This window comes from Hippopotamus amphibius, chromosome 3, assembly GCF_030028045.1.
Source record: "Hippopotamus amphibius kiboko isolate mHipAmp2 chromosome 3, mHipAmp2.hap2, whole genome shotgun sequence".
Taxonomy (NCBI): domain Eukaryota; kingdom Metazoa; phylum Chordata; class Mammalia; order Artiodactyla; family Hippopotamidae; genus Hippopotamus; species Hippopotamus amphibius.
Window position 1 is genome coordinate 148,007,660 of NC_080188.1, and position 72,089 is coordinate 148,079,748.

General features: G+C 39.4%; 2 protein-coding genes across 3 annotated transcripts; one reads left to right on the plus strand and one right to left on the minus strand.

The window, feature by feature from the left end:
- Positions 1-10,197: 10,197 nt before the first annotated feature.
- HNRNPU (heterogeneous nuclear ribonucleoprotein U) lies at positions 10,198-19,720 on the plus strand. Of its 2 annotated transcripts, none has more exons than XM_057729651.1 (14): positions 10,198-11,057; positions 11,945-12,056; positions 12,145-12,218; positions 14,136-14,275; positions 14,839-14,938; positions 15,248-15,360; positions 15,703-15,966; positions 16,158-16,277; positions 16,604-16,732; positions 16,829-16,997; positions 17,262-17,516; positions 17,822-18,006; positions 18,351-18,422; positions 18,880-19,720. In XM_057729651.1, the coding sequence occupies exons 1-14, from the start codon at positions 10,424-10,426 to the stop codon at positions 18,931-18,933; spliced, it is 2,421 nt and encodes an 806-aa protein (XP_057585634.1). In that variant the 5' UTR covers positions 10,198-10,423; the 3' UTR covers positions 18,934-19,720. The 2 variants fall into 2 exon arrangements, with proteins under 2 accessions (XP_057585634.1, XP_057585633.1); XM_057729650.1 differs by having other exon boundaries at positions 10,201-11,114.
- An 8,888-nt stretch (positions 19,721-28,608) lies between these two features.
- On the minus strand, positions 28,609-35,081 carry LOC130850237 (cytochrome c oxidase assembly protein COX20, mitochondrial). Its single transcript, XM_057729652.1, has 4 exons — positions 34,954-35,081; positions 29,813-29,927; positions 29,639-29,702; positions 28,609-29,177 (listed from the first exon to the last, which is right to left on the minus strand). Exons 1-4 carry the CDS (start codon positions 35,041-35,043, stop codon positions 29,036-29,038), a joined length of 411 nt encoding a protein of 136 aa, XP_057585635.1. The 5' UTR covers positions 35,044-35,081; the 3' UTR covers positions 28,609-29,035.
- Positions 35,082-72,089: the final 37,008 nt, after the last annotated feature.

Consider the following 72,089-nt stretch of genomic DNA (forward strand, 5'->3'; position numbering starts at 1 on the left):
CAAAGGCTCATTTATTCCACACATCATGTGTCCTGAATTCTTACCTCTCAGGCTAGTCTAAGAACATAAAATGAACTAGACATACAGCAGTGTCTCCTTGAGAAGGTCAGTCAGTGGGAGACAGACACAGAAGGAGATCATCATAAAACCATGGGGCAAGAATAGCACTGGAGATTTTGGAAGCTCAGGGGAGGCATACCTAATACAGTAAAAAGTGAGAGGGTTGGTACAGGCAATCAGGAAGATCTTCTTGGAGGAGGTGACATCTGTACTGAATCTTAAAACAGATTAGAATAAGTAAGTCCTAGCCTTATACAACCTCATTATCATTGTGAGGATGAGATGATGACATAATATTTATACATGTAACATATGATAGGTAATTAAGAAATGGTGATGCTGCAGCTTGGTAGTGCCTCAGGGAGACCAACCGTAGAAAACACGGCATCATTACTTCTTGCTAAGAAACAAAAAGTTGTAAGAGTCTCATACATACCTTTTGTCTCTGTCTCTCTGTCTCTCCCCACGTGGTCTTGTAACTGGGCCACCTCTTGACAGGTAAGCTCTACCTATCAAAGCTGCCTGCTTTCCTCCCACACATCACCTCCCCTTGGATTACAAATTTCCTGTTGTGCTCCTATACTCTTCAGAACTCTCCTAGATATTCAGTTTAACCCTGTTTCATATAAATAACTAGAGGGAATTGGAACAAGTTTCCAGGCCTGATGTGTTGCTAAGGTTTGCTTTGATTCTCTGATTTAATTCATGTATCTCATCATCTGCTTGTGGCCATTTTGGGGGTGAGTGAGATGAAAGGAACAGGTTAGAAGTTGAATGCCTTCGTGTATATTTGTCCCCAAAGCTCCCAAAGCTAAGCATTGCACAACTTCTCCCCCTTAGTAAACACTGTGCCCCCTCCCACAAAATATTCCATCTCCATTCTAATGGCAGCATTGCTCAGAAAATTAACCCAATAGTTATATTTACCAAGACTGGGTGGTCATGTCAGAGTCCAAGCAAACATCACTAGAATCTAAGAAAACCCTCAGAATCTTAAATAATATTTCTTCACAGCTCCTTTACCCTTCTCAAGGCTAAACAAACCCATTTGACCTTGTCAGAATGGCCTTCATCACTTCTCACCTGTTTTACTCCAAATAGCCTCCTACCCGATCTTCTCGCCCATGCTCGCTTCAAGACTCCCCAGCCAGGGCTTACAAACAGATGGACAAAGATGCAGATTGTTTGGCCTGCGTAGTGTTGGCCACCTCCAAAATTCAGGAGATATCATAGAAAAATGAAGATTTCCAATGTCCCTTAAAAAATGGGAAAACCTGGCAATCCTGGGTCCTATTCCCACATGGTCATAGGGTCCATGGTCACAGGGTCAGAGGGACCTTTTAAATAGGGTCCTTCACTCTAGTTCACCTCACTCCCAAGGTGTCCCTGACCTGAGACCAAGTGACACTTATATGTCTTATCATGACTGCAGTTTTTCTTACACCTGGACCTCTTCACTCATTTATATTTCCTGCCTAGAATCTGTAGGCATGTGAGTTCTCCATACTCTTCTGCTTACATGATCCTTCTAAAATTTGGACCTGATCATGCCACTTCTCAGATTAAAATTTTTAGTGCCCTCACCCCCCCACCTCTTTATTAGCAGCTGAAGCTCCAACTTCTAGCTCAGCTGAGTTCTTTTCAATCGGCCTCTTTGTTCTCTATAGCCATTCCCTACCTTTATCCCTACCCTTGCTCCTGCCCCTCTTCCCCAAACTTTACACTCCATCCATACTGAATTCCAGCTGTAGGAATGATTCTCATCTCTGTGCATCTGCAGAGGCTGTTCCTACTGCCTGCAGTGTCCTTCCTTCTCGCTCAACCTCCCCACTTTTGAAGAGTCAGCCTTTTCAAGTGCCTTTTCCTCCAAGAAGGAACTGAATATACACCACTATCATAGCACTCTCATAATATACTACTCTTGTAATATAATTGTTGGTTTGCCTGCCTCTTTCTCTTCTACTATACACTATGAAATCTTGCTGGAATTAGCACATGTTAGTTCTGACTGAAACCCTAATGATTCAAACTTATTGGTGTAGGAAAGAATTTGGGCATGGAAGTCAGGCAACCCTGATTTGATATCTCAGCTTTACCCCTTACTAAACTTGTCAAGTTCCTTAATCCCTCTGTTTCTCAGTTTCCATACCTATAAAAGTTGAGACTAATAATTTTATGAGATTACTATGAGGATTAGAGATATTTTGTATAAAATGCCTAGCACAGTGGCTGGTGCATAGCAGGCACTCATTAACTGGCAGTTGATATCACAAATAAATGAATCAGGACAAGATACAACAGACTTAAAAGATGGCCCATGTAAAGTGTGCTTGGGTGGACCAAAGTGAAAGCAGTGAAAAGAAGGAAAGGTTATATAGACACAGGGTATACACACATTATCTAGGCAATTAGGACAGTGCAGAAGGCGCTTTTAGTTTGATTTTTCCCCCTAAATGCCTGACAGCTTTTTAAAAAAATTGAGATATAACTGACATATAACAGTATCTTAGTTTCAGGTGTACAGCATAATGATTCGATATTAGTATATGTATTTGATATTTGTATGCAAAATGATCACCACAATAAGTCTAGCTAACATGCATCATCATACATAGTTAACAAAAATTTTTCTTCTTGTCATGAGAAATTTTAAGGTCACCTCTCAGCAATTTTCAAATATATAATACAGTATTATTGACTATAGTCACCATGCTATATATTACATCCCCAGGACTTATTTTCCTGACAGCTTTTAATGAAAGACTTAATTATCATCTGGCAGAAGTCTGCAAATGATAGGCAGCTCTGTCTATAGAATAATGAACATGATATAAGATAATCTTAGCTAATTACTGCTTACTTGCGAATGTTGAACAACTGACTTCTTGAAGGTGTATGTGAGGTTTTGTTTTGTTTTTGCATGTGTGGAAGTCTGTGAGTGGGCAAGAATGTGTACAGACCTATACCATGGCAACCGTATAGACAGTGGCTCAGCAAATGGTCAACATGCCTGGATCCCCACATAGCTGTACTAGTGTCCCTTAGCATCCTGGTTATAGCTTGTATTTATCTCCAAACTGCAACTCCTGGAGGTCCAGGACTGTGTCATTCATATTTGTTTTCCCCAAACATAGTATAATACTTGCATAGTAAGTGTTCAATAAATATTTGTTATATAGATAAAAGGATGAATTGGGAGTTGACTATGTGTGTATACATCTATAAATGTGTGATACACACACACACACACACACACACACACAATTTTACTCTCATTCCTACGGTCAGCTTTCCATTTAGTCTGGCTACTGAGCCACATATAGACTAGGGTTGGTGCTTTGGTGCAAGTTGTACTTTCAAAGCAGTCTATAACAGCAGTGTCCCAAAGGACTTTCTGTGATGATGGAAACATTCTATTCTGCATTGTCCAGTATGAGACCAATGGCTATGGAATATTTGAAATGTGGTTATGTGACTGAGGGATTGAATTTTTAATTTTAATTAATTTTAACTAATTTTAATTTAAATAGTTACCTGTGGCAACTAGTAGCAAGTGTATTGGTTACGCTGGTAAATAATCTATGTGCTATCTCTATGTGCTTTTTCAGATCATAGTCAACTGATAGATTCTGGATGATACTTTTGGATGGTACTTATATCTGGAGTTTGCAGACTTTCTTAATAGTCTAATACCACCATCTAAATAAAGTAAAAAAATATTCGTTGAGCATTTGGTGCTTGGCAATACTGCTGGAGTTATGGAGAATATGAGGTCCCTAGCTTTGCATTGCTACTTTCTAACAAGGAAATGGATAAGGAAAGATGGAGCATTAAAATAGAGAAATAGACTACACAGCCTTGGGCATGGCTCCTCTAACCATGAGTATGAAATCAGTTTTTAACCCAATCCTGGTTCACTAGATGGAAGCACTTGCACAGTATGCTGTCAATGTAGAGGGGAGCAGACCTGGACATGTAATTAAATCTATGGGCCATAAAAAAAATTCTGTTTCGTAGTTCTAAGAGTTTAGTGTAGGGTCACTGATGAACCTTGATGGTGTTCACTAATGGTGTCCACAATAATAATAGCCAAGTGGAAAGCTGAGCTTGCAAAGAAATTTACTTGTTATTTAGCTGGTGTTATGCCAAGAAAACTCTGCTGAATAAAATTTATTATTACAGCCTTTACTTGATTTTTTGATAACTCTAGCTTAAATTCAAGAATCCTTTAGTTCAAGTCAGGGTTGCAGTACATTTCACACATTTTTAGAGAATTTTTTAAATTTCCAAGCCCCCATCTTGTTCCCTAGTGCAGTGCCATGAATGTTTTGGTTTTTTGGCCACACTAGGCAGCTTGCAGGCTTGTGGGATCTTAGTTCCCTGACCAGGGATTGAACCCGGGCCTTCAGCAGTGAGACCGTGGAGTCGTAACTACTGGACTGCCATGGAATTCCCTCTCAGTGAATGTTGATGAAAGACACTGCGCAGGTGCTAGAAAATCAAGTTCCTCTCCCTACCCTCAAGGAACTTAGACTAACTTCAGTACAGATGATTATGTCACAGGTAGAAGGTGAGAGCTTCTGAGGTAATAATGACTTTAGTCTTTCATTTCATTCTTGGTTATGTGGTTCCGGATGGTCTAAATATTTTCTTCACCTTATTTATTTATTTTTGTTTTCCTCATTTTATTTAAGCTCTTTATTGGAATATAATTGCTTAACACTCTTGTACCAGTTTTTGAGGTATGCCAAAGTGAATCAACTGTATTTATACATATATCCCCATATCCCCTCCCTCCCGAGACTCCCTCCCACCCTCCCTGTCCTGGCCCTCTAAGGCATCACCCATCATCGAGTTGATCTCCCTTTGTTATACAGCAACTTCCCACTAAGTAACTATTTTACAGTTGGTAGTATAAATATGTCTATGCTACTCTCTCACCTTGTCCCAGCTTCCCCTTTGCTCCCCTCCAACCCCATGCCCTCCAGTCTATTCTCTGCATCTGCATCTTTATTCTTGCCCTGTCACTGGGTTCATCAGTACCATTTTTTTAGATTCCGCATATATGAGTTAGCATATGGTATCTGTTTTTCTCTTTCTGGCTTATTGGGCTCTGTATGACAGTCTCTAGGTCTATCCATCTCATTACATATAGCTCAATTTCATTCCTTTTTATGGCTGAGTAATATTTCACCTTTTTAAATTAGGTACTGTGATACTGGACAGTCACCGGTAACGTGTGATAGTGTGCACTTTCTATAAACTCCTTATTGCTCAACTTGCCCCGGTATAAGTTTTGGTAAACGTTAATTAGTCTTCACCTAGTAAATATTTTAGTTATTAGAAAAGCCCTGATATCTTACTATTAACTACATTATTCCAGTTCTCCTGCAGTTTTCTAACAGGCACATCTTATTCTACAGAAGTTAGATAATTTATGTGAAGGCAGAGATTCATAACATCAAAGATAATTCAAACAGAAAACATTTACTGTATTTATTTATTGCCACAGAAATAAAGTTTATTGGAAAACCCATCAAGAAATTACTTTTCCTCTATGAGAATACTCAACATTAAGAAATGGCATCTAGGAAGCAACATGACCAAGAAAATGCAGTCTGGGGAATCCCCTGGCAGTCCAGTGGTTAGGAGCTATGCTCTCACTGCCAAGGGCCTGGGTTGGATGCCTGGTTGGGAAACTAAAATCCCGTAAGCTGCATGGTGCAGCCAAACAAAACAGTCTGAGGTCTTATAGATTTCCATACTTTTGATAATAGATGACCTTTACCTGCCCAAATGAACCAAATGGTTACTCAGCCAAATAACAAGTAACATTTCTTGAATTTCTTTCCACTGAGAGCTGGGTTGTCTATATCTAGGCCATCTAGTCTGCCTCAATATCTGATAATCTACTGAGTGAATGCTGAATAGATAGCTTCTGTGTTATTGCCAGGCACTGAGCAAGACAGTCATCGGTCAGCAGCAGCTTGGGATGCAGGGCTCATAGCAAGGCTGAGTGAAAGTTGTGAGGTTGAGGGTCTCCAGGCCTAGGGGGGGCTGGGAGGAGTTGAGCAGGAAGCAGGTGGGCACGCAGGGCCGAGGAATGTGGCATGGTAGGGGGCAGCTGTCACAGCAGGTTGGCTCCAGTAACTAAACCATGTGTGGGCAGGTGCTGGGCAGGCAGACACCACGTCGGCAGCATTTATCAGAGGAGCAGATGGTAGTGGCGGGGCCGGTGGGGACACTGCAGCAGTGACAGCAAGTATAGACGGCCACGGTGTTAGGAATCTGGTTTGCTTTCAGAGAAACCGTTTACTTTAAACCTTTTATCCTGTTGTGGTATCCAAGTCTAAACTAAATGGGAGTATTCTGTACCATTTAAAATTCAAAAACTGTAATACACTAGTTCAAGTTTCATATCTACTAATTAATCGTAAAATGCTTTGAGACTCTAATGCCAAGTTTTGAAGGGAACAAGTAAAACCTGAATATGAGTAACCAATATTTCAAAGCTTAGCAGTGCTCCTCCATTGACAGTCTGGATTCAGCAAAGAGGAAGCTCATAGAAGGTTATCCCTGGAGGGACTCTACAAATCTTCTAATCTTTGTTTACAGATGAGAAAATGAACATCCAGAGAGATGGTGCAATTTGCCAAAGGTCCCACAGCTGGTTATAGTGACAGTGCCAGGCCTAGAAGTGAAGCCTGCACTCTCCTATCCAGACTTCATTTCACTTTTTCCCACACTGACATCTCACCATAAACAATTCATTGGCAATTCACAAAATATATGTGGTTATAATTTCCTAAATAAGATTTAACAATCCAACTCTAGATTTTCTTAAGTTCATTAAATTGCTTGACATAGCTAATGAAGACTAATGCATACTGAGCTCTTACTGTGTTTCCAGCCCTCTACTCAGAGTTTATACCATCTCGCTGAATTTTCCCAACAACCTCATGAGGCAGGTGTCATTTCAGACATGAGTACTCTCAGGCACAGAGAGATAGCTTGTGCAACATCACACAGCCACTATGTGGTCTAGTTGCAACTGCAACCCAGGTCTGATTTTTAACCTTGTACTTTTAACCAGAATTTGAAACATCCTCCCTTCCGATTGTGCTTTCTTGTTAGTCTATATGAAAATGTACTTTTCATACATAATAATTTGGAGGTACTTGTAACTTCTCACATTTTTGTGAGAAGATGGGAAAATGTATCTCAGCGTGTTTCTTGCTTCTTTTATTAAATTGGGATTGACTGTATATACCAAAAAATAATTACATGGAAGAGCATCTTGAGTCCATTGAATTTAGCATTGTCAGTTCATGTCCTTTCATTGCTAACAGCCCTCCAATTTCTTCCTTCTCACTGGAGGCAAAAGCCAAAATCCTTACAAAACCACTGGCAAGGCTGCTGGCAATTTGTACCTCCCCTCCTCTCCCTAAGCTGTCTGATCTCCCTGCCTATTTTTCCCCTACTTACTGTTCCCTCTGCCTCAAATGTTACCTTACTTCTTAGGCTTCCCTGACCACCCTATTTATAACTGAAAAGCTCCCCGGACCCCAGCACACCCTGCCCCTCTCCTGCTTCACATTTCCCTGCAGTACTTGTTACTGTCTCTATTTTATTATTGGCTAACTCTCCCTAAGAGAATGAAGGCATAATTGCATAGTTCACTGGAAGCTGCTAAAAAATATTTGCTAAGTGAATTATGTGACGAACTATAGCATTCAGGTATGTCTTTGCGTCAACCTCAAAATGTAAGCTATATATTCTGAACACCCTAACTCTGTAATGCCCTGTCATAGATCTGTTACCCATGGGTAATTCACTAATTATTTTTTGCTATTGAAAATTAATTTCCCCCCTCCTCCACTTTGTATTCTTGGTAGTCTCCAGGATTTCAAAAATGGGAAATTTCAAGTTTCTTACAGGTCCCTCAGCAATTTAGGGAAATTGTTCTGTACTTTCACTGGTCTCCGTAGAACAGGACTATCATGACAGCATTAAAATATAAGAGGAGGAAACCGTAAAATGAAGTCACTATTTGTACTTTCAAGTGGTAAAATAAAATATTGAATGGTAATTTTCACCTGTTTGTAAAAAGGACAAACACTAAAATGACGGCTCTTTGAGCATTTACAAAAACTGTTTTTTCAGTTAAATGTTGTCTAAGGCCCAGTGTAATTAAAGAACCCAGGGGTGGGGGGAGGACCTCAGCTTCCTGGGCCATAAAATGAGCAGACTAAAGATGATCTCCAGGCTACAAAGCTCTTGGAGGCAAAGCCATGGAATTTTCTCATGCCCTCTAAAGTTATATTTCATGTTTATTATTACAACTGATTTAAGAACAATTGTTATAAATGAGTATTTAGATATACATTTTTCATAGGTTAGTTTTTTTTCCAGTTAAATAGAAATTGATGTCATCTCCCTAATATTTAAAAATGTACAACTTATTTAAGGACTATTATAATAACTATTTAACTCTGATTCATAAGGGGACTAATTACCCAGTTTATGAACATTTAAGCCCCCTGTAGTTCTCTTCCCATTTTGAGCAGGGGTAAAGAATTTGAAAAGTTCAAATTCCAGTTTGTTACTTGTGTATAAGCTCCAAGGACATTATAACCAAAGGCTAAAATGAGTTTTTGGCACCATTCGAAGTTCCTATTTTGGGTGCTATCCCTTCCACCTTCATTAACTTGAACTGAGAATTACCAGTACTATACATAATCCATTAATTTCAACTCAAATCATTTCACAAACGTTAAACTTTCATCTTTATATAAGACTATGGTAAAATACATGATTCTTAAAAGCTGTTGAAAAGAACTTTAAAAATAAAATTTATTAATCAGTTAAAGCATACTAGCCTATGGGAGGAAGTTCACATGTGTATTTTTTCCAAATTTCGAATTAAGATGGGGGCATTATTGTGATAGCTAACGCACCAAACAGTGGGTATTGCTGACCTCCTTAGTGAAAGATAGACTAGACTGGAACACTGGCAAGCCACTGTGCAGATTCTCTGGGGTTTAAGACGTTCACCTCTACCACATATCTAAATTCTGGCACTCCTACCTAAAGCTTGAAGAACATAACACACCTCTTACTTAGTAAAGAGAAAAATTAAACTTCTAAGACACACCAAAGTAACATTTCTTTCGAGAGTGATAGTTATTTTTCTTTTCACAAAATCACAGTCCTTTATTTTTCATGAGGGTCTATTAGGGTTTCAGCATAATTTGGCCAAAGTATTTCTAGAGTAAAAGGAATAGAACCAAAGTGTGTGTCCCAGCTGGGTCTCATCCTCATCGTTAGCCACAGGGACTTCATAACTGGACGACCAGGTCCTAAATTGGACAGAATAAATCTTACAGGTGATCCGTCTTTTTGGTAGGTAAAGAAAACACAGAAATGCAATTCTGAGGCTTACTTAACTTCTTTGGCTAGTAGTGCCACGAAAAGGCCTGTAAAGTGCGCTGTGCAGTATGGAGTGGGGTACACGCTCAAAAGCAAGCATTTTTATCCCTGAAACCCTGCATCAGGGGTCATGGGAGAAACAAAAGAAAGGCCCTTCCCGAGTTTCAAATTCAATTCGCAAGGCAGGACTTAGGAAAATTAAGCCAAATATTAAACGGAAGAAAATCCCCTGCGCATAGTCATTGCCAAATCGTGTCGTACAAATCAAAACTGAAATAAAATTTTAAGGCGTTCTAAACAAATAGCTGGAGAAATAGGTAAGAGATCTAAAATGGAAGAAAAGGTGGCGGTTTCGAGCTGAAAATGCCAAGTTGAGGACCGAAAGCATTTGGGTAGAAGCAGCCTCCAGGCTGGAAAGCAAACAGCAAGATGAGTACTGCCACCAAAGATTTGGAAAGGCCAATAGATGTTGCACTGGGTCGGTTTAACTGAAGGCGGTTTCCTCCTCCTCCATTAGCTCGGCCCCAATTGGAAGCGCAGTGCGCGCCGCCGCGCTCTCGACCCGCGGCTCGGGCCTTGGTGGGGGGGGGGGGGGCGGGGCGGGGAGGGGGTGAACAGGCGTGGGCGGGGCGGGGCGAACGCGGGCGCTCCGCCGGCGCAGGGGCGGGGCGGCTATATTACGTGCGCGGCACCGCCCCTGCGAGAGGACGTTGCGTGCTCGCTCGCGCCAGGCGAGTCTCCGCGTCTCCCTCGCGAACTCGGTGAAAGGAATTGGCGCCGTTCGACACCAGGCGGACCCGCTCTGCAGCACGAACCCACCTCCAGCCGCAGCCGCAGCCGCCGCCCGGGCCGAGGAGCAGCCGCGCCGCCGCCAGTGGCCGAGTGAGCGGAGCCCAGTTTGAGCCAGCGCCTAGCGGTGAATCGGGGCCTCACCATGAGTTCCTCGCCTGTTAATGTGAAAAAGCTGAAGGTGTCGGAGCTTAAGGAGGAGCTCAAGAAGCGGCGTCTGTCCGACAAGGGCCTCAAGGCCGAGCTCATGGAGCGGCTCCAGGCCGCGCTGGACGACGAGGAGGCCGGTGGCCGCCCCGCCATGGAGCCCGGGAACGGCAGCCTAGATCTGGGCGGGGATTCCGCCGGGCGCTCGGGAGCAGGCCTCGAGCAGGAGGCCGCGGCCGGCGGCGATGACGACGAGGAGGAAGAGGAGGAGGAGGAGGAAGGGATCGCCGCCCTGGATGGCGACCAGATGGAGCTCGGGGAGGAGAACGGCGCCGCGGGGGCGGCCGACTCGGGCCCGATGGAGGAGGAGGAGGCCGCCTCGGAGGATGAGAACGGCGACGACCAGGGTTTCCAGGAAGGGGAGGACGAGCTCGGAGACGAGGAGGAAGCCGCGGGCGACGAGAACGGGCACGGGGAGCAGCAGCCTCAACCGCCGGCGGCGCCGCAGCAACAGCCCCAGCAGCAGCGCGGGGCCGCCAAGGAGGCCGCGGGAAAGAGCAGCGGCCCCACGTCGCTGTTCGCGGTGACGGTGGCGCCGCCCGGGGCGAGGCAGGGCCAGCAGCAGGCGGGAGGTAAGAAGAAGGCGGAAGGCGGCGGAGGCGGCGGTCGCCCCGGGGCTCCGGCGGCGGGTGAGTGCTGCGTGGTTGGTTGCGCGCGGCGGGAGGCCCGCGCGGGGTGGGGACTGTGCCTAGGCCTGCCGGAGCCCCGCTGGGGGAGGGAGGAGCCCCGCCGCGGGAGGGAGCCCTCGGGGGGGACGGGGGCCGCTGCGAGGGCGTGGGGGGAGCGTTGGGAATCCCGGATTAGGCGTGAGGCCTGCGCTCGGTGTGTGACGGTGGCGGCAGCGCCTCCATTATGTGGCTGGAGAGCCGGGGGTGGGGGGGGGGTGCTGCAGCTGCCGCTGGAGGGGGAGGAGCCGCGGTGGCGCCGCCGCGCTGCGTGCGCGCGGTGCGGGCACATGTCTCGGGGGGAGGGGAGGCCCGGGGCCCCGGCGGCGCGCTGTGGCGGCTCCGGGCCGCGGTATTGTGCAAGGCGCGCCGGGCTCGGCGTGACGTCACTTCCGGCGGGCGGGGCCGGGCGGGGCCAGAGGCGCGCAGTACAATGCCGCCGCGGGGAGCGCGGGCCTGGGTGGGGGAGGGGAGGGCAGGGCGGGCGGGGCGCTTCGGCCCCTCCCCCCTTCCTGAACTCTCTCTGGGATACACGTGGGCTCCGGGCCTGGGCCGCGCTAAATTTTCATTAGCTTTCTTGAACATTCGAGTAGACTGCCAGTATTAGCAATGTCCTTAGGCTGCGTCACTAATTCCAATACAATTCCAAGCGGATTGTTCTTGCGTTCACGTTTGAATCGTCGATTTAAAACAAAAGGGGAAAGTCGAGCTTTTTGGGTCCTCAAAACTGAAGAGGTTTTTCTGTTTGTTGTGTTGTGGCGTGGTCTGTTATAAAGGTGTGTCGTGTATTGTAGGAGACGGCAAAACAGAACAGAAAGGCGGAGATAAAAAGAGAGGTGTTAAGAGACCTCGAGAAGATCATGGCCGTGGCTATTTTGAGTACATTGAAGAGAACAAGTATAGCAGGTAGAGGAAGCTAACCTAGTTTTACTTGTCACCTGTTCTTTATGCTTTGGTGAGGAAAGCTGTATCAGGAGACAATTCTGTCTTTCAGAGCCAAATCTCCTCAGCCACCTGTTGAAGAAGAAGATGAGCACTTCGACGACACAGTGGTTTGTCTTGATACTTGTAAGTGAAGCTGTTTTCTCCCCCGTTCCTCCCCCGGTTACCTAATGTGGTTTTTGGTTCCAAAATGTTAGAAAACTTAACGTGTGTAAACAGTTCTTTTAAAAGTAGGATGATGGCTTATATTCATATTCTTGTCACTTAAATGTTTGTTGGATTGGTAATTTTACAGGCTTTAACAATTTGATAATTTTTTTGGTATGACTTTAAAGTTCTCATTTGTAGGAATGTGTAATTAATGCCAATATTCGACTGTCTAGCTAATGGAAACTTCTAAGACTACTTATAACTTGTCTTTATAGGCTTCTAAAATGTCATTTTTTTGTGGAATTATGTTAAGTGAGCTATTTGGGCTAGTTAAATATTTATTAATGATTTTCCCATTAGCACACCATTATATTCCCTAGTCTAAAAGATTGTAATATTACTTTCTCAATAACTGCTCTTTTGTTCTCAATTCCAGTTCAGTAGCTGCTGCTTTAACCTAAGTTGATTTCTTCCAAAGACCTGGGGCAGCAGCAGTGGGCCATCACTGGGCCACTAGCTTTCTTCAGCAGCGAATGGTATCAATGGCAGCGCTGTAAATACTGCTACTTACCCAGTTGGGTTGCAATTGAGTATGAGGAAGTATTGCAAACCTCTAAATGGGCCTTGGCTGTCAGATTCCTAATTTTTCTAATACAAAAAAAAAATTGGTTTGGTGTTTTGATCAGAAAGTGTAATTCTTTCTGTGATAGAACAAAGGCTAGAAATAATTGCTTAGAAGTAAGATGTCAACATGTCCTGTATTCTTGTAGATTCAAGGAGTTGTAGCTTAGATTGTCATCTTTTGAAATAAGTATTGCTTTTATTTAGATGTGTGAGATAGTGTAAATGTAAGTCTTGATTTCTTATTGTGTACCCTTTATATGCAGTTGAGATAGTGGAGTGTTTTTTTAAAGAACTGCACATGGAGTAATAGTTTTGAATGTTTTATGTTAAATTCAGTTGACTAAATATTGGCGAGATACTGAAGCAGTGATTCGAGAAGGTAACTCTTTTATAAGAGGCTTTCAGCTCCTCACCTGGAGATATCAATTTAAGTGCATTATTGGGTTCGAACAGAATTTGTTGAATTGGAAATTCTATCAGTGATCAGGAATTTAAAGAGCAAAGCTAATTTAAGGAGAGTTCCAAACTGTAGGTTTAATTTCATTTCACCAGTAGTTTTCTAACTTCACTTTTCCCTTGACTGAGAACTCAGAAGGTGCATGCTATAATGAGCCAGTGACCCAAAGATAGCTAGGTTTTGGATTATTCCAAAGTGTGTAAATCCCCCGTTGTTATTGATTAACAGGCAAGACTGGGGAAAGGGGACCTAAAATGCTGTAGTAGTAACAGCATTAGATGACCAGGTTTGTATTTTGTAGATTGAAACTGTCTTAACAAGTTTCAGCAAACAATTTAAGATTTAGAGTCCCTGTAAAGTGAAGGATCAGCAGCTCATACTCTTATTTTAAAATACTTGGTCATGGCCTTCCTTCAGTTTTATTGTGGCACTGGTAAATTCTACCTGGTCTGGCATGCTTCACTTTGATTTCCTGCTATCCTCTACTGCTTGCCTCTAAATCAAGGTAAAGAGCAGAGCAGGTATGTATTAATGTCACATTCTTGATTATTTTATATACTTAAAATACAGATAGTAAACCTTGATATTTGTTAGTTGCATAGGTAGTGTATGCTTCAGTTTATAATTTGGCAGAATGAGTTGGTGGGAGTGGGGCTTAAACTGAAAATTAGAAAAGTAGCATGATCTGTAAAAATGTAGTATGCAACATTAAAAGAAATATTCAAAAATTTAATAACAAAGTTTTATCTACATAGCCGATATATTTATCATGGCTATAAAAAGAAATAATATGGTATTTGATATGATTGCAGATAATTGTGATCTACATTTTAAAATATCAAGAGATCGCCTCAGTGCTTCTTCCCTTACTATGGAGAGTTTTGCTTTTCTTTGGGCTGGAGGAAGGGCATCTTATGGTGTGTCTAAAGGCAAAGTCTGCTTTGAGATGAAGGTAAATGCAATTTTGTGATGTCTTTTTTTCCTTAAGAACCTTTGTCCTGACACTTAGCTGTCATTGGAACTTGTAATTTTTCGAGTTTTTGTGGGGTAGAAGAGGGACTTGGAACCTGTGATTTGTAACAGTTGAAGATGTTTGTTAAGTTAGAAGCTGCCATATAGAGCCAGCCTAATTTTTATTTAAGATGTTCAATTTTCATCAGGCATGTGAATGGCCTACCATGGGTTTGAAAATAAATTTGGTTAGACTCCTTTTTGTTCCAGAGGAAAACGTGTTCAAGGAATACTTTAGTTGTTTTTGAGTATTGAGGATATCTAATTTCAAGTTTTTAATTTAAACGTGAATCAACTTAGTACTTAAACATTTTCGGTTTCAAGTTAAAAGCACTTACATCAATTCTTAAAGTTTTCATAAAAGTGGTGAGGATAGAGTTGGTGTTTTTGTGTACTTAGTAGCTGGAGAAAAATTATTCCATTCCCCAAATGAAATAAACCAGGGTTGGTTCAGTGGTTTATTTCCTTGGTTTACAGTTTAATCCTTTATGATTTGACTTCCAGGTTACAGAGAAGATCCCAGTAAGGCATTTATATACAAAAGATATCGACATACATGAAGTTCGGATTGGCTGGTCACTAACCACAAGTGGAATGTTGCTTGGTAAAGTTTCCATTTGAGTGTTCAGGGTTTGATTTCAGTTGTTAGACTAGAAGGTATTCTAAACTTTTTGCCTTTTTTTAGAGATTAATAACAATATGGACATGGCTAAGTTTTAGCTTTTCTTTCTTTGTGTTTACTTGGTTTTATGACTGGCATGCAATTTGTCAACCAGTTGTACAACCACTTTGTGCTCAGTAACTTTATATCTAATATAAAGTTAGTATACTTCTGAACCCTACATCTTGAATATTAACGTATGTGGGTCATTGGACTTTTGAAAAATTGATTTCATGAAAGTTATTTTCTTAGGTGAGGAAGAATTTTCTTATGGGTATTCTCTAAAGGGAATAAAAACATGCAACTGTGAGACTGAAGATTATGGAGAGAAGTTTGATGAAAATGATGTGATTACATGCTTTGCTGTAAGTCATAGTTAAATTTCTACATATAAATAGCAAGTTATTAAGAATATTTTTACATTATGTCATTGTCAACTTCCAGTAATAGTTCATTTTGACTGAAAACTATTTAATGTGAAGTTGGTCTGAGAATCTAGTCTAGCTTTTAGGGCAATATTAATTTCTGCTTGTGGATATAGATGTTTTAGTTGTATATAACCAAATGTTAAGGTTCTTTAACATTTTAACATATAACCTAAATATGTATTCCACAGGATAACTTGAATTTTGAAGTTTTTTTTTTTTAAGAAGTGTTGTAAGAAGCAGATTAGAACCCATTAATTTTTTTCTCCAATTAACTAACAGAATTTTGAAAGTGATGAAGTGGAACTCTCCTATGCAAAGAATGGACAAGATCTTGGCATTGCCTTCAGAATCAGTAAGGAAGTTCTTGCTGGACGACCACTCTTCCCGCATGTTCTGTGCCACAACTGTGCAGTTGAGTTTAATTTTGGTCAGAAGGAAAAGCCATATTTTCCAATACCTGAAGACTATACTTTTATCCAGAATGTCCCCTTGGAGGATCGAGTTAGAGGACCAAAGGGGCCTGAAGAGAAGAAAGATTGTGAAGTAAGTCACTTTAAAGAAAGAATTTTAAAGATGACCTTTGCTTGGCAAAAATGACTTTTAGAAGAGTTGGATGGTTGCTGTTTAATTTACTGCCACACATGTTGTTCTCATTAAAAGGCTGTGAAGGTTTAGATATGTAAACTGGGCTTTTGTGCATTTAAAAAAAAATTAAAGAATTCTTTCCATTGTAGGTGGTTATGATGATTGGCTTGCCAGGAGCTGGAAAAACTACTTGGGTTACTAAACATGCAGCAGAAAATCCTGGTAAATACAACATTCTTGGAACAAACACCATAATGGATAAAATGATGGTAAGTAAATTGGGCATGATGTCAGCATTTTTAAGACTAGAGGATATTCTAAGTAACCCTTTTTGTCCATTTTGTTAGTATCTTAGAGATAGGAGTTTGGGCAGTTAAATTGATTGTTTAAATAGGCTCTTTAGCGGTAAGGTTAAACTGCTTTCCAGTGGCTAGGCTTCCTTTTGTATAGAAGGTTTTTGGACTTGGGTTATCCAGTAGCTAAAAATGAATTGAATGGCATTGGGTGTTTTTACAGGATATAATATCCTTTTATGTAGCAATGAGAAAAGGCAATATTTAAACTTTAAAATGTCTGCTTTAACTTTTAAAAATAGGTGGCAGGATTTAAGAAGCAAATGGCAGATACTGGAAAATTGAACACGCTGTTGCAGAGAGCTCCACAGTGTCTTGGAAAGTTTATTGAGATTGCTGCCCGTAAGAAGCGAAATTTCATTTTGGATCAGGTAAGCTGTAGCTTTGAAGTTGAAAAAAAAAAACCTGATAATTGTAGAATTAATGCTTGGGGTTATAAACTTAACTTTTTTTTTTTTTTTTTAAAGACAAATGTGTCTGCTGCTGCCCAGAGAAGAAAAATGTGCCTGTTTGCAGGCTTCCAACGAAAAGCTGTTGTAGTTTGCCCAAAAGATGAAGACTATAAGCAAAGAACGCAGAAGAAAGCAGAAGTGGAGGGAAAGGACCTACCGGAACATGCAGTCCTCAAAATGAAAGGCATGAAATTTAGTTCTGCTGTTATGTTAATTATTCTTCTGTGATTATATCTGTAAACTTAAATTTTATGTCAGTAATACTGTTTCAGGAGTTAACTTTGTAAATGAGTGTATTTGACTTGTTTATTTTTAAGAAAATGTAATTAAAACATGAATAGGTATTAGGATGCTTTGCAAGAATTAAGCTGCTTCAGAGTTTATAGGCTTTAGGATTGTGGATGTGTATGTAGTGGGGTTTGTAAGTTAATGATTTTCTGTTTTGTAGGAAACTTTACTCTGCCAGAAGTAGCTGAGTGCTTTGATGAAATAACCTATGTTGAACTTCAGAAGGAGGAAGCCCAAAAACTTTTGGAGCAGTATAAGGAAGAAAGCAAAAAGGCTCTTCCACCAGAAAAGAAACAGAACACAGGCTCAAAGAAGAGCAATAAAAATAAGAGTGGCAAAAACCAGTTTAACAGAGGTGGTGGCCATAGAGGACGTGGTGGATTCAATATGCGTGGTGGAAATTTCAGAGGAGGAGGCAAGTTAATTTTGAGTATTATTTATGTGGTTCAAGGTTGAAACAAGTGGTAATCTATAATCTTCTAGTTTGGGTTTATATGCTATTTAGCTGAATTTAACATAGGAAGTTTTTGATCCTCATATCCTAGCTATTTTAGTAACCATCGTAAAATATTATATGTGATTTGATAGTAAATGTACTTAGGTTATGTTGAATGGGTAAAACATTTCTTTCCTAAAACAAAGGAATGGTCCAGAAGAACCCTAAGTCGTGTGTAAAGAAGGTAACAACACACTGTTAAATGAAATGTCTCTTGTTTTTAGCTCCTGGGAATCGTGGTGGATATAATAGGAGGGGCAATATGCCACAGAGAGGTGGTGGCGGTGGCGGAAGTGGTGGAATTGGCTACCCATATCCTCGTGGCCCTGTTTTTCCCAGCCGAGGCGGTTATTCAAACAGAGGGAATTACAACAGAGGTGGAATGCCTAACAGAGGGAACTACAACCAGGTAATGATTTTTGCAGACACTGATTTCTCTATATAACTTAGTCTGGAAAGTTGAAGGCATATGTTGCCCAGCCTCAGTAAGAGTTAGGAGCACAGGGTGTATGCATAGTGGTGGTAAAGTGAGTCAGTTTCATTAATGTTGACTTTTCAGGTGCGTTAACTAGCTACAAGTCAGGTGATGTTTCATAGTGAATAAGTTAAAAACCTGAGAGCAAACCCAGCAGTGTGCGCTCAGAGGTTAATGGCTGACTGGCAGTCCATATCTATAGCTCTTTTCCCCCTGCCCCTTACACAAACCTAACAACGTGTGCTCAGAGTTCTTAAAGGTTTTTTTCTTTTTTGTAGAACTTCAGAGGACGAGGAAACAATCGTGGCTACAAAAATCAATCTCAGGGCTACAACCAGTGGCAGCAGGGTGTAAGTAATTCCTTATGTGCTTTTATGTACATTTAATTGAATTTTGAGTTCATAAGAATCAATCTTGAAAAAAGATCTTGTCCAGGGATTGTGTTTGTTAAGTGTTACAGGGCAAGGTGTGAATTCTGTTGCAGTTATAGCCATAATATCTTCTGAAGGCAAAAAAATAGGTTGGAGTTTGGTAACAATATTTTTAAATAAAGTAGTATTTAATACATACGGTTCTTTTTACTGCTAGCTTTAATTGTATAAACTAACCAAGTCATGATGTGTTTCTTTTTGTAATGTGTATTGATAATGGGATATTAATACTAACTAAATTTGGCTTGATAAATCAGTGGTATGACAGGTATAAATTTGTTTCCAGCAATTACTCTGAATTAGATTGTCATTTCCTAAAAGCAGTTTGAGTGGCTTATTGATGTTTTTTCTTTAAAAAAAAAATTTTCTCTTACAGCAATTCTGGGGTCAGAAGCCATGGAGTCAGCATTATCACCAAGGATATTATTGAATACCCAAATAAAACGAACTGATACATATTTCTCCAAAACCTTCACAAGAAGTCGACTGTTTTCTTTAGTAGGCTAACTTTTTAAACATTCCACAAGAGGAAGTGCCTGCGGGTTCCTTTTTTAGAAGCTTTGTGGGTTGATTTTTTTTTTCTTTTCTTTTTTGTACATTTTTAATTGCAGTTTTAAAGTGAATCGTAAGAGAACCTCAGCATTGTGCACGATAAGAGAATGTGTCAGTATTTCAGGGTTCTACATTTTATCTGTAAAATGTGACTTTTTTTTTTTATCACAACAAAAGTAAAATGTTGCTTTGTACCTGGTGTCTTTTATTAAGAATTTACTCCCCCCATTTCTCACAGAGATAACAGTCGGGAGTCATTGTCACAATATAATAGAAATGTTAGCAACCAGATTCATGTAAGGACTAAGTGGTCCTCATGAATTGCATAAGACTCTGTACTGCTCATATTACACTCCATCCTCTCTGTAGTTTGCTGAGTAGTGGAGGGGTAAGCTAAATAGTTTATGACAGTAACTGGGAAGGCTCTTTCTTTTTCAATAACAATGGAATTGGCATATTTGGGAATGAAGATAAAATTTGAAACTAAGATAGAGAAGATGGAGTGTATGTAGAAGGGCTGTTAAAAATGTAAAACTTGGTTGCATTATTTGTGGAGGCTCAAACTTGTGAAGGTTAAATACCATAATTTTTCCATTTGTTCTGCATTTTGATTCTGAAAAGAAAGCTGGCTTTGCCCATTTCTTATTAAAAAAACTTGTTGTAAATCCAGTTGTCTAATGGGATCTATATGAAGTTAGCTATGTCTGTATGCCCTTCTCCCACAAAATACTGTATAACTAGTGTGCTTGTAGTAGTTAACTCCACCATCTTTGTAAGCTAATGAAATTGTGAGTCACCCATTTATATCTTAATTTTTAATCATGTCAGTTCTTGAATGGGTATCTCCTTAGCCTGCTGATTTCTTTTTCTTTCTAAAGAAAGTGGGTGGAGAAATTAATTTAGACGTTTGTTTGCAATAAAAAGAATTCATTTTACTCTTGTTTTGGGATTCTCGCCATCAAGGTTCAAAATCCCTTTATGAAACTCCCAAGAGGAGAAAATTTAAGTGTGTGCTTTCTGGACAGCTTATTCTTTACTCTGTACCTGGAACATTTAGGTTTTAAAAACTTAAATGTGTACTGACAATTGACTCTAAATTATGAAGTAAAGTTGAACGCTTCCCTTCCCCTCCCCCCCCCAGATGACTTTAACATTTATTGAGGGGAAAAGGTACTGGCTGGGAGAAGTTAACACTCAGTTTATCATCTTTACAAAATGCTAATGGCTGTCCTCATTATATATACATCTATAATACATGAAACTTTGGGAACAGATGCTTTTAGAAGCCATCATGCAAGCCAGTCACTACTACACAACACTGCTAACTTAACTGTAGTTATGTGATAACATTAGATCCCCTAATTGTAATTTTATTGGGTTTGCACAGAACACTTAATCTAAAGGACCCTCACTCATGTGAGGTGAGGAATCAGGAGTCAAACTGTAGAACTAAAACTTGACATCAGTTTAGTGTTTCATTGGTGTTTTAGGTTGCTTCTGGTAAGTATAGGTTTGTTTATATTTCTGACTGCTTAGATTTTTGTTTTAGCCATTTAAAATCAGATTTTTAACTTTATACTCCTAGGAATTTTCTTGTTAAAAGATGAGCTGGAGTTGAGTTTCAGGTGATAGTGTAGGCTCAGTTGAGAATTTTGTGGCCTATAACCTTACAGTTACCAAAGGAATACTCAACATAGTACAAGATGATATCTCAAGGGCTTTTGTCTTTTTAGCAATTAACTTATTGCTAGCAACCATTTGCATGAGCCTACTTTTCAGTATACATCAGTATTACCAGGGTTGCATAGACTTACCCCGGGGGGAAAGTAAGCGTTGTTGCTGATCAGTGTTTATGTGTCCTAAATGGTTAGGTGCTGTTAAAAAATCTTGGGTATACCTTCCAGCTTAAAATTGCTTATTAAGGAATTCATATTCTTATCATTGCAGTGGGAGAGTGTTGGCCAAATGACATTATTTGGTAGGTTGTCAATGCCTGTGTAGCACAGAAGATTTTGGGAAGAGGAGATGGGATAGATAAAAATGTTGCCCAGGAAAATGTTTAGTTTTAAGAAGCAGTTTCAAGGTCAGGATTAATAGTAACATCTGCATTCGTATGAAATGACATGTAATCCTAGAGAGTCTTTAAGAAATTAAGAAGAGGGAGAGCGCCACATAGCAAGCAAGAGAGAAAAGTTGCCATGTTTGGCAGAACAAGATCTGTAAATGAGAAACTTGGTTTCTTCACCCTTTCCCTTGCCTACCTCCCCTCTGTGGTAAGCAAAACACTGAATAAACAAAAATTATCTGAACAGATATCCCAACTGTACTGAGAAAACTCGCCTGTGAGATTGCTGTTGGTTTAAGGGGTGCTTTCACTAGAAACTTTTGCATATAATTATACCTATCATCCTGAGGCAAGAATTGGATTAGATTGGTTACTTAGTATGAAAACAGCATAAAGAGGTTAATCAGGAAAAAAAAACAAAATGCTTTAAGGTAGAAGTGAGAAAGTAACTGGAACTGTGAGAAGTTTTCTTTGTTGCTGGTAGGTTACATCTTGTTACTCATTTCTAGGCTTTGGTGGAGGGCTCTGGCTCTGACCTAGGAGGCTGAGACTAGCTTCTGGCCCTAATATCCAGACAGCAAGATCTTAAAAGTCTTGAAGGATGAATCAAATCAATTTGACGTTGAAATGACAAAAAAATTCATGTTAAATCTAGAAAACAAGCTGTCATTTGTGTAGGGTTCTGTCTGAAAATAAATATGAAACTAGATGTCTTGAACACTAGCAACAAGGTATTGAAGCTTAAAGAGTTTTCCTTGAAAAAAATAACTTTTTCAGGAAAAGTGACTCGGTAGTATTTTTCATCTCCTAGGGAGTTGACGTTAATGGACGGATTGTGTTCTGCATTTGTCTCAGTTGTGGGAATTGAATTGCTGTGTTTTTCTGTGAACTTTTATTTACTATAAATGGGCTTTTTATTCTAGGATTCTTTTTATAACAGGTCCCATTGCACAAATGAAATATTTTGATAGCTTTTCAGGCAGTGGTATAGACATCTTTCACATATAAAGATCTGTAAGAGTATTTCTGATGTGCTTTAAAAGCCAAAACCAGAATAAACTTACTAAGGAAAGCATAAACTTCTATCTTTAGTCCAAGTTGTAGTTTTTGATAGTAGACATGTAAAACATCTTAAAATCATTAGTCTCCATAATTTCCTTTATACATAACTAAAATGTCTTTTTTAAAAAAGTGGAGCCTGTAGTGCAAAATAATTATGTACTTTTCAACACCCCCGCCCCCCCCCCCCCCCCCAAGATTACTCATTGAAGTATTCGGCAAGGATGAACACGATATTCTTTCTAAAGCCATTTTTTCCTAAAATTTTTGAAATGGTTTGAATCTAAACTTTGTCATTACTCGTATTTCTGGGGCTCTGGAGTTTATAAAAATGGGTTTAGGTTTTAACATTTTAGTGATAGTTAATGGGAATAAGAATGTATGTTAATGGTAGTGGCTTGGCCATAAGTTGCAATGCTTAGTTTATGTATTGGAACTCTTGATTATGCATGAATTTTAAGGGACTATTAAATTAGTACTTTGAGTTAGAAGCTTACCAACTGTTTCATCTCTGAACAGCAATTTGGATTTATTAGGTAAACTACAGTCTTTTCAAATCATTAAATGCTTTAAACTTAACTAAAAAATAGTTAAAACTGCAATATCCTTGTGATTTGCAGCTATCCCTTGGATAGTTTTTAGATGGGGCTTTTTTTGGAACCCTGTCATTCCACAGTTGTGCTAAAACATGCAGGTGATCTACCCATTTTAGTGCTTGAGTTTTATTTAGGCTGCTTTAATGCCCAGTTTTTAACTTAGTACTGGTACTATAGGTACATGTTTATAAGACAGTAAAAATAAATACATTGTCCACCTAACTCCTGTTGAAATGACATTTGTCTTATTAATCCTTACTAATCTTGATATTTAAGAAGTAAATCTTTAAGAATTTGGAAATGACCTATTAGTATTGATGTAGTATGTGTCCCTCTGTGTGTTGAGGTAGGAAAAAAATAAAAAACCAGGATCCCCAAGTATCTTAACATTAATCTTGAATTATAAACTTGTGAGTTTAAACAGGAGATAACCTACTTTAACATATAATTTTTATTATATTTTGCTAACTAGGTATGCCATTTTATTTGGTGGTCACATTTAGTAAATTTCAACTGTGCAGATAGCTGGAGCTCAAGAAAACAAGCTTTAGGTAGAAGGGAAATGGCTAACAAAGATGATACACTTAAGTAAGCAAATATACTCACATCCTAGTTGATTGAGTAAAGATAAAAGTGATAGGGTGTGTGTTTAGTTTGCCCAAGGAATTTAGTCCTGGAAATAGGTGGAAATATTACTCATGTTAACCAGAATTACTTAAAAAAAAAAAAAAAAAAAAAAACCCTGTAAATTGTGCAGTTAGGTTGGAAGTGTGCTGTCTACTTGGGAAACTGAATAAGTACAACTTTTTGGCATTGTGTAGACAATTGGTAATTTCACTTGTGATTGTAGATCTAGTATTAGAGAGTAAATGTTGCATATAACTGATAGGCTAGGACATCTGTCATCCCTGTTTGGTTAGGTGAGTTATTGGGACAAGAACTTAATCATGTGTTTAATGTGTAATCATTTCTAACTATTATCTAGGAATATTATAATTTTTTTCTCCTTTTCATGCCAGGAATCAACATACACTTGCATCTTGACAAGGAACAGGGGTTTTGCTTTTAAACAAAACTGGATCTGTGGGTATGAGAAACTTATAGTTGAAAGTGATACGATAATAACAGTTCAGGCAAATGGAGAAACGTCTTGTGGAAAGGTTCACTTCCTTATTTGTTCAAATACTTCAGTTACAATCAGAGTGCTTCAGCAGTGGCACAGCAGTAATTCCAGCTTAGTATCTGCACAACTGGATATTATGCAGGGGCTATAGGCCTGGAAAGCTAGCATAGTGTTCAAGACCTGTGAACACTGAACTTATTGGTGGCATGTTCTTTCCTGCCAGTTCTCTAACACTCCATTGTGTGATCTTACAGGAAGTAAAATTAGTTTTGTCTAGTAAAATATTTTATACTTGCCAAGCACTTGAGAAGCATTGCCACAAATTAGTATCAGCCAAAATATGTTTTTAAAAAAACAATAGCAGTCAAGAACTTTTGCGATTGCCACTGTAGACATCTAACTTGTGTGAAAGCTTCAGAAGTATTCGGGCATACATAGAGAAAATGAGATAAAATTAACACTTCAGAAGAAAAATTGAAGCTAACTTGAATGGCAGGATAACTTTTTATGGTAGCTGTTAATAAGGTATCCTTTCAGTTGTCTGTAGTTTAAGGGAGATGGGAGAGTCATGGTCCAGTACAACGAAAGGTTCCAACTTACTTTTTTTTTTTTTAATTTTTTTGAAAAAATAAAGGAAAAAATAATGTGCTGATTTAAATTTCATCTCCTTTTCCTTAGTCTGTCCATGCGAATGTGCTGTGTGGAAGAGTAAAAGGGCCCAAGTAAATGTGTTCCAGTGATTCCAATAGGTATTCCAAATTAATTGCTGCTTGTACATTTAACACTTGTTATACTGGGCTTCCAGGATCACCTTAATTACAACTCCTCTTATTTTAAAAAGACAGGGCAAAGGGAGAAATTAGTAACCAGGTGGATAGGTTTATCTGTAACAGGAAAGATTCTTTACTATCTCCTTTGCATAGCTGAAATGTGAAGAATTTGGTGGTATGCTAGCAATTGGTGGTCCTCTTGCAGAGGTTAAAGGCAGTACATGCAAATAAAGCCAAGTCCTTTTAAGGTTAGATCCTAATTCTGATGGTTCAGATTCCTTCTGTTTAATGTTTTGTGAGACCCTCCCTACTTGTAGAGTTGAAATACTTCCTTAAAATATTTTAATGCAAAGAAATCTAGGATACCAATGTCCTTGGGTTCCCAAAATCTTTCTGCATGTATGTTAAATGCACAGATATTTTTGTTAGCTTATAATAATTTGGAAAATGACCTTTTTGGATAATGAAGTGATGTGAATTTACATCAAGGCACAAGAAAATCTGGAAGTGAAATTTAAGACAAGGACTTTGTGCTAGTCCAGAGCATGTACTTTTCTCATTGCCCTCAAGTTATTTTAAGACTTGGTGAAAAGCTTAGAAGAAATTAGTTTCCCCCACTACATACTTCAGAATAATGTATTTTGGTGAAGTGAGAGGACTGGGGTGCTGTACTGACTGAAAAAACAACTATCAGGGTTTCTTCAGTGAAATACAGTTCTACTCTCAAAAGCAATCTAATGACTTTTGAAGAGCAGACAACTTAGAGTAAAAGGTAAAAACCCATAACAATTTCTGTTCATTTGAGAAAAAAAACTAGAAAGATGTTTTTAAAGCCAACTTAGAATTTAGATAGTAAACTGCATTTCGTTTCAGGTGACTTATTCTTGTAGTCTAAGTGGGAAGACATTTTTATGAAAATTTACCTTTTAAGAAACGAGTACATGCAGATTTGAACCCCCTAAGGGTAGGCCATATTATAGGTATTTTACATAACTTACAGAACTTAGTGGAAGTTATTCCTAGAAAAAGATGGAAAAGATAACTGCCTAAGTTCATGTGAACATTTAGTGAACAACAGAAACCTTTAATTTAGTACTCTGTAATCACTGGTAGCTTTCTCAGGATAAAAATACTTGGAAAAAAAAAAGTTATCTTCAATCTCTAGAAAATAGAGGCGAATGCAATGGTTGAAAAGACTCATATTTGCAACACTGATAAGTAGTGCTCACATTACAAACTTTAAAATGTAATACTTTGAAAAATACTTTGTAAAAAACTAAGTTTTGTCCCAAAAGCTTCTCTTAGGAGAAAATTTAAAATAATGGAACTTAATGCACCTAATAACCTGTGTAAGATAACAGTATTTGGGTGGTAGAGGATATTGGTATATATTATTACTGACCTGATTTGATGACCAATGGACCGTATTTTAAGATGCTTCCAAAAGATATTTTATTTTAGAGGACTATTAAAAACCGCAATTAAAGCAATCGTAATTTTTCTACTTTGCTCATTAAGGTATTCTGCTTTCCAAAAGTAGTTTACGTTAACATGCCTTTTAAAGGGGTGCCTTAATCCCCATCCACCACAGATTTTACCTAGGAATAGAAGGATTCAAACCCTATTTGATCCCTAGCTTTTTGCCGAAAAGTGCATAAACAGGAATCCTGAATTTATTATATAGACCTCCTCGCATTATAAAATCGAAGCAAAGGGAAACCAGCGATGGAGTAGAGGTACGTAGACTGAAGAGATGCTTGCAAGTAAAATAATGGTACTAGGGATAGTCAAATTTCTTGTTTGCAAACTTGGTCAATATAAATCACAAGTCCAGAGAAAATCTAGTTAATTTTAAATTCCCTGAGGTTCTTTTACTGAGATGTGTAGTCAAGGAAAAAAAAGGGTGGGGTGAGGGAAGGGGGGGAAACTGCAAAAAGCACCTAGAGATAGTTAAAGTAGGTATGATAGATAAAAGCTGCAAAAAGTTTTAAACCTACTAATTACCACAATTCTATTTTAATCAGCTATTTAGCTGGTACCTACCGCTATATCACCTAGTGTGAAATTTCGGATTTACTGGAATAATGAAGGAAGCAGTGCAGCTGGAGGCTTCAAGTGGGCATGGAAGGTAGGTTACTCTTTCAGCTTAAATTTGGATGAGAGGGACTAGTGAACAACTAACGTGTTTACTGCTTTATACTGCTTGACTGCGAATGTAAAGATAAAAATCGACAGGCATCTTGTAGCACAAGTCTGTGACCAATGGAAGTGCAAGCTACTGTTAGTATAACGGGTGAAACAAAGCAGTGTGAGAGCCTGAGTGAGAAAGTGATGTTCCTAATTCTAGAAGTTAGCAAGAGAGTGGAATGCTATAGCAGAGAGGAGGTAGGAGAAGGGCATTATAAGTGAAATGAAAAAGTTTGAGCAGAGGTATGAATTGAGTTTGTGGTAGCCAGAGGTACACTGGGGATAGGACTGGCAAAACTTCACAGTTTGAAGTTGGATGGCAGAATGGAAGAAGATTGGACTGGAGGGACCAGAAGTGGAAGTGTCAAGATCAACTTGGAGATTTTACTGAAAGTGTCTAGTAGCAGTGTGATAAAGGGCCTAGAGCATGTTAAATGGTCCAATAATTCATTAGTGCATCTTGTATCATCTTAATAATTCAAGGAGAAAAAGTGCTAATGATAGAAATCTGTGAAATGATATTTGAAAAGTAGTCCAAATAAGTATTTTTATTTAAACTTCTGTTTTTATCCAGGTGTCCAGTTTATGCAGTCAGTCTGCTGTGAAAATGAACCAACCATGTTATTGGTGGAGGCCTTGGAAATTTTTACCAGCTGAGAGATTTTTCTCTTACTCAGGGTAAGATGTAATCATAGTGTGCTAGAGCTGGAAGGGACTTGACTTTCTGAATCCACTTGCTTGATTTTATGTTAACGTGTTATTAAACTGAAGCTAAGAACATAAGTGGCCTATACAAACAGCTTGTTAAATATCAAATTTGATTAGTACTCATCAATTCTTCCACCCCACCTCAACTTATGCCTTTTAAAACATGAGTGACTGTCAAATCATGGAATTTTTAACATAATTAAGATCAATTTGAATAATGTAGACTGCACTCAGCTTTGATTTGTCTCAGTAATAGTAGGCAGATGATCCTGCAAAAACTTCATTTTCTTTTTTAATAACCTTCCCTAGTCAGTGTCCAAGTCTTTCCTTTGGTGGCTGCCAGATGATTAGGATCAATAAAAATCTCTTGGAACATATAATGCTTGACAGTGTCACTAATAGGGCATTTGGTAAACCATGTAGCTTGTGTACCCTAACCCTCATAATGACAGCCATAAGAAGGTGAGCATGGGAGGGAAAATGCTAGCTCTCTCTGTGAAGTGAACTGGAGCAAGCCCCTATCTATCCTGGAAAAGGGATACAGAACAAAAAACGTTTTCAAAATACCTCTTCCTTGCTCTATTTATATTTAGCTCACCGTGATAATCAGTAGGACCGATAGTAATGCCATAATCCTATCCACTGGTGTCTTCTTTCATATTTATCATTCCTTAACCAGAAAGGCCTCTAAGCTTGTGTTTTAAGTTTTTTAATGTTGATATTTATTAAAACCAAAAATGATGAATGAATGAATGCTGTGGACTTAGTTTGGTGCTTTTTTAAATGGCAGCCAATTGAATTATAAATGTCTTCACATTAATGGAACAATATGTGTGTAATTCTGCAGTATTTTCCTTTGCACCAGACACATTTCTGAAAATACCTGTATGCGTGCCATGTGCATATTTAAGTTCTACTTAAAAACCCTGCATACTTCCAAAAAATACTTGGAGCAGCTAAAAACCACCTTTCCTTTCTGAGATGACTCACCTGTTGAAATGGAAGAACAGGGTCAAGCAATGGGTACATTTTTAAAATAAAAATTGGAAAGTGACGATCAGTGGATCTTAAGTCTGATATAACATCACTGGCTTTAGAAACCAGAGAGCATCCCCTCATTTTTAACAGGGGTACAGTAATAAGAGTTGTAATTTTTGTTTTTAAGGCAAGTTTTAACATCCAACTGAGACTTTATTTCTTGAAATGTCAGGTGTACTTGCTGCTTACTACAAGGAAACACTTTTCTAAGCATGTTTAAGTACGAGTCCACTGTGTGCTATACTAACAGTAGATAAAGGGTCAGAGTAAGTCTGTAAATATTCAAACACCTGTAAAAAAGACTACAGCTTACACATGCTTTATTTACTTAATTGAAAGCTGCCTTATGGTACATAAAATGCCTTCTGTAGTTGATCTCAGCTTTGTTCACACTGAAGGTGAGTTGTGTCTGGGTTTCCTATGCTCAGGACTGCTCAATTGCTGCTGCTGTCACCATTCGTTTGTTTTCTTTCAGGATCAAGGTGGGTACTTTCATATAAAATCTTGTTTTTAATTCCTTCTCTGGTAAGTCTTTCCTGGATTCTTAGCTTTGCATAATTATACCTACAATGGAACCTAGTAAGGAGAACATGAATAAATTAATATAACATACCTATAGAAACTAATTTGAAATTTGTAATCAAAATTTTTAAATGCTTACAGATGACTGCTAGTGGTTGTGAACACATTCTTAAAGTAGCATTTTCAGATGCTATGCCATAGGTAGGGATGAAATGAGCATTAGGCTATGATACAAGGTTGAGGACTTCGTAAATGAAGTAGAAACCCTGACGTGGCATTAATGCAGTGTCTGATGTCATGCATTCATCTGTTCATTTGACAAGTGACACAAAATGTGTGTGTATATATACATATTTAAAAGGTTAAAGGCAGTCCAGCAACATCATTTGGTAAGATAAATTTCAGTGAGGGTGAGAATCTCTCAGTGGGAGATTGCTCTGGGTAGAGCATGTGCTTTGGAATTAGATAAACCTATTACAATCATGGATCTTCTCCCGAATACTTAGCACACATACCAGCATCCTAAAGTCACCAAGATAAATCCTCCTACTCCAATATCACATGATCTTCTAATTCTACCTGTCAAAAGGAAGCATAAACACTGTAATACATTGCAAGTTATAATAACTTCATCTAGAAAAAAACTGTTCAGAGAAGTATGTTTTTTATATGTAGAAACAGATACTCACTAGTTAACAAAAAATGTCCAAGGCCAGCCACAACAGATCCTAACGAACCATACAATATCGAATCTCGTGCACAGGGAATATTTTCAACATCTAAAATTCCTAGGAGCTTAAAGGGCTAGGAAAAATAAAAAAGAACTTAGATTGAACAAGAGAATATTTAGGGTGGTTTGGCAAAGAATAAAACCAACTTTAATCATCCTGCTTTGGTATATAATATGAATCTAAAATGGAAACCTTGAGAATTTGACCAGAAAGTCCTAAGCAGTAGGGTAAATTAAACCTAAATAGATTATGGTACCATGATTAACAAATTACGGCATAATCAAACATCTGTATGAAATCATTTGGGGATTTGGATATCACTGAAATTTAAAAGCAGCATAATATTCTTCTAGTAATTTGAAAAGCATAGATGGGAAACGTGAAATTGTTCTAACCTTGTTACTTATTAGTATACTACTGTTTTAAATTCCTGAGGACTGCAGATTTTCTGTTAGCTAGTAACATATCAGTTGTGTCTGTAAGAATAAATACTTTGAGACAATTTTTTTTTCAACCTGTGATAATGCCTGTTTCCTGCCTGTGATGTGACGTTACAGTTGGTTGTATTTAATTCTTTGTTGATAGTACATGGTAACCACACCCTAGCTGTGATGAGAAAAGCTGGAAATCTAGAGGGTTGGGGATTTTAGTGTCGGCTCTGCCACTAACTTCTGTAATCTGTAGGACATATTTTTCATCTGGCCTGCAATCTGTAATGAAGGGATTCGGCTGGGTGATAATTTACTTCAGGTGCTAAAATGAATGGTTTTAAAATTCTTTATATAGTCTTCATTGGATTTGTGGATTTGTTCTCCCTCAAAAATACTGCCACTTTAAGCATAATGTTTTCAACTTGAATGTCTTGTCACTCTCACTCTGTACTTACAGGTTTTGGGAGGGCAGGACAGACTTTTTTTTTTAAAGTCACGCTTATGTTTTGCTACAGCATTGTCCTGTTCATTAAAAAAAAAAAAAAAAAAGAAAAAACTTAAGATACTGTTTTCAGTTAATGTAGCTTTTAAAAAGGAAGCCACTTTTCCATTGTTTGGGATGAGATGATACCTAGATGGTAATGTGAGGGAAAAGAAGATTGGAAGAAATGGGAAAAGGACAGTAAAGGGCAAGTCAGGTTAAAGGTTTGGAACATGAAGATACTGTGCTTTGGCTCAAGCTTCTGCAGAAAAGACAATGTGACTTGGTTCCTAATAAAGCAAAAACTGTACTCTCAGATCATTCTATTCCATTTTTTTCGTTTGTCTGCTTGTTCTCCATACCACCCCCCCAACACGTTTACTTCGTGAACACAGCAGGTACTCATTAAAGTTGCAGGCTTGAATGTTAAAAGGCTCTTCAGTACAAATCTTCATACACAAAGAAGTTGGGATTTAATTCTGCTTCTAGGCTTTTCATTTAATTTAGCAAAAAAAATGGTGGTTTCCACCCTCAGGTCAAGAGCCAGGTGGAATTTATGGCCCTGGAGGGGAGGGAGAGTGTGAGCTGCTCTGGGGCTAGGCCATTGCCCTGGGGGAAAGATACTGGATTGAGATGGAAGTGTGGTGGTGTTTAACGTCAGGTTTTAGAAGCAAGTGAGACCAGCAAGTTCTACCACAGGGTAGAATGTTAAGATGGCTTTCACATTTAAGCAGAGATCATAGCAGAGAGAATGAAAGGAACCATCAAGTATTGGCTGCAGCATGCCAATCACTGCATATCCTGCCTAAGACAGCACAAAATTCAAGGCTTCTGAGCTTTTTCACTTGGATTCCCTTACATAATGGAGCCCTAGTACGACCCCAGGATACACCAGAATCTGCAAACTGGGGGGTTGGGGGGTGCATGTGGATAAAACTATCAGCCCCAGTTCTTTGCCAAATGTGTAAAATGAACATCTGAAATGTGCTGTTTAAATGTGCTGTTTAAATCAGCTAGGTAACTTTCTGAGCTTTTTAGAGATTTTCAAATCCCACTTTCAGATTCTGACTCAGTAGGCCAAGGGCATTTATGTTTGAGAAACCCCCCACACCCCGAATTGGGAGAAACACTGCTTTAGAAAAGTAAAATTTTGAAATTTCAAATAATGGAATAATCTATCTTATTTTGAAAGATAAACATCCTTTTTAAGTGATACCTTCTAAAAGCAATATGTGGGTTAGAGGCCAAGGATGCTACTGCTAAACATCTTACAGTGCATGTATTACCACCTACAAAACCGCCTTGGTCAATGTCAGTGCCAGGGTTGAGAAGCCAGTGCTGGTCTAATTAAACAATCTCATAATTTAAAGGGGCCAGGGGCTATTAGGGCCAGGCCCTTTATTTGCCTTGTTTTTAATTCTCACCACCTCTGTGACACTCTGAAACAGGCTTCAGGGTTTAAGAAGAAGGCTAATAAAATGTTGGCAGAGTGGAAGCGGAAGTCAGTCTGACCCTGAAAGCCTGTCATTCCCACTGCAGTATTTAACCCTTTGGTTTTTTAGTAGGTAAACACCAAGGTTAAGAACTAAGTACCTAACTGTAGATATGCAATTTGTATCAAAACTGGGTAAGGATGTGCAAAGACTTTTCTCCCTTTACTAGTGGAAAATTTTCAGCCTCCTGGTAAAGTTGGAGTTTTAGACTACTGATGGCTTAAAAGCAGGTATGGAATACTGTAATGAAGTCTTGAACTTGTATAATATTTTTGAGAGTACATGAACTTTGATTCTCAGAAATGGAAATATAAGAGTCTAAGCCAGAAGTCACTTTGAAGTAGTTCTATTTGTAATGTTCAAGGCATTTAACCTTCTTTTATTCCCTAAGTAGTCTGCAAACTTAAGGTTCACCTGCTATTAATGAATTAAACCTTTAAACAAACTAAAATTGTAGACTTTTTTTAGTAAACTAATATTTTTAAGCTTAGATTTAGAAAGGCACAGTTACCAGCACACCTTGATGGAATTAAGGGAAGCTCAAAAAGAATTTCTAAGCCGGAATGCCAATTTAATAATTTATAGGAAATCAGATAAATTAGAGCTATTTCATTTCCCATTGCTAAGTTTATCTGCATCAGTGCTCATATTCTGCTTTTCCTTTTGTTTCAAAGGAGGAACGGGCCCTACTCCTATTTAAAACCAGTCCTCAGTGTGCAGATGATTACTCTCTCCACTTTCAGACTTTGCTTCTGTGATTATCCTGTCTTTCATTTGCATCATTTGTTTTTCCCCTATTTAATATCAGTCTAGAAACATATAAAATAAATCCCCCTCGACACCCTTTCTCCCCAAGCCACCATCCCATTTTTCTGCTGTGTCATTGCAAAACTAGTACCTCTGTGTGTTTCTTCACTTACAAACCTATGCTCCCTTTAACTTGCTTAAATGAGACATTTAATCCCCTGCACTCCACTGAAACAGTACCACAGAGATCTTAAAGACAATCATTTTGCAAAATCTATCATAGTTTACATCTCTGTATATGTGGCACAGATAATTGTTTTTGAAACATTCTCTTTGCTTGGCTTCAAATACAGTATTACAGTATTAATCAAATTGTTTTTCATTTCTTGATTCTCAGTGGATTAAAGTACTCATGACCCTAAAATGACAGTAGGTATCTCCTATCAAAGGTGAACAATCAGATACAAAAAGGATAAAAGCCCCATTCAAGATCCCAGTGTTCTCACAAAACAATCTAGAATTTTGTATTTGAAGTTATGGTGCCCCTTGAAATACGGAAGTTTCAAACAAGGGTACATTCTGTAAACGAAGCATATTCCAAGTAGGATGTGGGACATTAAAAACAGAAAAGGCACCAACAGTATATAAATCGACAATTTGTTTTGATAGTAAATATGGAAACAATTTATCCAGCATTTGTTCATAACCAGTTGATCTAGGCCAAATTTAGATGGAAAATTACCCCGGAGAAGCAAGAACATTGAATAAGTGATCAAAATTTTTAAGCTGAGCCAGAGAATATCCTAAAACTATAGATTAGGTGCAGTGTGGCACACTGGGTTTTCAGTAAATACTTGTGAATCGAACTGACTAAACGTTAATCTCTCTATGGTTTACTATTTAAAATTCCTCTTGCATTATCTTTTTATGAACGCTTATTTACTCTGTATTGAGGATATAAAAATTGGGTTCCCTGCTCTTAAGGAAGACAAGACATAAATTAACCTCCAGTATAATGCTGTAATGACACAGCAGTGTACAGGGTGCTGGGGAGATAGGGACAGAAGCATCTCAGTCTCCTTTGGGGAGTCACGAAGCCCTTAAGGGGATACCAGAGCTAGCCCTGTTTAGTAACACCCAGAGAGGAAAGCATGAGACGTCACACATGGACTGAAGAGTCAGGGGTAGGTGATGAGCTTTACATCACAGGCCGAGAAATTCGGATTTATTCTGAAAGCAATGGGCTGGTTTTATTTAAGCAGAGAGATGAATTATCCACTTTACAGGGTAGCCCACAAGGACAACTGTGGAAGGCGGAGTGAGGAAGGCAGAGCAGAAAGACACGAATGCCAGCCAGCGAAGCTAATGGTTACATATAATACTGCATACTCCACGTGGTCGAGTGAAAACAAGGTTAATGGAAAAATTCTCAGTCTTTTCATCTGATCCTCCTGCTCTGGATATAAATTCACTCGAATATAACCAAGTTTTCACTCAGCATTTACCGATTCCTTTATTAAGTGTTGTGAAATAGCCTCAAAGACAAGGCATCGGTCCTCAGCTTTTAAAACCCTCTCTTCACTAGCCAATTACGAGGCCTCTGACAGTAAAACTTTCCGAAGGGATCAGCCTTGTGACCAGTAGTAAGCTACCGGTATCGGTCCCCTCATCCTCCTAGTCTGGGTCACTTTTCATGGCAATTAAGGCAAAACTGTCGGGGTGGGGGCTGTACGATTGCAGAGAAGCTCATGGCACAGAGAAGTTCCCTGCCTGGGTCTCCCAGCTCCAGAGGTCGCGTCCCATAGGCGCCGCCCGCCGGTGCCTCGCTCGCCCGTGCCCCACTCGCCCCCGCCCACGGCACGCGCGCGCCCCGCCGCCCCCCTGGGTTACCTTCCCCTTCCCTGGCTCCCCGGGTTCCGGCGCAGCCGCCATGGGGACAGTAGGCACCTCTGTCCCGCCCTGCCGCCGCGGGCTGCCGTGAGCGGACGCCCCGCCCCGGCCCGCCTGGCCCGCGCCTGCGTCCGCGCCGTCCGCCATTTTAGGGAACGCTCCCCAGTCTCCGCGCCGGCAGGACCTGTTGCCTGTGCCGCGGCCGCCATTTCCTTTGTCCACTTGAAGGGATCACGTCTTCTTCACAGGGGCTCTCCCCAGCCCGACGGCCTGGACCAGGGGAGGAGGAGGGGGGCTCGTGAAGCAACCGCGCACCCGGTCTCTTGGCACCTCGAGGCTGCGCCTTTTCCCTCCCCCGCCCCTCCTCTCGTCCCAACCGCCATTTCTAACAGTCGTCCGGGCGCGTGCGCTCGCTCGCGTGCATCGGCGCCGAGCGCGCGCGGCAGGGCGGGCGGGGCCGCGCGAAGGGGGTGTGCGCGCCGCCGCCGCTGCTTTGTCCTGGGAACGGGACCCCTCCCTACCCCCGCCAAGCCCAGGGCCCGGAAGTCGGCCCGTTCTGGCTCGTGGGCCCGCGTCCCCTTCGTGTCCTTTGTCCTCCAGCCCCGGGACAAGTCCTGGGCGCTCCCGGCAGCTCCACCCAACGCCAGCCGCCATTTCGCCCCAAGCGGCGGCCTGTGGCAAAGTGTGGTCCCGCGCCCGCACCGCCTCCTCCCTGCTTTGGTTTCATCAGGGAGGGGCTTTAAAATAGCGCCGCTCGGTTTGCGTGAAGGAGACTGGGGACAAAATGGAGGGAGCACCTCGTGAGTGAGGACGCGTCAGGACGTTTGTGCCCGCCGCGCAGGCGGGGAAGGCAGGCGGGGTGAAGCAGGAAAAGGCCTGCGACACGCATTTTTGAATGTTAGATAGTGTTCCATGTATGTCTCTCCCTACGGGTGCGATTTAACGTGAAATCTGCTTACTGGCGACAGCAGTCATCTGGTGTGAGATAGGGCTTGACCGCGTTCTCGCACTCATTTAAATAAATACAGCGCAATTCCTTTTTCCGTGTGTTTTTTCTTTGCACCCTAAGGAAGATGTCCCCATCAAAATCTTATGCCGCCTTTGTTTCGGTACCTTTATATTTCAAAGTATGTTCCTGGGGAAACGTTCAAGCTTTGGAGTGTGTCATTGTGCAGAGTCATGCTGCTGTGCACACAGGTTCTCGATGATTGTTTGCTATTAACTGTCATAAGTTGAGCGTATTCTTCCTTATGCTTTCATGATCATTTAATATCTTTCTACAAACCCAGTAAAACACACAATTTATGACTTATGTGTTGTTGGTGGGTTGGTTTGTTGTTTTTTTTTTTGGAGTAACTTTTGGGGAGATTAAACTCTGACATACTCCTCTCATATTAAGAAATAGAATAAGTATCACTCTACCCATGATATCCTGCCAGTTTGGGATTTTTAGCTGAAAATCTTGAGCTAACTATGCTTTGAACTCTTGGTCTGGAAAATACTATTTAAGGCAGTAATATTCCGTAAAGGACTGAGGAATTCTTTTGAATTCCTAATAATGTAAAGGAAGAACTGGAAAAAGTACCAGGGCCATCCTATTTTGTTTTTTTATTGTGACTGAGAAATTGCTAGGGTAAACTTAGGGTCCATTTCATTTGTCTTTGAAAATTATTTTCATATGTTATTTCTTTGTTAAAATTTTTAATTTCACGAGAATGGCATAAAACTTGCATGTTTGATTTTTTTTCATAGTTTATAGAGTGAAAGGTAAAAATCTTTTTCACTTTGACCCCTTTTTTCTCCCCTATTTAAGGTAAATACAATTAACAGTTTAATATGTCTCTTTCCAAACTCTTTTCTTCTTTCCTCTTCTTTTTAATTAAAACAACCCTGGAATATAGGGTAAAAAGTGAAAGTCTCTCTCTATACCATACCTGCCCCCGTACATGTGTGTCTGTATATGACACACACGTATCTAAACAGCTACCCTATGTAATTTGCATTCAGTGATTTACTTTTTACCATTATGTATTGGGAATTCTTTCATGTATCTATAGATTCACTCATCATTTTAAATCCTGGTTAGCAATCATTTAATCACTTTCCTTCAGATTGACCTAGAGTTTCATTTTTTTCACTAATCCAAAAAATGCTTCAATGAGCATTTTTATGCATATATCTTTATGCAGAGGTTCAAGTATTTGTGTAGGATAGATTTCTGGAAGTGGCCTGATTCAAAGGGGTATGTGCATTAAAAATTTTAATACATACTGCTAAATTGCCTTCCAAAACTGTTGCCAATTTACATTCCCCATTAACAATGTGTGAGAGTGCTTGTTTCCTCACAACATTTTTAACACTACATGTTATATTTAAAAATTTCTGTTGATCTGATTGGTGAAAAATGGTGTCTTAATTGCTTTAAACTTTTCTGATTGCTAGTATGGTTGAACATTCTTTCAAATGTTTATTGGTCATTCTTTTCCTAAAAATTTACTTATTTATCAACTTTACTTATGGAGTCTTTCATGTTTCAAACATCTTAACTATTTTATTTTATTTTATTTTTTTATGGAGTCCAATATGTCACTGTTTTCTTTTATGGCTTTTGATCTTGTGTCTTCCTGAGGCCTTGCTTAAGTCCTTCTTGACTCCCATATTAAAAAAAATACTTTCATAATTTTGAAAATAATCATCATATACTCTTTCTCATTAATAATTTTGATTATGTCTTTTCTATTTCTTAAAAGACCAACTTTTTGGTGTTATTGACCAAGACTATTTTTTTCTATTTCATTTTATATTTTACCTTTTTTCTATTAATCTGGTATCAATTTTGTTGTCTTTTTTCTATCTTTTTGAATTGACTACTTAAGTTCACGTATTCTCCATCTTTCTTGGTGTGTAACAAATGTTTTTAAGGCTATAAAATTTCTCCTGAGAATCATTTTATCATATGTTGTCACAGGTTTTTGACAATGTTCCTATCACCATTCTTTTCTAAATTTTCTATAATTTCAGCTTTTCTTTCTTTGAAAGTGAATAAATTTGATATGCTTTTGGTATTAATTTTTAGGTGTTTTGTTTTACTCTATGGCCCATGTATTTCTACTTTTGGGGAATTTTAAAAGTTTTTTTGTGTGTGTATTACCTAAGAGATCATTTTGTACATGTTCCATAGGCTTTTGAAAAAAAATGTGCGTTCTCTATATTAGCATTGTTAAACTTATTCATTATAGTAGTATAATGTGTACATTATAAATATATAAAATATGTAACTATGATAATAGCATTACATTGTTTATTAATCGCCATTCAGCCATCTTTTTGTATGGTAAGAGTTGTTTCATTGTATGCAACAGACTGACTGTAGTTAGCTTAAACAAGAAATTTATTGGGAAGATGTGGAGAAGCTCACTGAATTGATAAAAAATTTGAGTCAGGTCCTGAAAAGGACAACATCCAGGACAATTGCTGAGGTCTTGATAGCAAGAACTAAGGGAATTCTTGCTATCACGACCAGGATGACAGTGACAGCCTGTTCAGTCTTATTTCTACCATTATGCATTGCTTTTCTTTTTAAAAAAATTTACTTATTTTTTTGGCTGCATTGGGTCTTAGTTGTGGCGCACAGGCTTAGTAGTTGCAGCATGCAGGCTTAGTTGCCCCAGAGCATGTGGCATCTGGGTTCCCTGACCAGTGATTCAACCTGTGTGCCCTGCATTGGAAGGTGGATTCTTAACCACTGGACCACCAGGGAAGTTTTTTCAGCCATGCTGTCTGTTGTAAGACTCCCTGTTTGTCTCACAGTGGATGCAGATGCCCTGAAAGAGGTGGTGGTTTAGCACAGTGGGTTGAGTGGGGCCAGAAAAACTCTTCTTTAAGGGTTTCTTCTCTCACAATGGCTGTAAATCCCCTGGCACACTATCCAGAGTGCCCGCTTTCATTCTCTCATTTGGGAGAGAGTGTCTGGTGTCAGTAATCCCCTGCTAGAGAGCTAAAAGTCATCTGTAGGTATTGGGATGGTGAGGGGTGAAATGGTTTAGGGATTTGGTGGGGCTGTGTTGGCAAACCCCCTTTCGGAGTTTCTCTCTTAAGCTTGTGTGGGTTTTTTTTTTTTTAATATTTGTTTATTTATTTATATCTTGGCTGTGTTGGGTCTTCGTCGCTGCTTGTGGACTTTTCTCTAGTTGTGATGAGCAGGGCTACTCTTTGTTGCAGTGCATGGGCTTCTCATTGCAGTGGCTTCTTCTGTTGCGGAGCACGGGCTCTAGGCGCTCAGGCTTCAGTAGTTGCGGCACGTGGGCTCAGTAGTTGTGGCTCGTGGGCTCTAGAGTGCAGGCTCAGTATTTGTGGTGCATGGGCTTAATTGCTCCTCACATGTGGGATCTTCTCAGACCAGGGATCGAACCTGTGTTCCTTTAGTTGGCAGGCGGATTCTTAACCACTGCGCCACCAGGGAAGTCCTGGGATTGTTTTTTAATCAGGAATATTGTGTTTGATAATCAGTCTGATTCCAACTTCTCTGTATCATTCAGAAGTTCCTAACTGTCCTGGTCTGCTGCTAGTACATTCTGTGTCTTTCCAGCAGAAGTATCAATTTGTTTTTATATTCCTTTTTTTCATTTCAATAGGTTTTAGAGGAAGGGGTGATAAAAAATTGGGTTCAGTCAGCCCTCTGTAATCAGAAGTCTGAATTTTCCTGCTCTTCTTTCCTATTTGTGTGTGTCCGTGTGTGTGTGTGCACAGGAGCATGTATTTAAGTCTAATGGTACTATAGGACTTGTAAAGAAAACCAGTTGTTTTCCACCACACTTCTCTCTGTTCTGAAGTTCTGCACCCCACAGTAAATGACTTTTATCTCTTTTGGCCCTTTTTCTGGTAGTTCTTTCTTCATATTTCTAAGTAAAATACTCATTGTCCTATTTCTTAATTTTTCAATTTTAGACATTACCTGTTGATAATGAAAATTTATCTCTCTTTTCTACTCCTTTCCTTTCCCCTCATCCTCTCAATATGGTTGTGTCACATTTTAAAAAGCTAAAGCACCATTGAGTGTGTACATTATTATGGCAATGTAAATGGTCATAGCTGAGCCATGTGGGGTACTATGATTTCTTTTCTTGTAAAACTTTTAATTTTTCCTAGAGTTAATAATTGCTTTGTTTTTTTGCTAAATTTTGTTGAGGCTAGCTCTTATTGACTCTCCCTTTCTTCCTGCCTTCCTTCCTTCTTTTTCTTCTTCTCTTTTCTTCTTTCCTTTCTTTTCTTTTGTAAGAGATTATCTAAACTTTAGCATATAATACTCATTTGGCTCATGGGACATTTGGCTCTTGGGACAAATGAGTATTATATACTCCCGCCCTGCTCCCCCCAATAGCTCTAAAGAGCCAATTGTAGACATCTTTTGCCAACTCTGTTCTGTGACTTCATCCTGGTAACTTACTGGCTATAGCGGAAGATTTATGCCGTAGAAGTCAACAAATGCTACAAATCAGAGCTTCTTTCTTTTCTTTCTTTCCTTCTCAAACGGGGTTTACCAATGTACACTGAATGCACCTACCATAAATTTTTCTCTCAAAATTCCCCTACAGAGTCATAACTCTCCACAATATAGTAAGAAACATTGTATAATCTGCCTGTCTTTTTTTTTTTTTTTTTTTTTAAGACATCTCTCCTGCAGCTTGTCTCCTCTTGGTCCAGTCTGAAATGGTTGCTTTCTAAGAGTGATTCCCAAACATCATCCGGGAGATTCTCATTACCTCATGCCTATGCCAAATCACTTGCTTTATCAATTCCTCATCTTCTTCCTTCCTGGCTTACTCCCTCATTTTGGAGGAGTATATCCTCCAGTGGCTTCCTGAAAAGAGTTTGCAGAGAAGGTAAATATTTTGAGATCATCATGCCCAAACATATTTTTCCTCTTGACAGCTTTGATATTTGGTTAAAATTGTGTTTCTAGAATTATTCTCCCACTAGAATTATTATTCCTCCTAGAAATAAAGCAATCTCTTATATAATCATAATGCCATTACCACAGCTAAGAAAATTAGCAACAATTTCATAATTGATCTAGAGTGTACTACATATTCAAAGTTCCCCAGTTCAGAAAACTTCCCCAGTTGTACATTGTTTTTATTTTTGTTTTCAAAGAAGGAGCCAACACTACATTTGGTTATTACGTCTCTTTAATCTCTCTTAGTCTAGGACAGTCTCCCTATCGTCTCTCTTTTATGACATAGACAGTTATTTTGTAGACTTGTCCCACATTCTGGATTGTCTCTTGGTGTCATTTAACTTGTTTATCCCCTTTGTTTTCTATAAAATAGAAGATTAGTCTAGGGCTGCACTGTTGCATGTGGTAGCCACTAGCCACATGTGGCTATTGAGCACCCAAAATGTGGCTAATGCAACTGAGGAACTGAATTTAAAAATTTAATTTGAATTAATTTGAATTTAAAATTTAAAAGCTCAGGGGACTTCCCTGGCAGTCCAGTGGTTGAGATTCTGCGTTTCCAATGAAGGGGGCATGGGTTTGATCCCTGATCAGGGAACTGGGATCCCACATGCTGCGTGCCCCCCCCAAAAAAAATTAATTAAAAAATAAATTTAAAAGCTCATATTCAGTTTCATTATTGGAAAAATTTTAAGTAGGTTTAGAACAACTTGGGTATGCAGATCTACTTCAACTGTAAATTTTATGAAATCTAAATACAGATCAAGTATTTCAAATGAAAATTTAGTATCTGAATTGAAATGTGCTTTAAGTGTAAAAATACACACTGAACTTTGGAGATTCTGTATCCCCCAAAATGTAAAATATTGATTACATTTTGAAATACTAATATTTTGGATGTACTGTATTGGGTTAAAGTATTATATTAATTTCACCTGTGGGTTTTGGTGGTGTTTTTTGTTTTTAACTTTTATTTCTTTTTGGCTGTGTTGGTCTTCATTGTTGCATGCAGGGTTTTTCTAGTTGTGGTGAGCAGGGGCTACTCTTCGTTGTGGTGCATGGGCTTCTCATTGCAGTGGCTTCTCTTGTTGTGGAGCATGGTCTCTAGGTGCACGGGTTTCAGTAGTTGGTGCATGGGTTTCAGTAGTTGCAGCACTCAGGCTCAGTAGTTGTGGCTTACGGGCTCTAGAGTGCAAGCTCTGTAGTTGTGGTGCTCGGACTTAGTTGCTCTGCAGCCTGTGGGATCTTTCCGGACCAGGGCTTGAACCCATGTCCCCTGCATTGGCAGGTGGATTCTTAACCACTGAGCCACCAGGGAAGACCCGTTTTTACTTTTTAAGTGTGGCTACTAAAAATTTTAATATTACCTATATGGTTCACATTATATTTTTAATGACATGTGCTAGTCTAGAAGCCTGGTTAAATTAAGGTTAAATGTTCTTTGTAAGAATACTTCTAGATGTTTTGTGTATTGTGTATTTCTTTTTTCTTTTTCTCTTCCTTTTTTTTTTTTTTTTTTTTTTTGGACACATGGCTTGCCGGATCTCGGTTCCCTGACCAGGGATTGAACCTTGGCCATGACAGTGAAAACCTGGAATACTAACCACTAGGCCATCAGGGAACTTCTTGTTGTGTATTTCAAGTTGCATCGTATCAGGAGGCATATATTGTCCGACTATAAGTGATGCTAACTTTGGTCTGTCAGTTAAGATGGCGACTGCCAGAACTTGCCATTGTAAAGATACACTTCCCTTTTTGCAGTTATAAATCCATGCAGATATTCTGTTACCAAAAATATATTCACCTAATGGTTTTAACATTTTTTGTTGAGCCTGGCCTTGAATCCATGATTACATTGGAGGTTGCCAAAGGTGGATTTTCTTATTTTTGTCAGTTCATCTCCTGTAATTAGCCGATGTTGGTCTGTAAAAAAGAGCTCCTCACTTCTCTGGATTTACAAACTTTATTTATTTAATGTGTTATAGCCAATTAAGGTCATTCTGTTCGAGGCTTGGTTCACTTCCTTGTACATTCCCTGCCCCAGACCTGTAATCAGCCATTTCTTCAAAGAACTCATGCTCCTTTTAGTGGGAATTAAATTGCTTCTTTTTTTTTTTTTTAGCTCTTTATTGGAATATAATTGCTTTACACTCTTGTACCAGTTTTTGAAGTACACCAAAATGTATTTATACATATATCCCCATATCCCCTCCCTCCCGCGACTCCCTCCCACCCTCCCTGTCCCAGCCCTCTAAGGCATCACCCATCATCGAGTTAATCTCCCTTTAAATTGCTTCTTAAAGCCACTTGAGATGAATCTTTTTTTTAAGTATAAGAAAAACATTGATATAATTTTATTCATGATGGTTATGCTTTGTATACACATAGAACTAAAGCATTATACCTCCAAAAATTATTTTCTTCAATCCATGTTAAAGCTAAATCTTGGGTAGTCGTAGGTCTCATATTTGTAAAAGTAAGTGAAAATACCTCTCTGAAAATGAGTATGCAGAGTTCGCAGTCCATTCCTGTTACTGTGTGCTAGGAATTCTGCCTGTGCCTGGGGGCTCTGGGTTGTGTGAGAACTTTTGCTCCCTCCACCACCATCATCGTCTCTCCCTCTCTTGCCATCTCCTTTTTATAAAAATAATCTCAGTCATATTTTTATAACTCCCCAGTTTATTTTTTAACAATCTTTTCTGATATCTATCCATATGAATTTGTGGTTATCTCAAAGTGCACAGATTTACTTACATTTCCTATAAATTTATTAAACACTGATGAGAAAATACTTATTAACTTACTAGCACATCAATATTCAGAGGCTTCAACGTAATTCCCTTTTCAACAAATCATTTTTTACCACCTAAGCCAATATACATTTACATTGGGTTTATGTGTCCCTATGAAAACACATTCCTCAAATTGATCATAAGATGAACCAGCATATAGTGTCCTTCTTTCTGGATATAAATAAATTTTCAGAGGTAAAGTGGTTAAAACACTTCTAGTCTAGATTGTAAGCAACTATGGATGGGGCTGTTCTTATTCAGTAAAAGGCCCTGAAGTAAAAAGGTGAGCAGTATTTTTGTAAAATTTATTTGATTATTTATTTATTTTTATTGGATGCTTTGGGTCTTTTTTGCTTAGCATGGGCTTTCTCTAGTTGTGGTGAGTGCGGGGTACTCTTCATTGTGGTGCACAAGCTTCTCATTGCACCGGCTTCTCTTGTTGCAGAGCACGGGCTCTAGAAGGGCAGGCTTCAGTAGTTGCAGCACATGGGCTCAGTAGTTGTGGTGCAAGGGCTTAGTTGCTCCACAGCATGTGGGATCTTCCCAGACCAGAGATCAAACCTGTGTCCCCTGCATCAGCAGGTGGATTCTTAACCACTGCACCACTAGGGAAGTCTGGTGAACAGTATTATAGGTGGATAGAAGACATTTGTTCTTCACCAAGTTACCTACATAAACTTACTGTAGAGGCAGAGCAGGTTATTTGTCTCAGTGGACTCAGACGTTGACCTGGGCCTTAAAATGCTGTTTTACTTCATTCTGTTCTATTTTGTTGATTTGCTAATTTATTTGCTCCATTAGTTTTGAAATTAGGACAAAGTAGGAGATTCAACTGGTCTAAGAACACAATGTACTCCATAAACCATCTGAATCAAAGATTTTTATTTATTCTTCTGTCAAACATGACAGCTGATTTCCATCTAGAATTATTGTTTAGGATAAAAAACAGTAAGTTAACTGAGGAAACATCTGTGGCCTTGAGCACTGGGACAGAGAGATGTGGAGCCTCATGTGGAGATATTAATGGATGCAGCGTTGTTGAGCTTCTCCAACAAGGGTCTGCAGCACCTAATCCACCCCTGAGGACACAGTCTCGGAGTTGGAGTCATTCCCGTAGTAGAGACCTTCAAGAATGTGTTGTTTCTGTGAATCATAGCTCCCAAGTGATTCCATTTTAGCTTTGTGTTTTTAAATGTGATTGCTTTTTCTACTCAGATCTTTCAGATTGATTTCACCCTTACAAAGTATAACCAAATGATGTGGAGTCTTCTTTTAATTACCCTATTTCACACATAGACATCTCTGCACGGTCTGTCCAGAAACGTTTATCTGAAATGGGCAGATTCCCACCTCCTGTAGCACCGTCCCAATCCTGCTATGCTCTCAAAGGCAAGTTCAACCACCCCTCCTCCATGAAGCCTCTCAGAGCACCTTCACTTGAAGTGATCCCTTCTCTTCCTGAGAAGTAGTAAAGTGTGGGTATTCTGGTAACCATGAGTTACCAGCTCTTTGACTTTGAACTTCTTTAATCTCTCAAGCCATAAAGTGAGGATAATAATTCCCTATCTGTAATTACTGTGAGGATCAAATGATGTAAAGTGTTCAGCAGTGCATAGTGTTAGCTAAATGATCAATAAATTATTGTCTCAACTCCCAGAGTACCTCTTGTCTCAATGCTGACTTGGAGATTATTCGCTAGTTTGAATTGTTAGTTTCCTCACCCCGGATGTGTCATCTCCCAGTTGCCTTGAGGGCAGAAACCATGTCTTTGCCTTTTTACTTCCACATTCATCTGATACAATTCTCTTTCATTCAGGTGATTGAGTATACCTAGAAACTCAAAACATGGTTCTCTATCAATATGACACCATGTACTGAGTGCCAGCTTTGAGCCTGGCAAGTGGCTTAGAAATGAGGATACAATACTGAGCAGCACAAACGAGGTCCTTGCTCTCCTGGGATTTACTTGCTGGTCTGGGGAAATGGATGATAAACAAGTTAGTATAACTAAGATATTAGGGCTTGCACAGAATTAAAATGTGGCTGTAAGTTATAGTGCCTCATGGTGACTTCTGATTCTGAAGGTTCAGATAACAAGGAGACAGCCTGGGAAAATTGGTTGGGGAAGAAAAACAGAAAGAGGAAAACCTGGTGCAGAGACCCCATATGGGAATAAGCTGTGGAGGAATTGAAAGTGAGGTGGGTTGCAGGAAATGCAGGGAATGTTGTTGGAGAGGTGGTGGGCCAGGACCACAGGGCCGGACCCCCAGCTGGGAGTCTGGATGTTGTTAAAAGTGTGATAGAAAGCCACAAAAAGATTTTAGGAGCTAGGTGACACTTTGAGATTTATATCTAAAACTGATTATTCTGGCTGCTTAGGGGTGGGAGCAGGGAATAAGGGATGCCACAAATGATAGAGGAGGTTTTTCTACATACCTAGATTTCAGCAAAGAAATAGGTAGAGCTTCTTAAACGCACCCAAGATGGAACCTCTTTCCAGTGGCTTTTTGTGAGTGCATGCCGTGGGCCCACCGCTTTCACGCAAGTCCTTCCTAAGGTAATCCATGGATGGGTTCTAAGATGTTGCAGAATTTTACCAGTTTGGGAGTCTTTTCTCATTTCCTTATCAAAAAATTAAAGCATAACTCTTTTTAAACTATTCAATTTAGAGACTTCCTTGGTGGTCTAGTGGTTGAGACTCCACACGTACACTGCAGGGGGCACGAGTTTGACCCCTGATCGGGGAACTGAGATCCCACACGTTGCCTGGCACGGCCAAAAAAAAAAATTAGTCAATTTATTTTATACCATAGTCTCTTCTATAGTAAGTAGTATAAGGAAATCAGCTCGTTAATTTAATAATATATCTGCTTAGTGATACTTTGTATTATTATTTTCAATCTTATCTTAAAATAAGACAAAACTCATTTTTTAAAAAGAAGCTTATTTAGAGTGTAACTCTTAAATACTCCCATACAACCGAAAAGACGGAACATTGTGCATATTTTTTTTTATTTTTTATTTTTTTTTATTATTATTTTTTTTGGGGGGTACACCAGGTTCATTCAACTGTTTTTATACACATATCCCCATATTCCCTCCCTTCCTTGACGCCCCCCCCTCGAGTCCCCCCCACCCTCCCTGCCCCAGTCCTCTAAGGCATCTTCCATCCTTGAGTTGGACTCCCTTTGTTATACAACAACTTCCCACTGATTATTTTACAGCTGGTAGTATATATATGTCTGTGCTACTCTCTCACTTCTTCTCAGTTTCCCCTTCATCCCCCGCCCCCTCCCATACCTCGAGTTCTCCAGTCCATTCTCTGTATCTGCTTCCTTGTTCTTGTCACTGAGTTCATCAGTACCATTTTTAGATTCCGTATATGTGAGTTAGCATACAATATTTGTCCTTCTCTTTCTGACTTACTTCACTATGTATGACAGATTGTAGTTCTATCCACCTCATTACATATAGCTCCATCTCATCCCTTTTTATAGCTGAGTAATATTCCATTGTATATATATGCCACATCTTCTGTATCCATTCATTTGTTGATGGGCATTTCGGTTGCTTCCATGTCCTGGCTATTGTAAAGAGTGCTGCAATAAACATTATGGTACAAGTTTCTTTTGGGATTATGGTTTTCTTTGGGTATATGCCCAGGAGTGGGATTACTGGATCATATGGTAGTTCTATTTGTAGTTTTTTAAGGAACCTCCAAATTGTTTTCCATAGTGGCTGTACCAACTTACAGTCCCACCAACAGTGCAGGAGAGTTCCCTTTTCTCCACACCCTCTCCAACATTTGTTGTTTCCAGACTTTGTGATGATGGCCATTCTGATTGATGTGAGGTGATACCTCATTGTGGCTTTGACTTGCATTTCTCTGATGATGAGTGATGTTGAGCATCTTTTCATGTGTTTGTTGGCCATCTGTATGTCTTCTTTGGAGAAATGTCTATTTAGGTCTTCCACCCATTTGTGGATTGGGTTATTTGCTTTTTTGGTATGAAGCTGCATGAGCTGCTTGTATATTTTGGAGGTTAATCCTTTGTCCGTTGTTTCATAGGCAATTATTTTTTCCCATTCTGAGGGTTGCCTTTTAGTCTTGTTTATGGTTTCTTTTGCTGTGCAAAAGCTTTTAAGTTTCATGAGGTCCCATTCGTTTATTCTTGATTTTATTTCCATGATTCTAGGAGGTGGGTCAAAAAGGATGTTGCTTTGATGTATGTCAAAGAGTGTTCTGCCTATGTTTTCCTCTAGGAGTTTTATCGTGTTTGGCCTTATGTGTAGGTCTTTAATCCATTTGGAGTTTATTTTTGTGTATGGTGTTAGGAAGTGTTCTAATTTCATTCTTTTACATGCTGCTGTCCAATTTTCCCAGCACCACTTATTGAAGAGGCTGTCTTTTTTCCATTGTATACTCGTGCCTCCTTTGTCAAAGATAAGGTGCCCATATGTGTTTGGGCTTACTTCTGAGTTCTCTATTCTATTCCATTGATCTTCCTTTCTCTTTTTGTGCCAGTACCATACTGTCTTGATCACTATGGCCTTGTAGTATAGTTTGAAGTCAGGAAGCCTGATCCACCAACTCCATTTTTCCTTCTCAAGATTGCTTTGGCTATTCGGGGTCTTTTGCGTTTCCATACAAATCGTAAGATTTCTTGCTCTAGTTCTGTGAAAAATGCCATTGGTAATCTGATCAGGATTGCATTGAATCTGTAAATTGCTTTGGGTAGTACAGTCATTTTCACGATGTTGATTCTTCCAATCCAGGAACATGGTATGTCCCTCCATCTGTTTGTGTCATCTTTGATTTCTTTCATCAATGTCTTAAAGTTTTCTTCATACAGATCTTTTGCCTCCTTAGGCAGGTTTATTCCTTGTGCATATTTTAAAATATAGGTGGATTAAGCATATTTGAAAAACCAATAAAATGGAATGGGATAGTTGCTGTAAACAACAGAAGGGTCATATATTTTTAGCAAATATCTGTACTCCAGTGGTTGAATCTTGTTGTGGGTAGTTGCAACAATAATGTAATTATAAATCGGAAATAATTATAAATCAGAGTAACGACGATAAAACTACAGAGATTATGCATTAGAAAAACATATTATTCGAAACTGTCAGATAGTCTTCCAAAATAAGGCAAATGTAAACTAAAATATCCGTGAGATACTGTTTCACACCCATCGTGCTCGTATGCTGCTGGTGGGAGTGTGTATTGATGCAGTCACTTTGGAAGACAACTCGTGATTATCCAATAAGGTTAAGGATGAGAGCCCCAGACAACTCAGTGATTCCAATTCTAAGTCCAAAGCCTAGGTTTGCTGACCCCGCCAGTCCACAAAATGATTGTTACTGGTCTGCATGGAAGTAGGTGCAGAAATCGAGAGTACCTTTTGAGAAAACTGTGTAGCATACACACTGCTGAAATATCCAAACATATGATTTTTGTGTTTTATAAAATATCATACCAGATTAAAAATTTAGAAACCAAAACAAAATTGATTCATCATAGATAGTTTGAGAAGTACTGCTCTTCTAGACCAATACTTCTTAAACTTGTTTTGTGTATACAGATTTCCCGGGAATTTAGTTAAAATGCAGATTCTAATTCCGTAGGCCTCTTGCGGCCCAAGATTCTGCATTTCTAGCTCCCAGGAAATACTGATACTGCTGGTCTTGGAACCACACTTTGAATAGCATCACTCTAGATTCAACTTTGATTCACATGTAAAAGGGGACATATGTGAGAATATTCATAGTTGTATGTCTGTAATATCAAAAATACTGAGAACAACCTAAATGTTCTTGAATAGAAGAATGGATAAATTAATTATGGTAAAGTCATCAATAAAAAAATGTGTATTATATATATATACATATCAGTGAAAATGAACTATAGTACCATATTGATATGAATGATTTTTTACAAAGATGTTGCTTAAATTATAAGTAGCACAAAAATATATAAAGTATGATATCATTTATATAAAGCTTAAAATTATGCAAAATAATAATATCTACGTGGGGATGTATATACATTTAGTAAAAGCATAAAGATACACTTAGAAATGATGATATCAAATTCAGGCAAGGGTTTCCTCTTGTGGGGAGGAAGGGGTATGTGATGGGGGAGAGGCAACTAAGAGGATTCTATTTTACTTTATAGTTTATTATTACTTCAACGGGGTAACAAACAGGTCATTCTTTTTTTTTGGTCGTGCAGCACGACATGTGGGATCTTAGTTCCCCGACCAGGGATTGAACTGTTGCCCCTGCAGTGGATGCTCGGAGTCTTAAACATGGGACCACCAGGGAAGTCCCAGATAACTGCATTTTACGCTTTCTAAAAGTTTTAAATATTTTTACAATCACAGTTAAAAAGCAGTTTAAAAAAATAAATAAAAAGCAGTTTAAGGACATCCTTGGTGGCAGAGTGGTTAAGAATCCACCTGCCAATGCAGGGGACCACGGGTTCGATCCCTGGTCTGGGAAGATCCCACATGTTGTGGAGCAACTAAGCCTGTGTGCCACAAATACTGAGCCTGTGCTCTAGAGCCCCCAAGCCACAACTACTGAGCCCGCAGGCTGCAACTACTGAAGCTCGCATGCCTAAAGCCTGTGCTCCGCAATAAGAGAAGCCACAGCAATGAGAAGCCTGCACATGGCAATGAAGAACAGCCCCTGCTTGCCACAACTAGAGAAAGCCTGTGCAGAGCAACGAAGACCCAATGCAGCCATAAATAAATGAATGAATGAATGAAGCAGTTTAAATTCACCCAGTATAAATTTACCCAAATTTAAAGTAAATTCATGAAGTAAGTCTCAAATACATCCTGCCACTTTTTAAAAGTTTGCAGGGTGAGGGCATAGTGGATGGGGGAGAAGAATTCTGAAAGAGGAAAAAGGGGTGGCTTTGAGAACTTGTGCTTTTATTCTCCCTCAAATTTGTTTAAGGACAGTTAGAGCCAAACTTGGGTACCGGGTTTCTACTCCCTGTGGATACCAGCTGTGGGTGAATAATCCGTGCCCCATGGCTTTAGTGAGCACGGTTAAGCCAGCACCAGCTCTATTACGTGTGAGCTGACCTCCCTGGTTCAGGCCCTCACTGTCTCCAGCCTAGGTTACTGGGCAGCCTCCTGGTTGGTCTTTCTGTCTTTCTGCTTCCACTCTTAACCCTCATATGGGCTTCTGTCCACACAACACCCAGAGTTAGTCTTTCAAAGCAAATCAGAAAAGTCATTCACTTACTCCCAGCCACCACTGACTGGCTCATCGTAGTATTCAGAACGAAGTCCGAAGTCCGAATTGCTTAGTACGGCCTCCTTGGCCTCTGTGAGTTGGCCTCTCTTACCGCGCTGGTCTCATCCACTGCTCTCCCCTCTTGAGCCTACACTCTGGCCCCACTGGCCTTCCCGTTGTTTACCCAACACACAAGCTCATTCTTGATTTCAAGGCCGAGAATGCCCTCCCCTGCCTGGATCTTCTCTTGGTTCTCTCCTCCCACCATTCAGGTCTTTGCTCAGAGAGAGCTCCTTAAAGAGGCCATCTCTGGTCACCCTCTCTCAGGGAGCGCTGCTTCTTCCACCACTCTCTGTCCCTTTAGCCCACTTTTTCTTCTTAACCCTGACTCTCACCAGATATTTCATGAGATATTGGTTTACTATCTGCTGTCACATACACTTGACTATAAGCTCTTGGAAAGCAGGACCTTAACTATTTTGTTTTCTGCTTTACCACCAGGGCCTAGAACAGTGCCTGGCACATAGTAGGTAGTCCATAAACATTTGTGGAATCATGGATGAGTGAATCACTGAATGGGTAACAGAGAATTTTGACTACTTGCTGTGGCTGGGTGGCCACATTTAATCTACTAATTGGCAGATAATGCAGGAACAATCTTGGCATATTTTATTACCAGTTTAGAAGACAATAAATTCTTGATAAAACATATTGCTCATTGATCATTCTTGCACATTATAAAGTTATTAAATAGCCCTTTTCCCCAGCATACAGTTAAACAACTTTATATTAATAAGCAGGGTTTACATATTTTCAGGAAAAAAGAATTATTTTAGTGCTCACTATGTTCTAGGTACTTTACATACATTATGATTTTATTTATTTTTCCATTTCTTTTTCCCCCAGCAACTCTATGAGATAGATGTTTTCATTTCATAAAGTAAATGAGGCTCAGAGAGGTTAAGTATTTGCCTAGGGTCACGGAATTGGTTCCATAATCCACATATCTCATAGTCGACATGAAGTTGTATGTTCCATGCCTGTATGAGGGTCATTTCCTGCATCACTGAATGTAACCCAGCCTCCTCACTTCACAGGCAGGAGAACTGAGGTTGACTAGGGCACATGTCCACTCACCTCTTAACCAGAGAGCAGCCTCAGTGCTCGTGGCCCTTTCACACGGCCTCCTTCTGCTCCAAGGATGCAGTCTTTCCTATAGTTACTTGCAGATTCCATAGTTGTGAATTCACCTCCTAGCTAAAATTTATTTGTAACCCCCCACATTAATACAGGGGGTGCTTTTACAGTCATTTATAGCCATACACAGAGGGGCAGAAACTCCAAGTTGCCCACCGCACACGTTCCCAGCTGAGGCTGAACAAGGCTGTGCTTACAGTAGCTCTAATGCTGTAAAAAGCATCCCTTTCCACAGTCTCTTTAATGCCATTTTTTTTTGCATTTTTGTGTTTTTTGTTGGTGATTATGCTGTTTAAAATGGCCCCCAAATGCAGTGCTGCAGTGCTGTCTAGTGTCCTAAGCACAAGAAGGCTGTGATGTGCCTTATGGAGAAAAATATATGTGTTAGACAAGTTTGGTTCAGGCATGAGTTACAGTGCAGTTGGCTGTGAGTTCAATGTGAATGAATCAACAATATCTATTAAATAAGGTGCCTTTAAACAGAAAGGCGCATAAAACAAGTTTCTGTATTGATCGGTTGACAAAAATGTTGTCACGGGAGGCTCACAGGAACTAAATCCTGTGTTTCCCCTAGGAATTTGCTAACTCAGCCTTGGTGACTTGATAGAACACAGCTATAGTGAATGCGAATCACCTGTGTTTCCGGAACACCTTGCAGAGTTGCAGCTGGTTCCAGGGGCCAGTAAGAGGGAGTGATGTTAAAAAAAAGAAACAAACCCCAATCCCTAAAAGAATTAGTATTTAACTGTAATTTAAAAATATGATGGTATTTTGTTGCTGGTAAAACCTTAGTTAAATCTCTAAAACTGCAGTGATTGCTCTCTCCAGGGTGGGAACACTGGGAGAATGTAAAAACAGTTATTCTCAGTCAGTTTCTGATTGTATGTATGCTATAATTTTAGTATTCTTATTTTTGACCTTTTCTAAGCACAGTCATACACTCTCATTGTTAAAATGGGAGATAATTGTAGTAAGGCAGAAAGAGCACTCAATTTGGAGGCAAATTCTGAGGATGAGTCAAACTCTATTGCCTCCTGATTGTGTAACCTTAACAAATCTCTGAACATTTCTGACTCAGTTTTCTAATCCGTAAAAATAAAGACAACAGTCAGTCTTAGCTAACTCACACATCTTAGGTGTTCTAAGGGCTTCTCATCTGACCTTCACAACACTGATAACACCTCAGTTTACAGAGGAAGAAATTGAGGCCCAGAGAGGTCAAGTGACTGGTTCATGATCACACAGCTAGAGAGAGAAGAGCTGGGACTGTGAGCCCAAGACACTGGTCCTAACCACACACAGCCCCAGCCCCGCGGTAGCCCTCACCACCTGCTGTCTCAAACATTTCTGGGGTGTGTGGTGGTGGTGTGAGGGTATAAACCCTGGGGCTAATAAAATGTAAGGTACTACTATTTTTTTCACTAGGGTTAACATTTTGAATGTTAGTATTTCAAAAGGGGATTTTCCCTTAAGATATGTATGTGGTTTTCAAAGAGTTTGTTGGAATCATTAAGTATGCTTTTATTCATTCAGGGACCAATTTTTGTTGTTGTCGTTGCCAAGATTCATTTCTAATTTTATATTGAAAGTGAATTGGAAGGAGGATTTTAAGTGGATGTTTTCTTTTTAGCAATCCTTTGTGGAACTTGTCTTTTGCATTTAGAATGGGATATTTGTGTTTATATTTGGGGGTGATTTTTCAAGGGCACAAAATTTTAAGTCATAACTTTGAGAACTGTTTTCCTAGCAGCAATATAATTTGAAAAAAGGAAAAGAAGAAGGTAAAAAATAGCAGCTTAAAATTAGGGAACTATTGAAAGTCTGTGCAAACTAATAAATCAGCCCTTGGAAACTCCATCCCTCCCTCAAGAAAAAAAAAGTTTGTCACTAAATCGAAACTAAACTTTTCTGTGGTAGGTTTCACTCGTTTGCTCACTCATTTATTCACAGATTTTTTTATCATCTGCTATGTGCCTGGTGCTCCTCTACACCAAGAGGATTCAGCAATGAGCAAGACAGTCCCTGCCCCTCTCTCAGGAAGCTTCCTTTTATTGAGGGGAGGTGGGCAAAAGCAAGTAGGATAATTCGAAATGGTGGTGAGTGTATGAAATGGTACTGTTTTATGCTGATGTGCGACTGCGTGAGACCGTAAATGCTTGTGGTTTTAAACTGCTGAATTTTGGGGTAATTTGTTCTGCAACACTAGGTATCTACGACAGTCCTAAATTCTTGTGTTCAATTATTCTTCCATTGGCATCCTTGGCCAACCTCCAACAACCTGAGGAACCTGGACATTTTTCTTTTGTGAGCTCGGACCCAGGGTACAGTGTTGCTGGGGAAAAAAAAAACAACAACCCACAAAGCAATTTTCACACTCAGCAATGTCGTTTGGACCCTCAACACTACCCTACAATGTTTTCCTAGAGAATTTTCTCCTTTTCAAACATTCTGCACTGTTTTTAAATCTCTGAGCCCCTCGCCTTCCCTCCCCTGCTTAGTAGGTGCCCTCCCTGTCGAGATGAGAAGAAGATACGGGCCCTGTGCCCCCTGCCACTCATCTCTGGCTTTCTGCACCCTCGCCCACCTCTCCTTTTCTTCTGTATCAGAGGAAGAGCTGAGGTAGATTTCTTCATCCAGAATCTTACATTCCATCTCCTCCTACCTTCTCAGGCTCCTTCCTTATTCAACAACTTTTCCCTGTCGCCAGCTCAGCCATATCAGGATATAACCAAGTTCCAGTCTCTCAGCTCTGAAAAAGAAGAAATGTTCTTCCGAACCCACACCATTCTCTGTCTACTCCCTATCTCTTTCTTGCCTCCACTGCTTACTCCTTTCAGTCTGGCTTCTGCTTTCACGAAAACTGTGCAGAGGTTACTGATCTCTGTGATGATAAATTCAAAGGCTACTTTTTATTATGGGAAAATAATAAAATTTTTTTGTTATGGGAAATTTCAAACACATGCACAAATACGCACAGAACAGTGCAGCGAACCTCCGTGTGCTCAACACCCAGCTTCTACAACGAACACCTCCCCACCTGCTCCTTCTCGCCTTACCCTGTGATTATGCTGAAGGAAATACCGGATATTGTATCCTGTATCCCCAAATATTTCAGTATATATTTCAAAAATATAAGAACTCTGAAAGGCCATTTTCAAGTCTTCGTTTTGATTGGCCATTCAACAACATCTAACGTTGTGTTTTATTCCCCCCATAACTTTGAAGTCACCATCCTTTACACTCCTCTTGGTTGCTTTCCAGCCTCTACTTTGCCACTTTCTCATTGGCTTTATCTCCTCTACTATCTCTTCATTTTCCTGGGGCTCTGGCCCTGCTGTCCCTTCTCGCCCTGCCCAGCAAGCCCAACCTTTCCAGGCTGCGCTTGCCACCGCTTTCAGTGGCTCCTGCGGCCCCGCCCTGTATCCTGAACTCCAGGCTCTGCCATCCAGCTCCCTAACCTCACAGCTTTCCCTGCATCTCTCACAGCTACTTCAGCTTGGCAGATTTAGAACTAAGCCTTTCACCTTTCCCACCAAACCTCCCCTGTTGTGTTCTTCTTTGCTAAAAGGCAACACACCCACCCAGGTGCTCAGTCCGGAAACCTGGGAGTAATCTCTTTGCTCCCCGATTACCCTCTACCCCGACCCTGGAGCTAATTGTCAACAAGCTCTGTAGATACAACCATCTGAATAAGTCTAATATCCACTCACTTCTTTCCATCTTCCCCATCTCCATCAGAGTCACCATCATCTTTGAACTGGATTACCATTTTCTTAACTCGTTTTCCTGCTTCCCCTCCATCCCAGCTCCCACCCACCCCCCCTAAACCACTTGCCCCATTCCAGGCACAACAAATAAAATCCTGTTTTATAATCCACTAGCTAAAACCTTTCAGTGGTTCTTCATTGTTTTTAGGATAAAGAACCAAAATTCTTAGCACCTGGCTCCCCTAATTCTCCAGTCTCATCCGTGGCGTTTCCCTCCTCACAAAGTTATTGCCAAGAATTTAGTAGTATTTTAAGTGGTTTATTGAAAAAACTGGACTGAGTAGGTAATTTGAATTGTTACACTTACTTGGACTCATTCTGTCAATAAAACTGTGAATATGTCCCATAGCTTTTTTCGTTTCTATATCCATCATTTGAATAGCCTAAAATTCCATGAAGAGTTATATTGAAACCCCAAATTTATTTAAATTCTAAATTTCCCGCCTTTCTGAGCTTGGGCCTACTTTAGGCTGGAAAATTAGCAGCAGTTTCTGACCCCTCCGAGCTGGGTCGAGGAGAGGGTGGCATAGGGGAGAGCAGCCCTGTCGCGTGGCCGGCGCAGCTACAACTGGGTGATGGTTGTCTGTGGAGGTGGTGTGCACAAGGGGGGCCCTTCTGACCCCACCTCTAGCTGGTGCTCTTAGGTGACCTTCTGACCTGTCTAGGTGGTCCCACCTCTGGGTGTGCTCTTAGGTGAAGTCCTTAGATAACTCCAGGCAACACCCCATCATAGGGTCCACATGTGGTCCCTGGAAACGTTTCCCTTTGCCCTGCCATCTGGGAAGTAGAGCTCATTTCTAAGTGAGTCTTCTCACTCTGCCCACAGACAGGAGCAGTTCTGCCATGGCCTTTCACTTTTCAAATGGCCACCTCACATGTCCCCAGCTCCAAGATCTCTCGAGGGGCCTTTTGGAGCCCCTCCACAAGCTCGAGTGAGAAGGAAGGACCCTCAGCCCTTCCCCCATGGTGGAATGGGAGGGGACACACAGCTCAGCACCAAAGAAAGCCTCTCAGCCTCTTTGTAAGGTTAGAAGAGGGTTGTCATCTAAGGCTGGTGGAACTAGCTTGGATTTTGCCCTTCACAAGGCTGATGTGGATGGTCTAGTCTAGTCGGTATCTCAAATGATGAGTGAGGAACTTAGTGACACATTGTTTGTTATTATTTGGCCTCTGGGGCCTTTGCTGAAACTCTGACACTGAGAGGGGTTACATTTAACATCTGGATGCAATAACTGATATTTTATTTACAAACTCTTTAAAACTTAGTCCAAGTCATTGCATCAACTTATAAGTAATAAAGATACAGTATGTTGAAATTAAATACAATTTTTCTAAAATTAGAATTATAATTAAAAATTAATTTAGTCTGGCCTTGATTGCCATTACTCCAAATTAATGAGGTTTACTATAATTTAAACCACTGGCACAAATTTAAATTCTAAATAGAATTAAACATTTTTTTTTAATTTTGAAAGATTTCAAATAGACCCCCAAATAGAGGAAATAACATAATGAGCTCTCAAGTATCCCTCATCCAGCTTCAACAATCAACCTTTGACCATCTCATTTCATTTATATCACTCCATCCCCTTTTTTTGCTAGAATATTTTAAAGCAAATCACAGACATTGAATTATTTACCATAAATACTAAAGTAGTTATGTCTGAGAGAGGAGCATTTAGAAAAAAGAAATAACTTCATTGGTATTATTATGTTTAATAAAATCACTACCATTAACATTACCTATAACCCAGTTTATAGTCACATTTCCCTGAATGTCTCAAATATGTAATTTTACGGTTGATTTCTTCCAATCAGGACCCAAACAAGGTTTACAAACTGCCTTTGGTGGCTATCTCTTTTGAGTCTATTTTAATCTATTTTAATAAGTGCCATTTTTTTTTCAAGATGTATTTTTTTAAGAAACTAGTTTATTTGCCTGTAGAATTTCCCCTCTGTTGGATTTGGCTAACTAATTGCTGCTGGTTCATTTACTTGTTCCTGTACCCCCCTATTTCCTGTAAACTGGTAGGTAGAGCCAGAGCCTTGATTAGATTCAGATTTGCTGGCAAGAATACTTCATTGTGGTGCCATGTACTTCATTTCTCACTTTCAAAGACTGGCCAAGTGAGACTGAGGTGGTGTCAACCTGATCCTGCCACTTTAAAGCTCCTCATCAACTTCCCAGATGATGGTTTTAGTAGAAATTGATAACAGTGACCCAAATACATCCTTTAATTAGTGGCTACCATTCCCTCCAGATTTATTACCTGGACTTCTATAAAGAAGAGCTTTCCTTCATCAACTATTTAATTACTTTGAAAAACAGGCTGAATGTGAAGGCGGGATAAATGCTTGACTCTTTTCCTTCATTTACCAATTTTCAGAAAGATGTGTTGGTACCGTAGCAACCTCCAAAGACAAGCAATGAGGGTTTTTTTGGGGAGATGTGTGGATGATTAATGTCATTAGAAACACTTGGATTTTTATAAAACTTTTTTGTTTTTCAATCCATTGTAGCCACTAGCCTTTTGACACTCAAATTGTTCCATTTTTGGCTGAATTGGTTCCTGTATCTAGCAATGTGGCCTCTCTGTCACTGGGGTGCCATTGTGTCTAGGCTCTTTCAGTGGGCAGAGATGGAAAGAAAAATTTTGTTAAATTATGAGTTTATATTGATATTCAGATTAGGACATTTATAGTCTGGATGCTCATTGCCACTAGGTGTGATTGTTTCTTGGCCTTTTTAATAGACAGCTACTGTATACTAAATAATAGTACATGTTAATGGGCACAGGATTTTTACTCATGTTTTCTGGATTTTGTATTCCTGTCTCTTTTATGCTGAAAATCTTGGTTCCTAAGATAATATAATGATTTTCTCTATCTACCTACCTACCTACCTATCTATCTATCTACTTTTCATCCTTGGAGTATACCCTGCCAGGGGTGTGCAGTCAATACTGTGTTTTAGTCTTTCTTTATGTGGATATGCCACAAACTTGATATGCAATTAGATTCATTCATTTCATTGGTTAAACATTTTGAAGTTTTAGAAATTTCCCTGCCCTTTGTTAATTTTATAATAAAAATATTTCCAGGAGATATGTTTGAATGAATACCTTGAGTAGATGCATCCAGGAGAGACGGGGCTCCTCCCTTTGCACCTGTGCTCCTCTCTTGCCCCTAAAATACTGCAAAATCACCTTCATGTGTGCTAGGCAACCTGCCAGGGCCTCTGCAGACACTTTCTTGTGTGACCATCTCTATCTCTAAATGAGAGAAATCTTTTTATTACTATTTTGCAGATGAATAAATCGATTCTCAAAGAGGTCAAGTAATTGTCCAAGTCACACAATTAGTAAGTGGAAAGTCCAGAATTTATCACAATGTTATCTAAAATTTATCTAAAACTTATCTAAACCCTATCTTCTTTTCCATTCTGCCTCATTACCTGTCAATAATAATTCAATAACATGTGTAAATTTAAGTCAAGACCTTTGTTCCATCCCATTTCAGTAGAGGTTTAGCATGTTTCTTTTCTACTGCTTAAGGCTACATCCAGCATGTTCTAGCAGCTTTCTTGGTAATCGTCCAAACTAGAAACAATCCAATTACTCATCAGCAGTAGAATGAGAATGAAAGAATTACTGCTAATGTGACAACTTGGGTGAATCTCAGAAATAGAAGGTTGAGTGGAGAAAGCCAGATGTAAAATGTATATGCTGTAGGTTAGCATTTATATAAAGTTCAAAACCAAGATAAATCTATGGTCTAGAAGTTGGGGGGAGGGATCAGTGAATGGGAGGGGACAGCATTGCTGGGTGCCAGCTGTTCTCTTTCTTGAATTGGGTGTTGGTTACAGGGAATTGTTTGCTTTGAAAAAAAGAAATCAGTATTAAGTCAATATTATTATCCTTGTCATCTTTATTTAATGGAAAAGGAAACTGAGGCTTAGAAAGGTTAACTAATTTGCCTGAGGTCACATGAAAGTGGCTGAACTGGGATTCTAACTCTGTTCTCTCTGAGGCCACAGTGCATTTGCTTAACCACTGCATATGCAGCAGAAGATGAGCAGAGGTGGAGGAGGCCATCTGGGGTGTGAGGCTGGTGGGGGTGGGGGTGGGGATGGGGGGGAGGAAGCTGAGAGGTGGGGGACACTGTGGGGGACTTAAACCAGGCACAAGGCTGGGACAAAGTGCATTCCAGAGGCTCCTGGGAATGTTCTAAAATGAGAGAGCCTGGCTTTTGGCTCTGGGGGTGAGGCATGGGGTCCCTAAAGAGCACTAGGGGTTTGGTAAAAGCCATGGTATCTACCCGAGTGGAAAATTTTAAATCCGTGACCCTCCCAACATGATCCTGCCCATTCATCCTCTCCGCTTCCCTTTCTTCACTGTCGATCGGCATCCCTCCTCTTCACCACTAAGATCCTGTCATCACAGTAGGAAGGATGTGTGACGCCAATGTGTCTCTAATACACGAAATCTCAAAAAGGAACCAGAATGAGTAATTCTAATTCATTCTAGTGAATGTATACTATACACATATCCACCCACAGACACCGTATCTATCACACCTTTAGGATGGCTGGAGAGGTATGGCAAATGCCATAATAACAATTAGTGTTGAAGGTTAAGATTTTTTGTTGTATTATCTATTGCAGCTTTGTAGAAAATTCTAAAATTCAAAGCATAAGCTTTTTATTTCCTTGGCAATTGAAGGAATTGCTAACGAATAGGAAGCAGCCAAGGCCCATGATTTATTAACACAAAGAGGTTGTATCACCTGTCCTCCCCCTTTGAGAAAAGATAAGGAGCTATTACAGGAGAGCCACTCTTTCTGACCTAAGACACAGAACTGTCAAGCTTAGCTTGAGCTCATATCAATAAAATACTGTGGACAGCAACCCTTTCCTCATTGCACATAAAGAAAGGCAGTTCTTGGATTAGCAGTCACAACTGGCCTTAGCCTTGCTGTAAGCCTTGGTGCTTTACAGACCATCCCTCATTCCTGATTGGCCCTCAGAGCCTAGCGGGTGAGCTGTGTTATTCTCTGCCCGCCTGGAGCTGGGTGACATTTGAGAGAGGTTCTGAGGAGCCCCCAGTGTTTCCATCCTTGCCACCGATGGGCTAGCATCTCTTATTAGAAGACCACACTGGAAGCTTCTCACCTTTCAGTCTCCACATGTTAGGTCCTAATGGTTTGTTTTCATGGTTTATGAAACTTTATTATAACTTATTAAGTAAATTTATACATTTTTTTAAAGAAGGATAAAGCTAGTATTTTCAATACATACACTGGATTTACTTGTTGAATCTAACTTTCCGTATATAAATTTCCTTCACTGACATTCACTTATATAGACTGTGATCAAAGGACAATGAGTAATTTTTTGCTTTATCCTAATACTTACATGGTATAACGAATTTTTTTTTAATAAATTTATTTATGTATTTACTTATTGGCTGCATTGGGTCTGATGCTGCACACGGGCTTTCTCTAGTTGCAGTGAGCTGCTCTTCATTGTGGTGTGCGGGCTCCTCATCTCATTGCAGTGCTTCTCTTGTTGCAGAGCATGGGCTCTAGGTGCATGGGCTTCAGTAGTTGCAGCACATAGGCTCAATAGTTGTGGCTCACGGGCTCTAGAGCACAGGCTCAATAGTTGTGGCACATGGGCTTAGTTGCTCCTCAGCATGTGGAATCTTCCTGGAGCAGGGATCAAACCCGTGTCCCCTGCATTGGCAGGCAGATTCTTAACCACTGCACCACCTAGGAAGTCCGGTATAGCATAAATATTAAAAAACCCCTTTTTTCGTGGGCAACAAAGAACACACCCTAGTGGCCAACTCCAGTAATTATCATTACATTTTAGCTCTAATGTTGAGTGTAAAAACAAAGTTACAAAAACCCACTGTGTATTTTGTTGATGTGAGAAGATTCCACAGGTTTCTTCCTTGCAATTTCTTTAGATTATTTTAAAACTTTTTGTTGGAAAACAAATCACAGATACAGAAAATCACACAAAAATGAATGTATAATGTAATGAATCACTATAAGGCATATATTAATATTTAATATTTATATTAAATTAACATTTGTTATTAACATTTAATATTGTTGTAATACTATATTAACATTTAATGTATTAATGTTTAATTATAAGACATATGTTAATGAATCATCATAACAACCTTATAACTACTACCCAGGTCAAGACATATAATTTTGCCAGCCACTGAGAAGAACTTCCATGTGCCCCATTCCAATCACATCCTTCTCTCTCAAGTAACCAGTAAAATAACCCCTTACTTGTGTTTCTTTATGGAGTTGTCCCTGAAACAACACTGGGGTTAGTGGCACCACTGGGGGTGTCAAAAATCCACATATAACTTTTGACTCTCCCCAGACCTAACTACTAATAGCCTACTGTTGACTGGAAGTCTTACCAGTAACAAAAGAGTCTATTAACACATATTGTGTATGGTATATGTATTATATACTGTATTCTTACAATAAAGTAAGCTAGAGAAAAGAAAATGTTATTAAGAAAATCATAAGGAAGAGAAAATACATTTACAGTACATACATGTATTTATTGAAAAAAAATCCACATGTAAGTGAACCTGTGCAGTACAAACCTGTCATTCAAGGGTCAACTGTAGTTCTTTTTTTTTTTTTAATTCTTATTTTATATTAGAGTGTAGCTGATTAACAATGTGTTAGTTTCAGGTGTACCGCACAGTGATTCAGTTATACATATACATGTACCCTTTTTCAAATTCTTTTCCCATTTAGGTTATTACAGAATATTGAACAGTGTTCCCTGTGTTATACAGTAGGTCCTTGCTTGTTATCTATTTTAAATAGAGCAGTGTATACATGTTAATCCCAAACTCCCAATATATTCCTCCGCCACCCTTCCCCTTGTAACCATAAGTTCATTTTCTAAATCTGTGAGTCTGTTTCTGTTTTGTAAATAAGTTCGTTTCATTTTTTTTTTTGAAGATTCTGCGTGTAAGCGATATCGTATGATACTAGTCTTTCTCTGTCTGATTTACTTCACTTAGGATGATAATTTTCAGGTCCATCCATGTTGCTGCAAGTGGCATTATTTCATATTTAATGACTGGGTAGGATTCCATTTGTATATATGTACCACATCTTCTTTGTCCATTCCTCCTTCGATGGACATTTAGGTTGTTTCCATGTCCTTGCGATTATAAACAGCACTGTCATGAACATTGGGTGCATGTATCCTTTCAAACCATGTTTTTCTCTGGATATATGCCCAGGATTGGGATTGCTGGATCATATGGTGACTCTATTTTTAGTTTCTTAAGGAACCTCCATACTTTTCTCCAGAGTGGCTGTACTAATTTACATTTCCACCAACAACGTAGGAAGGTTCCTTTTTCTCCCACACCCTCTCCAGCATTTATTGTTTGTAGATTTTTTGATGATGGCCATTCGGACTGGTGCGAGGTGATATCTCATTTTAGTTTTGATTTGCATTTCTCTAATAATTAGCAATGTTGAGCATCTTTTCATGTGCCTCTTGGCCATCTGTATGTCTTCTTTGGAGAAATGTCTAGATCTTCTGCCCATTTTTTGATAGGGTTGTTTGTTTTTTTGATATTGAGCCACATGAGCTGTTTGTAAATTTTGGAGACAAATCCCTTGTTGGTTGCATCGTTTGCAAATATTTTCTCCTCTTCTGTGGATTATCTTTTCATTTTATTTATGGTTTCCTTTGCTGTGCAAAAGCTTTTGAGTTTAATTAGGTTCCATTTGTTTATTTTTATTTCTATTTCTACTACTCTAGGAGATGCCTCAGAAAAGATATTGCTGCAATTTATGTGAAAGAGTGTTCTGCCTATGTTTTCCTCTAAGAGTTTTATAGTATCAGGTCTTACATTTAGGTCTTTAATACATTTTGAGTTTATTTCTGTGTATGGTGTTAAAGAATGTTCTAATTTCATTTTTGTTTTACATGTAGCTGTCCAGTTTTCCCAGCACCATTTATTGAAGAAACTGTCTTTCCTCCACTGTATAATCTTGCCTCTTTTGTTGTAAACTAATTGACCATAGGTGCGTGGGTTTATTTCTGGGCTTTCTATGCTGTTCCATTGATCTACATTTCTGTTTTTGTGCCAGTACCATACTGTTTTGGTGACTGTAGCTTTGTAGTATAGTCTAAAGTCAAGGAGCCTGATTCCTGCAGCTCCGTTTTTCTTTCTCAAGATTGCTTCAGCTATCTGGGGTCTTTTGTGTCTCAAAGAAAAAATATTAAAAACAACAAGGGAAAAGCAGCAAATAACATACAAAGGAACTCCCGTAAGGTTATCAGCTAACTTCTCAGCAGAAACTCTGCAGGCCAGAAGGGAGTGGCATAATATATTTAAAGTGATGAAAGGGAAGGACTTACAACCAAGAATATCCAGCAAGGCTGTCATTCATATTTGAAGGAGAAATCAAAAGCTTTACAGACAAGCAAAAGCTAAGGGAATTCAGCATCACCAAACTAGCTTTGCAACAAGTGCTAAAGGAACTTCTCTAAGCAGAAAAGAAAAGGCCACTACAAGAAACAAGAAAATTACAAATGGAAAACTCACCAGTCTATAAAGGCAACCATAAACTAAAGGTAGGAAATCATCAGTACACAAATGTGACATCAAAACTAGCAATTGTGAGAGGAGAGCACAAATACAGGAGATTGGAAATGCATTTGAATTTAAAAGACCAGCAGCTTAAAACACCTTGTTTATATATAAACTTCTATATCAAAACCTCATGGTAACCTCAAACCAAAAATCTACAATAGATACTCACAAACAAAAGAAAAAGGAATCCAATCTCAACTGTAGCTCTTTCACCCAAGTAAATACCCAGGGAATCTATGCTTGTCCTCTTAAAATTTTTGATATGATTCTAAGTCTGTAAATCTTCAAGTTTCCCCTTGATCCCTTTCTCAGTCTTACAATCTATCTGTTGCAAAACCCGAGTCCATTGACTTGTAAAATTGCCTGCAGTCAGGATATTGCTGACAACATACTCTTAGTACAGTTCAGTATGTTCTGAGTTTCCTACCTTTTGGCAGCTGGATCAAGCTGAGGCTTGATGACATTTAGAATTAGGAGGCACAAATGTCTGGTTGACTCCCTTTTGTTATGTTAGCAAATGATAAGTTAAGCACTGATGCTTAATGCCTAAATCTATTAATTCACTGGGAGTAGCAAAAATGGTAATAGTCTATCACTTCTTTTTCATTTATTAGTCGTAACACTTTCATAAAGAGATGCCTCCCTTCATTTATCATTTCATTATCCAGTGGTAAAATTCACGTAGGAAAGGCAGGAAAAATGCCAATTCTTTCCCATTATGAATTAGTTTTTGAAGATAATGGATTGGTTCCCGGACTTCCTATGTGGTGCAGTGGTTAAGAATCCTCCTGCCAATGCAGGGGACATGGGTTTGATCCCTACTCCAGGAAGATTCCACATGCCATGGAGCAACTAAGCCTGTGTGCCACAACTATCGAGCCTGAGCTCTAGAGCCCATGAGCTACAACCATTGAGCCTGTGTGCCATGACGACTGAAGCCCACATGCCTAGAGCCCATGCTGTGCAAGAAAAGAAGCCACTGCAATGAGGAGCCTGTACACCACAATGAAGAGTAGCCCCCCCGCTTGCCACAACTAGAGAAAGCCCCTGTGCAGCATCAAAGACCCAACAAAGCCAATAAATAAAGTAAATAAAGTTAAAAAAAATTTGTTCTCTAATATTCTCCAAATATGATGACTTAAGTTTTTAAAAATATATATATATAATTTAAAATTTAAATTATAATACATAATTTAAAAATTATATAATATATAATTTAAAATTTAAATTATAACATAATTTAAAATTATATAATATATAATTAAAATTTAAAATATGGAGGAGGAAGAAAGATGGCGGCAAAGTAGAAGGACGTGGAGTGCATCCCTCTCCACAGATGCATTAGGAATACACCAAAAGATGCAATAATTCCCACAGAGAACCAGCTGAACACCAGCAAATGACCTCAGACACCAGAGAGGACTGCAAAGATCCTGACATAACTGGGTAGAACAGAGGGAGGAAAGAAAAAAAAAAGGAGAAAGAGGAGGAGAAGAAAGGAAAGGGATGGGTCCCACACCCTAGGGTGGGGGGATCTGTGACAGAGAGGAGATTGCCGAATTTGGGGAAACGTCCCTTATCTGACAAGGAAACCCCTTCTCCAATGGGGAATTTCCTTGGGTCAGTGGGGAGGCATTTATGATGGTTCAAGGAGGGTGAAGCAGCTGAGCTGTGGCAGACGGGAGGGAGTGAGAAACACACGGAGGGTCTGCACCATGGCTCAGTGTGCCCGGACTGTGACGTCAATTCACAGCTAAGCAGGGGGTCTGGGAGAGGGAACGTGGGAACCAGAGAACTGGTTCAGGGTGAGAAACATTGTTGGTAGTGTGGAGACGGACTGAGAGGACAGGAGCAAAGAAATCTGCAGCGAAGACTGCCTACTGCAGAGAGCTGCGAGGCCATAGTGGCAGCTGGATACTGCTGACTCACAAGTGGGGGGGAGGAGCTGCAGGCGTAGCCTCTCTCTCTCGGTGCCTACAACAGACAGAGGAAGGACCACTGTGGGCCAAGCTAATGCACTCAGGGATAACAAAGGCCCCTGGGCGTGGATGGCCTAGAGTGCCTGCAGCTGAGAGCCAAAAGTATGCAGAGTGGCCGAGTTCTGGAGACATTCTGTTTACACCTGAGCCACTGGCATCCCTCTGCAACAGGCACTGCCACGGCCAACTGAACTGCCATGACCCAGACAGGGTGCCACTGCTCACTCACTCTTAGGGGAAAGAGCCACTATTGTACCCTCTCTCTCCCCACACCAGCGCTTACAGATGAACAATAAAGTAAGCTCTGCTGGTCAGAGAAGAATACAAAAAACCCAAGGTGGGTAGAAGGACACTTACAGCTGAGACCCCAAGGAAACAGAAATATCTGTATTAATTCTATTGAACTGGTCCACTCTGGGGTCAGTTCTAGTTTTTTTTTTAAATTATGATCTTAGTCCTAAGGGACCTACAAGTTTTATAACATATTTTTTATTCTATTTTTTATTCTATTTTTATTTTTAGTCATTTTATATATTTCTATTTCTAGCTAAGTTTTTTGTAGTGCTGATTGTATCTCTCCTACCTTCTTTACATCTCTATCTTTTATACATTTCTATTTCTTTCTTTTTATTTTCATATTTCCAGTCACACTACACTCTTCTGTTGCCCGGTCTTCTATCCTTTTTTAGTTTATTTTATCTTAATATATTTATAAGCAGTATTATCAGTCTGCTCTGTCTCCTTGCTTTATTCTCCAGGTGACACACTGCTTTGGTATTTATTGTTAGGTTTTTGTCTTTATCTTAGTTCTTAGTATAATTGTCTGATTTCATTCTGAGAATCTTCAGTCTGTCTGGTGGTACTCTAGCTCTTTATTATATTTGATCCTAGCTTTCAGTATCTCCCTGGATTTGTGTTTGTGTGTGTGTGGTGTTATTTGTTTGTTTGTTTGTTTTTGCTTTTATTTCTGTTTTATTCTGTTTTGGTTTTGAATTCCTGTTGGTTTTCTCTTTGAATGTCTGATAGCATACTGGGGTTCTTCTGTCAGGTCTTTCTAGTGCCTTATGTTCTATTGGATTCAGTATTTGTGTGTATTATACATGTATGTGTTTCCTTGACTTAGTATTTGTTTGACTCAACACTCAACACTCTGCTGTTAGTCTGGGGCTTGGACAGTCTTCTTTAAACCCCTTTATTGCCAGGACAAGCAACCTCTGAAGTTTGGACTACCATAAAAAAACAAAGAAACACCATGCAGGCAAAGGAGCAGGAAAAAAACCCACAAGAGCAAATAAATGAAGAGGAAATAGGAAAAATGCCTGAAAAAGAATTCAGAGTAATGATAGTAAAAATGATACAAAATCTCGATAACAAAATACAGAAAATACAAGAAACAGTTAATAAGGACTCAGAAGAACTAAAGAGGAAACAAACAGTAATGGACAACAAAATAACTGAAATTAAATATACTCTAGCTGGTATAAACAGCAGAATAACTGAGGCAGAAGAAAGAATAAGTGAGTTGGAAGATAGAATGGGGGAAATAACTGCCACAGGGCAGGAAAAAGGAAAAAGAATAAAAAGAATGGAAGACAGTCTCAGAGACCTTGGTGACAACATTAAGCACACCAACATTTGAATGATAGGCATCCCAGAAGAAGAAGAAAAAAGAAAGGGTCTGAGAAACTATTTGAAGAGGTTATACTGGAAAACTTCCCCAACATGGGAAAGGAAATAATTAACCAAGTCCAAGATGCGCAGTGAGTCCCATACAGAAGAAACCCAAGGAGAAATACACCAAGGCACATCTTAATCAAACTAATGACAATTAAACACAAAGAAAAAATATGAAAAGCAGCAAGAGAAAAGGAACAAATAACATATAAGGGAAAACCCATAAGGATAACAGCTGACCTTTCTGCAGAAACTCTGCAGGCCAGAAGGGAGTGGCAGGATATGCTAAAAACCCTGAAAGAGAAAAACCTACAGCCAAGAATACTCTACCCAGCAAGAATCTCATTCAGATTTGACAGAGAAATCAAAAGCTTTCCAGACAAGCAAAAGTTAAGAGAATTCAGTACCACCAAACCAGCCTTATAACAATTGCTAAAGGAACTTTTCTAAGCAGGAAACACAAGAGAAGGAAAAGGCCTACAAACCCAAAACAATTAAGAAAATAGTAATAGGAACACACATGTCAATAATCACCTTAAATGTAAATGGATTAAATGCTCCAACCAAAAGACACAGACTGGTTGAATGGATACAAAAACAAGACCCTTCTATATGCTGCCTACAAGAAATGCACTTCAGACCAAGGGACAGTATTGACTGAAAGTAAGGGGATGGAAAAAGATATTCTATGCAAATGGAAGTCCAAAGAAAGCGGGAGTAGCAATACTCTTATCAGACAAATTAGACTTGAAAGTAAAGACTATTATAAGAGACAAGGAAGGACACTCCATAATGATCAAGGCATCTATCCAAGGAGAAGATATAACAATTGTAAATATCTATGCACCCAACATAGGAGCACCTCAATACATAAGGCAAATGCTAAGAGCCATAAAAGAGGAAATTGACAGTAACACAATAATAGTAGGAGACTTTAACACACCACTTACACCAATGGACAGATCATCCAAACAGAAAATAAATAAGGACACACAAGCTTTAAATGACACATTAGACCACCTTGACTTAATTGCTATTTATAGGACATTCCATCCAAAAAGTACAGGATACACTTTCTTCCCAAGTGCACACAGAACATTTTCCAGGATAGATCACATCTTGGGTCACAAATCAAGCCTTGGTAAATTCAAGAAAATTGAAATCATTTCAAGCATCTTCTCTGACCACAATGCCATGAGACTAGATATCAATTACAGGAAAAAAACTGCAAAAAATACAAACACATGGAGGCTAAACACACTGTTAAACAACCAAGAAATCACTAAAGAAATCAAAGAGGAAATCAAAAAATATCTAGAAACAAATGACAATGAAAATACAACAACCCAAAACCTATGGGACGCAGCAAAAGCAGTTCTAAGAGGGAAGTTTATAGCAATACAGTCCTACCTTAAGAGACAAGAAAAATATTGAATAAACAACCTAACCTTACACCTAAAACAATTAGAGAAAGAAGAACAAAGAAACCCCAAAGTGAGCAGAAGGAAAGAAATCATAAAGATCAGAGCAGAAATAAATGAAAAAGAAAGGAAGGAAGCAATAGCAAAAATAAATAAAACTAAAAGCTTGTTCTTTGAGAAGATAAACAAAATTGATAAACCATTAACCAGACTCATCAGGAAAAAAAGGGAGAAGATGCAAATCAACAGAATTAGAAATGAAAAAGGAGAAGTAACAACTGACACTGCAGAAATACAAAAGATCATGAGAGACTACTACGAGCAACTATATGCCAATTAATTGGATAACCTGGAAGAAATGGATACATTCTTAGAAAAATACAATCTTCCAAGACTGAACCAGGAAGAAATAGAAACCATGAACAGACCAATCACAAGTATGGAAATTGAGACTGTGATGAAAAATCTCCCAACAAACAAAAGCCTAGGGCGAAGTGGCTTCACAGGCGAATTCTATCAAACATTTCGAGAAGAGCTAACACCTGTCCTTCTCAAACTCTTCCAAAATATAGCAGAAGGAGGAACACTCCCAAACTCATTCTATGAGGCCACCATCACCCTGATACCAAAACCAGGCAAAGATGTCACAAAAAAAGAAAATTACAGGCCAATATCACTGATGAATATAGATGCAAAAATCCTCAACAAAATACTAGCTAGCAGACTCCAACAGCACATTAAAAAAATCATACGCCATGATCAAGTGGGGTTTATCCCTGGAATGCAAGGATTCTTCAATATACGCAAATCAATCAACTTGATACATCATATCAACAAATTGAAGGATAAAAACCATATGATCATCTCAATAGATGCAGAAAAAGCTTTTAACAAAATTCAACATCCATTTATGATAAAAACTCTCCAGAAAATGGGCATAGAAGGAAATTACCTCAACATAATAAAAGCCATATGTGAGAAACCAAAAGCAAACATTGTTCTAAATGGGGAAAAGCTGAAAGAATTCCTTTAAGAACAGGAACAAGACAAGGGTGTCCACTCTCACCATTATTATTCAACATAGTTTTGGAAGTTTTAGCCACAGCAATCAGAGAAGAAAAAGAAATAAAAGGAATCCAAATAGGAAAAGAAGAAGTAAGACTGTCACTCTTTGCAGATGACATGATATTATACATAGAAAACCCTAAAGACTCTACCAGTAAATTGCTAGCACTAATTGATGAATTTAGTAAAGTAGCAGGATACGAAAGTAATGTGCAGAAATCTCTTGCATTCATATACACTAACAATGAAAGAGCAGAAAGAGAAATTAAGGAAACTCTCCCATTTACCATTGCAACAAAAAGAATAAAATACCTAGGAATAAACCTGCCTAAGGAGGCAAAAGACCTGTATGAAGAAAACTGTAAGACACTGATGAAAGAAATCAAAGACGACACAAACAGATGGAGGGACATACCATGTTCTGGATTGGAAGAATCAACATCATGAAAATGACTGTGCTACCCAAAGCAATTTACAGATTCAATGCAATCCCTATCAAATTACCAATGGCATTTCTCACAGAACTAGAGCAAGAAATCTTACGATTTGTATGGAAACACAAAAGACCCCGAGTAGCCATAGCAATCTTGAGAAGGAAAGATGGAGTTGGTGGAATTAGGCTTCCTGACTTCAAACTATACTACAAGGCTACAGTGATCAAGACAGTATGGTACTGGCACAAAAATAGAAAGGAAGATCAACAGAACAGAATAGAGAACTCAGAAGTAAGCCCAAACACATATGGGCACCTTATCTTTGACAAAGCAGGCACGAATATACAATGGAAAAAAAGACAGCCTCTTCAATAAGTGGTGCTGGGAAAATTGGACAGCGACATGTAAAAGAATGAAATTAGAACACTTCCTAACACCATACACAAAAATAAACTCAAAATGGATTAAAGACCTAAATGGAAGGCCAGACACTATAAAACTCCTAGAGGAAAACATAGGCAGAACACTCTATGACATCCATCAAAGCAAGATCCTTTTAGACCCACCTCCTAGAATAATGGAAGTAAAATCAAGAATAAGTAAATGGAACCTAATGAAACTTAAAAGCTTTTGCACAGCGAAAGAAACCATAAACAAGACTAGAAGGCAACCCTCAGAATGGGAGAAAATACTTGCCAATGAAGCAATGGACAAAGTATTAATCTCCAAAATATACAAGCAGCTCATGCAGCTTAATACCAAAAAAGCAAATAACCCAATCCACAAATGGGCGCAAGACCTAAATAGACATTTCTCCAAAGAAGACATACAGATGGCCAACAAACACATGAAAAGATGCTCAACATCACTAATCATCAGAGAAATGCCAGTCAAAGCCACAATGAGGTATCACCTCACACCGATCAGAATGGCCAAACAACAAATGTTGGAGAGGGTGTGGAGAAAAGGGGACTCTCCTCCACTGTTGGTGGGAATG

Coding starts and splice junctions, on each gene's coding strand:
- HNRNPU (XM_057729650.1), top strand. CDS start 10,424: ATGAGTTCCTCGCCTGTTAATGTGAAAAAGCTGAAGGTGTCGGAGCTT. Junction 14,939..15,247: donor CACAAGTGGAATGTTGCTTG/GTAAAGTTTCCA, acceptor TTATTTTCTTAG/GTGAGGAAGAATTTTCTTAT. Junction 17,517..17,821: donor TGGAAATTTCAGAGGAGGAG/GCAAGTTAATTT, acceptor TCTTGTTTTTAG/CTCCTGGGAATCGTGGTGGA.
- LOC130850237 (XM_057729652.1), bottom strand. CDS start 35,043: ATGGCGGACGGCGCGGACGCAGGCGCGGGCCAGGCGGGCCGGGGCGGG. Junction 29,928..34,953: donor GGCGGCAGGGCGGGACAGAG/GTGCCTACTGTC, acceptor TATTTTTCCTAG/CCCTTTAAGCTCCTAGGAAT. Junction 29,178..29,638: donor TTGGTGACTTTAGGATGCTG/GTATGTGTGCTA, acceptor TCTCCTTACTAG/GTTCCATTGTAGGTATAATT.